Source organism: Malus domestica, chromosome 09 (assembly GCF_042453785.1).
Source record: "Malus domestica chromosome 09, GDT2T_hap1".
In the NCBI taxonomy this organism is placed as follows: Eukaryota; Viridiplantae; Streptophyta; class Magnoliopsida; order Rosales; family Rosaceae; genus Malus; species Malus domestica.
In genome coordinates, this window is record NC_091669.1 from 30,253,986 (window position 1) to 30,326,074 (window position 72,089).

Genomic DNA, 72,089 nt, shown 5'->3' on the forward strand with positions numbered 1-72,089 from the left:
AGACCGAAGGAGTTTAAGCAAAGCAAAAACAACAAGGAAAATAAAGAAAATCCTAAAGGCTACCTAGAAGACTACTTTTCAGCAGCTTAGACATCCCACTACTACTCAATCACCACACATTCAACAACCGCGACGCTTTTAGCAACGGCACCATCCGACGCTTCACCCCCAGCTGCCCCATCCTAGGCACCAACCTCTTCAACTACTCCACCAATAGAAGACTCAAAATGAAGGCAAGCAAGTCTTCTGGAGAAATAGAGAAGGTCTCGAAATCTTTACCAAAGAAATGGTCTACATAACCCAGCTTGTAGAAATCCGTTTGACTCTAAGTAAGTGAAACCTCAAAGCCAGCCTTGTCACCCTTCAATTGCTCATTCTCCTCGAGCAGACAAGCACGGACCCACTACATCTCCTCCACTTCTTTCTTCAGATTGTCGTTGATCTTCAAAGCGCCTTGGAGTTCTAACACTTGAGGCTCAAGCCTATCAACAATCTTCGTGAAGTGGATCACTTGGTTGTAAGCAGCGATCGGTTCTTCATCGTTTGCGTAAGCGGTGGAGCAAAGCAAACCTCAGAGACAACATGCTCAAGGTTTTGAATCTGAGGTATGTAACACTAGATCTTTTTCTCTGTACTTTCATACTTTACTTGGATCACGTCAAGCCTAGTCTTTAAATCCACGATCTCTTGGTGAACGATCTCAAGCTACAGAGAAGTAAGGGAAGAGATATTAGACCTCTTCAAAGCAGCAAGCTCCGATTCCAACTTTTTGATTTTCTCGGTTGAGGAATAAGCTTCGGCTGCCATAGTTCTTACCACTTCCTTGGCAGCCTTTTTATCCTCTTGATCAAGGAACATAAACTCAATTGCTAGAATCACCTTTTTCTGCATCATGGTTGGCAGAGCAGTCATTCTATACTCGGTCGAATGCTTCGCGAAGAAACTTGGGCCAACAACCCATTTGACGCCATCAACAAATTTGGCACATACATCCATGTCCTCGAGCAAATTTCGTCTCAAAAGCGCACAAATCTCAGTAGCTTCCTCGAAAACAGACTTGGTGGATATCTCACAGCTGCACGTACGAGTAGTTTCCTTCTTCTTAGCAGACGAGTTGATCTCAACAGCAGAGGGAACAGGTTTTGGTACCACTTTAGCAGGCAGAGGCACCTTGTCACTCTTTATAGAAGAAAGCTTCTCCAAAGGTGAACCAGACTTAGCCTAGACAGACGTTTTGGCATAAATTTCAGCATTGGAGCCACGAACGAACTTCTACGCTAAGAATCCTATCAACAATTGAACTAGCCACCTTTGGAACGGTAGGCATCACCAGCACGAATCTAGCAGCTTCATCCTTCTCACCTTTGGGAGAAGTCAAGTCAATCACAAACTTGGGGGCAGCCGGCGAACCCTCACGAGCAGCGGAATAAGTTATTGGCTTTTTCTCAATTAGAATCTCTTAAGCAAGTGGGGAAGGTCTCTTTTTCCCACTTTCACTTACGGCGAGCTCCAAGACAGCGATCAGACGAGCTAATGCCTTTGCCTTGATCCGCTTTATCTCCTTTCTTGGGAGCAGCGCACCTTTGTCCATACGAAGAGGACTAAGCAACCAATGCCACTCACGGTACTCATAAAGGATACCAAGAGCAACATGCACTTTCTTCATGTCCGGAGAAGTCTTAGGAGTTGAGCCAAACTCCAAATTTACAAAAGCAGTGGGAGACAATCAGAAAATTAGAGAGCAACCTAGCACAAATACAAAGCAGCCAAGAGGTTAAGCAACCTACTTACCAGATATGAAAATTGTTGGAACATACAGCTCAGAGGAAGAATCAGACTCCCACTCTCCACTTCTCTCCAAAGTCTCTTTTGTCCAATCATGATCTCCCTTGCTCGAATGATATAACAGGATCGCAGATGCCCAACTCCCTTGATGTGGCCTATGTCATAGAAGTACCAAAATTCGTTGAATGTTAGATCTAAGTTAAAGAATTGGCTTAGATTCAGGAATCCTACCATCACACAGACCGCATACGAATAGCATTGAGCAGGGGCACACTTCATAGAGCAAAGTACTTTCTGGAAGAAGTGAAGCATGGGAAAAGTAAATCCTAACACAAAGTAGTAGGGGTGGAACTTGATGGCCTTCCGAGCCCCACCACACAACTCACTGCTGCTACCATCCTTAACACGCTTCACACACATTCTCGACGGAATAACATGCCTGTATGCCTCAATGAAGTCTCTAACAAGTCATCGGAGCTAATTTTGAAGTGAGCAGCCTTGAAGTAGCCAACCTTGCTCAAAGACCCGCCTTGAGGATACAATGGCGGCACCCCATCATCATTCTAGTGGCTCTAGGAAGACATGCTCAAAGAAAGTCTACAAAAATGTGAAGAAAATTCGTTAAACGGCTGCCTAAAAAAAAAGAAAAGAAAAGAACAACTCTCGGCCCCCGGGGCCCAATAATATTCTTGGCCTTTCTCTTTTCTCCTATAGGCACGAGCTCGAGCCCAACCACAAAAAAAAAGGTGAGGCAATTCTCGGCCCAACTAGGCAGGCTAAGCCTAGCGGCCTGCTATTCTTACCTTGAAGCGGCGAGAAGACAAAGCAAGCAACAAAAGACGATCCTTTGCATGGGCAAGATGTAGAAGATTGCTAGAGGAAGGGGAACAAATATCCTCTAAGCTTTCTCTCTCTTGTAGGAAATAAATCGCTCTCTAAAGTTAATTTAATAATCCACTTAAGGTGGACTTAAATAAGCTTTGGGAGAAATTTATTTCCTTTTCCTAGAATGATCAAATTTCCAATTAAAGAGGGAATCAACATCAAATAGGAAACAATCCTATGTTTCCCAAAGCAAGAAGATCTCTACACCTGCTGCCCTTTCCTATGAGCAACCCAACAAGTGTGGGGGCGTTTGTGAGGCAAAAAATAATCAAGAAAAATATGGAGGCGACACATGGATTCTTGGGTTAAAATACAAGATTACCCTCAAGGCACACCGGGATTTCTACGCGCAAGCAGCGGATAATCATCCCTCAATCAAGGTCAAAAGTGATCAAAATAGGTATTAATTCAAAACCTATTTCATCAACCCTCATCAAATATTCCCCACAAGGTAACTCCCAAATTATTTCTTTCAAATTATATTGATTAGCTAATTAATTGATTTATTACTCAATTAACTCATTAATTAGCTAATTGATGGTGTTTAACACCCAAAAAACCACTAAAGCGGCCAGTTCCCATATGCCACACCCCTATAAATACCACCTCATTTTCTCTAAAAGCCTAAGTTGAATCCTCTTGCAAAATTCTCTAAATTCTCCAAACACTTTTCCTTCAAAATTCTAACTTTGGCATCGGAGGTTCTTCGACCAAAGCCCCCGTGAGGCTCTTGGCCTTGACCTAAGGTGTTAATTGTTTTTGTAGGTGCATTATCATCCAAGAACAAGAAGGAAGAAATTTGCATCCACAATAGCCATATCCCTCATGTGACCCATAGAGATCTCAAGTTTGACAACATCTTTATCAATGAAAACCAATGGGAAGTTCAGATTGGTGACCTTGGTTTAACTGCAATCTTGAAATCACATGCCGCTCGCTGTGTTGGTAAGTTCGAATGATCCTTCCCTCCTATAAGAATTGCTTCATAAATTGTCATATTTGAATCAAATATGGATGGCCCTTTGCAAATTTTGTTTGTTTGTAATTTTTGGAGTTGATTGGAATAAGGGAAATTTTTTTACTTAGAAGGTTAATATGTGTTTAGATTTCTTTTTTATTTTATTGAAGTAGGCATTTGCGGGGGATGAAAAACTGCAGTCTATTTTATCTGCTTGATACAAATTTTAGGGGTTTGTGGACGAAGTTTTTCCTATGATGAGACCCACTTATCAACAGATTCTAGATCTTGTATAAAATGAGTCGATTGAAATAGTATCTGGGAAATTCTTGATACTTTTCTAGCATCTCATACCATATGGGACGATATCATTAATGTAGCTGTTCAACTTGGTCTCAACAAGCAGTAGAGTTCGATAATCTTGGTGAGACACTTGTAAAGAAAGAAGCCTTGTATTATTTCTTTCTTAACGTGTAAGGGATACAATTTAGTATTTATACATTTCTCTAATAAAGTTAGTGACTAATTGGACTTAATTAAATCTCTAACACAAAGATTAGTTACAAAACTGTTACAACTGAAATACAGATGTACAAACTATTAGCTATGAGTTGTCCCTTTACACCCCTTCAAGCTAATCGGAGGGGAATCCATAGAAAGTTTGGACTGAAGATACTTGAACCCTGCCTTGGTGTATGGAAGAGAGAAGAAGTAGGAAAGAGAGAGCTTGATTGAGGAACAAAAGGAAGCAGCCTCAAGTACCCAAAACAGAGGTGAAGAAGAGTTCTTTAGAAAATAGTTGGAAGCGGTCATACAAATGGCTGAATGTATATATGACCTGGATAAGCCAGAAGACTTTCCTGAGAATCCAGAGTTAGTTGATTTTTTATGTGCAGAACTTGACAAGCCACCACCAGAGGTGCAAGACCCCTTTGAGCCTATTGATTTGGGGTATAAGGAATATCCAAGGCCTATACAGATTAGTGATTTGTTAAAAGTGGAAGATCGGGCAAGAATTGTCAGCCTTTTCCACGAGTTCAAAGATTGTTTTGCTTGGCATTACATTGAAATGTCGGGTTTAGATCCAACCTTAGTAGAACACATGATGCTTATTAATGAGGGATATAAACCTGTAAAGCAAACACCACGAAGGATGTCAAAAGAGATCGAATAGAAAGTTAAAGAAGAAATCGAGAGGCTGGTAAAGGCTAGATTTATTAAGCCTGCCAAATATGTCCAGTGGTTGGCCAACATTATACTTGTATTAAAGAACTAATGCAATTCGATGTTGTGTTAACTATAGAAACATTAATGGAGCCACGCCTAAAGATGAATATCCTATGCCCATGGCTGACTTGTCCATAGATGCAGTTACCAAGCACAAAGTCCTATTTTTCATGGATGGGAATGCCGATTATAATCAGATAAAAATAGTCAAAGAAGATATACACAAAACAACTTTTAGGTGCCCAGGTCATGTGGGAGCATATGAATACTTAGTCATGCCATTTGGGCTCAAAAATGATGGTGCAACCTATCAAAAAGCGATGAATGCCATTTTTCATGACTTAATCAGTCATAGTGTGGAGCTATACATTGATGACATCGTGGTGAAGTCTAAAACTGAATAACAAAACTTGATAGACCTCAGACAAGCAAGTTAAAAATGAATCCAAAGAAATGTGCTTTTGGGGTAAGGTCGGGCAACTTTTTGGGATTCCTTGTTCATTAAAGGGGTGTAGAGGTTGACAATGTTGGAAATGTGCCCTAAAACCAATCATATGATGATACTTTACGGACATTTCACAAGTTAAACTAATGTAGTTTAAATATAAAGGGCAAAGATTATTGTTTTAAGCCGTCTCATATAAATGTTATATGCTTAAACAATAAGTCCAAGGAATATGTGATTGGGAGAATGCAATCTAAAGAAGTTAGATTCATGAGACCATTCTTTCATATACATATCCTAAACGTTCCTGATCATAGGATTGCTAATTGGGCATTGACAGTTCGTTAAGATCAGTACGTGTTGTGTTTTCTCTCAGGGAGAGTGACTAGTCTCGAGTCATTGGTGTGTGTGACATCAAGACAAGTACGTAGGTGCTCAATAGAGAATGAGTTCACTGAACACGATTAACGAAGAGTTCTCATATTCATGTCACATGAGAACTCATGGTTGGGATAATGCAAAGTAGTCCTTTGACCTGAGGCATCATAGTTGTCTTGTGGTTAAGTCCTTGATCTTTGATTATGTCAAAAGTCACTCCAAAATGAGGGTGTCCACGGCATAGTTGGGGTTAAGCCACTTAACCATGGAGGCAAGTGAATGCGCAACAAGGGATCTCTAACCTTCAAACTGTTTGAGGGAGAATACTCTATGATATGATTAAGAATCTCTGGCCAGAGTATGAATGAGATTTAGGAAGTCGTTCCAAATCACATTCAAGGTAATCATATAAGCACACGAATCACATTGGATAGTAGACATGAATAAACTATCAAACCAAACAATGTGGTCAAGAGTATTGTATTAGAGAAAGACCGTATTGCATTTGTAATCCTAAACTGAATAGGTTCTCCACCTCTTCTGATTAGCTTGGGTAACCATGATATGCTGCTAGGTGTCACTCATGGTTTGTGAAAGCCCTAAACGTGTATAATCACTAAAGGGAGAATTGAAAGTAAGTTTCAATTCACAATCGATTTGAAATGGTTTTAATCGCTCATTGCCTCGCTAAAAGGAACCTAATGGATCGTACACCGTGTAAGGTGGAGATTGAAGAAACAAAGGAGATGAGTAAGGATAATTAAATGGTTTAATTATTTATGGCAAGGATTAATTAATATGTTAATTAATCAAACGAATAAGTTCGTTAAAGACCACGGGTTTAGTTATGGGCCTCAAGGCCCAATGGGCTTCGAACATCAAGCCCATTGACTTAAGTTGTATGACAACTTAATGACTAATAATTCACCAAGGCCTTAAAAGCCCAATGAAACCCTTAAGGCCGGCCATTTAGAGATGGAGTGGGTTTTGGACTTATTTACAAGTTTGCCACTCCAATGAATTAAGGTATAAATATGACTTTATAGCCAAAATTCATTTAGGGTTTCTTTTGGAGAAAATTGGAGAGAACATGTCTCTCCCTTTCTCTCTAAAGAGGTCGGCCCCCTTGGAGGGATTAGCTAGTAATCTTTCTCCTCCAAGGTCACTCATTTCTTCATCAATCTTACCTTGGTGTGGAGACTTAGAGGTTTTCAATTTTGGGAACTTGAAGAACCATTTCATCCATCCAAATCCATAGATCTAAGATGCAAGGAATGAAGGCCCTCTCTTTGGGTGATTAGCCTTTGCTTATGCAAAGAGGAATCTACAAAGGTATAATTTCTCAACTCACTTTGATTTGAGTTGAGTCTTGGTTCACCAATCTACTAGGCTTTGAATTTCATGGTTAATGTTTTGTTTTTAAGTGCATGCAAGCATGATTCCGCCTTTAATTGTTAATTGCATGCTTATAGATGTTGCTTAAATGAACATGTTTTTCACAAATCTTCCTTCAGACAAGAACAAAGCTCGGGCAATCATGGAATCACCTCCTCTCACCAATAAAGTACAATTGCAAAGGCTGCTGGGAAAGATCAACTTTTTAAGGAGATTCATCGCTAATTTGGTGGGCAAGATTCAACCGCTAACTCATTTGCTCAGGTTGAAAGACAAAGAAAAATTCGAGTGGGGCCCGCCACACCAAAAGCCTTTGACAAAATAAAGGCTTACTTGGCCTCTCCACCAATGCTCATGCCACCTCAAAGGGGGAAACCCTTAAAACTTTATATTTCTGCCTCTGAGAAATCAATGGGAAGCTTGCTGGCCCAAAACAATAAAGGCAGGAAGGAACAAGCAATATTCTACCTTAGTAAAAACCTTACTGAGGTAGATATGAGATATACACCAGTAGAGAGGCTGTGCTTGGCTCTATACTTCACTGCCTGCAAACTAAGGCATTACATGTTGCCTTGCCACATTCACATCATCGCCAAGATAGATGTGATCAAGTACATGCTGTCAAAACCAATGCTAACTATGAGAATTGGAAAGTGGATTCTAGCACTATCAGAGTTCAGCTTTCAATAAGTTCCTCGAAGAGCGATCAAGGGATAAGCAATTGCAGACTTCCTAGTTGGGCACCAGGAGTATCAAGAAGAAATTATCAACATCCTAGGAACTCTGGAGATAACCAGTATGTGGATCCCGCCAAGTAAAGCCTTCTCGGGCAGAGAAGAATGGGTCCAGCAAGAAATAAAAAGAATAACTAGCCTCTAGATCACTTCATCAAATGGGTAAAAGCTTCGGTGGTGAAGACCATAACCTCAATTGCGGTCAATAAGTTCATTGAAACCAAGATCTTACACAGATATGGGGTGCCCGAGATAATTGTTACAGACCGCGAGCTATCTTTTATTTCAAAGGAAGTAGAAGAATTTGCAAGTAAGTTCAAGATTAAGATGATCCAATCTAGTATTTAATACCCTCAGTCAAATGGTCAAGCAGAAGCCAGCAATAAGGTCTTGGTGAACATTATCAAAAGAATGGTGGCAGATAGTCCAGAAAAGTGGCATGAGAAGTTGGGAGACACTTTATGGGCTTACAGGTATTCCAAGAGGGCAGCAACTGGAACTACTCCTTATGCCTTAACCTTCGAGCAAGATGTTGTGCTCCCCATGGAGATAAATGTGAGTTCTATTAGAATTCAACATCAATTTAGGTTGCACAGTAAAGAATATATTAAGGCTATGTGTCAAGAAGTTGAAGATCTAGATGTAGCCCGAATCGAAGCTCTAGATAAAATTCAAGAAGGGAAGAGGGTTGTTGCCCGAGCATACAATAAAAAGGTGAAATTGAAGAACTTCAAGAAATGAGAGTTAGGATGGAAGGCAACTCTGCCTTTAGGAGCTCAGATTAGAGGCTTTTGGGAAGTGGAGCCCGACTTGGGATGGTCCTTTCATTATCAGCCAAGTATTGGACAAATAAGGATATTACTTGGCAAATTTGGAAGGAAGCTTACAGAGGAATCCAATCAATGCTAAGTTTTTAAGGAAATATCACCCAACCTTGTGGGATGTTAGGGATTGTTACATTGAAGAAGCTTAAACATTATAAGGGATCCAAGAGTCAGTTTATATGCTCATCATAGTTAAGCTTCAAGGAGAAAATACAAGTTAAAGAGGATTGAAGAAGTCATTTTCATTTCATTAATGTTGAAGTTACAGATCAATAGTTTTACATCCTTAGCTAAGGTAGCTATCCTAAAAAAGCTAACAGAGCTTCAGCATCTTCAACTTCAACATTTACTTTCTTGACTTCTTCAATCTTCTGGTAAGGTTGTTTTGTATGGACGGTTACTCCTCCAATCTCTTAGTCGCCAAAGACACCTTTGTAATCATTACCTCCATAGCAGAGCCTTTTTCCACAAGTCCTACCATAGTCTTTGACATTGTCATGGTAGTTGATCCCAAAGCATACACCTATGATGATGAAGTGATCAAGAAAGCAGAAGCTATAGGAGGTATGGGCTCGTGGATACCAGTGTAAGGAAAGATAGCTTTATATTCACAAGAGGAATCTACCGGTGCGATTAAAGTTGCCCGACCACTCCCCAAAGCCATAGAAGTCCTGAAACAAAAGATGGACGCAGTGCGCTTGTCTGAGGATGTTGCAGAAGCCAATAACTGAGAAATCCATGCAGGTCCCAAGGAGTGCACTCCTCTCTCCGCAAAAAAGAGTTCAGTATGTAGGCTTGCCCGAAGGCGATGAAGGCCATTGAGAAGACAAACACATGGTGGAAATCCCCTCACTAGTCTCACAAGGAGTTTGAATTCGGGCAACTTTGGGTGCAATTGAGGACTTTGAGAGGAAGATAGGAGGAAAAGTTGGAATTAAGGGGGGAAGGATTGAAGAACTGAGAATTCGAAGGCTCAAAATGGTTAAGGTGCTTTGTTGAAGGGGTTAAGTAAGGATTATATAATAAGTGGTTGCTTAGTGATGGAGTTCGTGGGTTAGTGCAAAAGTCTTGTTAACCAATTGTTGCTTTAAATGGTGCAAGTCCTAAGTGAAGGCATGCGATGGTTGTTAATGTGCGACGGCTATTTAATCATTCGCTTGGGATTGCAGCCTCAACAATGATTAAAGGGGGCAATGTTGGGTTAATATTTGAACATTGGGCTGCAAATGTGTGGAAGCCCAAAGATACCAATTAAAGGGAGACTTGCCCGAGGCCCAAGCATCAAGCCCAGAGACAAATGGGCGCCTCCCCATCAATGCATAGGACATGTGCCTATGATTTAATTATCAAGTGAAAAGACTAAATCACAATCAGCCACAAAGCATTTTTCAGTGGCAATACAATAAAAAACTAGTGACTCATTACCCTCCAAGTGCTTTCAGGCAAGAGCGAAATCACTGCAGTCAGGCTAATCTGCCTATAAAAGGAAGAAGAGGCCCCAGAGACAAAGACATTCAACAAATCAAACAAACAAACATACAAACGTTGCTCTCAAGCCAGATTTGCATCCAAAAGCTGTAATCAGCCCAGATCTCAATCCTTTTCAAGATATCTCCCTCACAAAAGCTATCTTTTGTCTTGTTTAAAAGTTCTGCTATCACCCCTAGTGGCGTAGTATTGATTCCCTTGTGCAAATTGGTTTACCATCCATCCCTTTTTAGCATAGAAACCTCTGTAAACTCAAAGAGAAGTGATTGCAGGAAGTTCAACCTTGCCTGACAAGTGAAATCTTGCTTAAAGTTCTTTGTGTATTTTCTAAGATAATAGATCTACTGCTTAATGTATTCTCCAGCATGTATTCAAGTCATATCCATTTGTTTTCCTACTTTAAAAGTCTCATTTGCATCTGGATCTGGTCAGCTTAATGGATATGCTTTCATTTAAAACCAATCAAAAACCAAACAAATGACTTAAGGGATATGGACTCCCGTCATTCGAATATACAAGAGTATGAATTGAAAGTTCTTGGTCACAAGGCAAGAAAAAGAACTTAATGTGGACTTAACCCATCCACGGCAATCCTTTGATAACAAAAAGTCCGAGTAACTTGGGGTGCAAGTAATCGACTAAATACAATCTTGTTCTACATCTGCTATACTGAGATAGCAATGGCACTCCTAACACTTGGTTAGTTTTGATTGCGAGCCTCAAGGCCCCTTTCAAAACTAACTTTGTCCTCTTCTTGCAGCACATCAGCAAGCAAGAGCCCGACGACACCTCCAAAGTGTCAATCCCTTGGGGAGCTGTGCTGAGAATTGAGGAGCCCTCTCCGAAGAAATCTTCGCCCTAACAAGTGATTTTATCGAGAATACGAACCCAATTCCATATTTCCAATCGGTGGACTCTTTTAATAGTTTGTTGTATGCGTTCTACTTCCCTTTTTTACCCTTTAGCTTCAATATTTAACATTTGAATAATACTAATAAGGCAAAAGAAATCTTTGATCCCCATACGAACTCTAATCGGAAAGAATTTTAATTACTCATTATTTCTACTTAAATTTTACACAGTTACGCATACAATATATTTTTAACTACAATAGTAATAAAATAATTTCACATGCATTCCCTCTAGTCTACATTTTAAGTTTGTTCAACTTTTCTATTCCACTTCTGTATCACGGTTTCTACTCGATTTTGTGAGTATTTTTTTTACATAAACACACTGTTATACTTTTTTTTGTGCAACTATCGCCCAATCAAATAGTATCTATTTATATTGACAAAAAAAAAAAAACCCACTATCTATCTATACTATACTAGCATCTCACAATTGACCCAAAAAAAAAAAAAAAAATTGCACCTCACAATTACCTTTTACTTGTGTTGTATAGGTGTTTGGACCCGCTTTTGCAGGCACTCGGTCCATATACTCTGAACTGTTGAATGAGACAAGTATCAAGGATCACGAATAGTTTCTGAATAAGGGTTGAATCAATTGCATAATTAATCTAGGATCAGTGTCCTATTCGAAGACGGGGAGACTTGGCGCCGATAGAGTTTCGGCTGAGAATAATTTCTAATAATACTCGAACAATATTCTGAAGAATCAGAACATCAAACTAATTTGGACATTTTTGTTCTACCTTCTCAACTTGAGGATTAATTTTTTGTTTTTATTTTTTTATTAAAAGAAAACTGTGAAGTGTGTGTATGAAGACGACACGATGACTATTTTGGCGCGTGAATGACTCTCCAAGATAATGTACCACTGTTTCACACGGTTCTGGAGGGCCTTGGTTTGAAACAAAACAATCCTCACTGCTTAGCAGTTGTATTTTAAAAAAGAATGCTGGTTGGCTGGTTCAACAATTGATTTTGACCGTTTTCTTCATCAATCTTCTACTTTGAATTTAGCAGGAGGATGGACGCTCAATCAGTGGCAGTAGAAAATTGTCATTTCTTTAAAAAGGTTCACCAATTGCCACCAACATTACAAGGAAAGATCATTACTATTGTAGTTAAGGTGACGAGGTCACAAATCTGATGAATTATCCTATAGTACTAGAAAAACTAACTAAGCTAGCCAACTCCCAACATGACTATTTGCATTGGAAATTGTGTCGACGACCTTCTTGGGTTTTTAAGTGCCGAGGTTGGTATCATAGTCGATGATTGGCGAGATAATATAGGGTTACCTTTCATCCAATATTTGAGATGTTGGTGCAAAGGCAATTGGGACGTGTACGTAAACAAGGAGGGTGGAAACATGAAGGGGTTTTGTATGCAGCGAGTTGTTGGAATGATGTTGTGTGTTTCGTTCGGTTGTTGTTAGGCATAAAGTGAGAGGTAATGCAAGCATAATCTATATGTTTATATTGAGGTTTGCTTCTATTTTTGTGGTTTTTGTCCAACATGGTTCACCTTGATGTTTTACCACAAGAAGTTGTCATTTTGATCTGTCTGTATCTCTTACTTTGCAAATTTTCCTATTCTATTTTTCTAGGATGTTGCTTACTGATGCAATATGATTCTTTTGATAAATCTTTGTATAATGATATGAAAAAATGGGATGGGAGGATCCACGTATGTGTAAGGAGGTAAGAATGGCGACAACTTTCATTTAGATTTTAAGCTTGAGGAAAATGTCAATTATTGCATCAGATTCTTTCATTCAGATTCTGCACTTCACTTGTTAGCTTTTAAGCTTATATTCTTCTTATCGAGCCTATGCAGGTTGATATGCGGCTTGAGGAAAATGTCAATTATCTAGTGGATGAAGAGTATCATACTCCAGCCTCACAATTCGTGTTGAATTTGACAAATGCTGCTCAACTCTTTGCAAGAGCAGCTTCCGAGGATGGGAGAAGAATTCAATTGGCTCATGCTACAGATATGGTGGCCCCTTTGTTCCATCTCTTTTATTTCATGGCTCGACAACTACAGCTTATTCCAAACTGTGCAACAATGAATTAGGTTAATTTTCATTGTTCACTTCAGTTTAAGGTTTGCTGTTTTTGTTTTCTATTTTCTTCTTTCGTTTTGTAATATTATGTTCACGGTTCACTGCATTACTACTTGCGAGTTGCAGGAGATGGTTGGAGTGACTGAAAGTCTTTTGGACAGATGCTTTGAACCCCTCATATTTTGGGACATGGATGATTCTATATTTGAAGCGATTGAGGATTGTTCTATCAATATTATGTCAAGCATCTATTGCCATAACCTTTTCCAGTGGCTGCAAGCCATCATTCAGTCTTGGTCTTCTTGTTGATGCTGAAAAAGAGTATGATCCGGCACCCTATAACTACACCCTGTCCCGGCCCCCTATAACTACACAACTGTGAAAGAAGCATTTATGACCCTTTCACTTCTAAGGGACCACTTGCACAAACAGGTTGAAGAGTCAAAAAGGTTGGCCGGTGTTAGTGGCTATCAGATGCTAGAGAATTTTGAGGAAGAGGTTAAGGAAAAGCTGTTTGTGAAATCGGAGTTTGAGTCTTTGGTCTGGGAATTGGGGTTGGGGGAAAAATGGGCGCTTATGGTGCTTTGATTAATGTCTCATCCTGCGTTTATTCCTTCAACTATTCTGAACAATTCCTCAGTTTCATTTTTCAAGGTCAGTATGCTTTGCATAGTCCTTTGTGATCGTGTGTGCTTTGGTTTTCCTCATATGTTTTTTAATTAGTGCCTGTGGTGCAGATGTGACAACGAAAATATGGGCAAGTCATATGATTTTTGAGAAAGACATTTCAACTAGTGAGGTCACAGATCTGATGAAGTATCTTATAGTACTAGAAAAACTAACTAAGCTAGCCAACTCCCAACATGACAATTTGCATTGGAAATTGTGTCGACGACCTTCTTGGGCTTTTAAGTGCCGAGATTGGTATCGTAGTCGATGTTTCTCCTGATCTTGTTAATGTGGGGAGACAATATGGGTTACCTTTCGTCCAATATTTGAGATGTTGGTGCAAAGGCAATTGTGATGTGTACGTAGACAAGAAGGAGGGGGAAAACGAGGGGTTTTGTATGCAGCGAGTTGTTGGAATGATGTTGTGTGTTTCGTTCGGTTGTTGTTGGGCATAAAGTGAGAGGTAATACAAGCATAATCTATATGTTTATATTGAGGTTTGCTTCTGTTTTTTGTCCAACATGGTTGACCTTGATGTTTTACCACAAGAAGTTGTCATTTTGATATGTCTGTATCTCTTACTTTGCAAATTTTCCTATTATATTTTTCCAGGATGTTGCTTACTGATGGAATATGATTCTTCTGATAAATCTTTGTAGAATGATATGAAAAGATTTGGACGGGAGGATCCACGTATGTGTAAGGAGGTAAGTATGGCGAGAGCTTTCATTTTTTGAGATTAAATATTTGAACCAATATGCCAGGTTGACTTGGTGACTAGGTTTATAGTTAAGTTGGGTTTTGTTTCTTGTCCAGATATCTAGAATTAGTTTTTCATTTTGGTTGATCCCCTTCAATATCTTTTTTTTTTTTTTTTTCATTATAAATGGATCATCATCTTCCTACACCCAGTAGATTTGATCGTAACTCATTCATGTTTTGAGGCATCAAATGTTCAAATTTGATCATTTGATGCCTCAAAACACGCATAAGTTATGATCAAATCTACTGGGTGTAGGAAGATGATAATCCATTTATAATGAAAAAATAGAAAAAGATATTGAAGGTGATAAACCAAAACGAAAAACAGATTCTAGATATTTGGACATGAAACAAAACCTAACTTAACTATAAGCCTAGTCACCAAGTCAACCTGGCAGATTGGTTCAAATATTCAATCTCACAAAATGAAAGTTGTCGCCATTCTTACCTCCTTACACATACGTGGATCCTCCCGTCCCAATCTTTTCATATCATTCTACAAAGATTTATCAGAAGAATCATATTGCATCAGTAAGCAACATCCTGAAAAAATATAATAGGAAAATTTGCAAAGTAAGAGATACAGACAGATCAAAATGACAACTTCTTGTGGTAAAACATCAAGGTCAACCATGTTGGACAAAAACCACAAAAACAGAAGCAAACCTCAATATAAACATATAGATTATGCTTGTATTACCTCTCACTTTATGCCCAACAACAACCGAACGAAACACACAACATCATTCCAACAACTCGCTGCATACAAAACCCCTCGTGTTCCCCCTCCTTCTTGTCTACGTACACATCACAATTGCTTTTGCACCAACATCTCAAATATTGGACGAAAGGTAACCCCATATTGTCTCCCCACATTAACAAGATCAGGAGAAACATCGACTACGATACCAATCTCGGCACTTAAAAGCCCAAGAAGGTCGTCGACACAATTTCCGATGCAAATTGTCATGTTGGGAGTTGGCTAGCTTAGTTAGTTTTTCTAGTACTATAGGATACTTCATCCGATCTGTGACCTCACCAGTTGAAATGTCTTTCTCAAAAATCATATGACTTGCCCATATTTTCGTTGTCACATCTGCACCACAGGCACTAATTAAAAAACATATGAGGAAAACCAAAGCACACACGATCACAAAGGACTATGCAAAGCATACTGACCTTGAAAAATGAAACTGAGGAATTGTTCAGAATAGTTGAAGGAATAAACGCAGGATGAGACATTAATCAAAGCACCATAAGCGCCCATTTTTTCCCCCAACCCCAATTCCCAGACCAAAGACTCAAACTCCGATTTCACAAACAGCTTTCCCTCAACCTCTTCCTCAAAATTCTCTAGCATCTGATAGCCACTAACACCGGCCAACCTTTTTGACTCTTCAACCTGTTTGTGCAAGTGGTCCCTTAGAAGTGAAAGGGTTATAAATGCTTCTTTCACAGTTGTGTAGTTATAGGGGGCCGGGACAGGGTGTAGTTATAGGGTGCCGGATCATACTCTTTTTCAGCATCAACAAGAAGACCAAGACTGAATGATGGCTTGCAGCCACTGGAAAAGGTTATGGCAATAGATGCTTGACATAATATTGATAGAACAATCCCCAATCGCTTCAAATATAGAATCATCCATGTCCCAAAATATGAGGGGTTCAAAGCATCTGTCCAAAAGACTTTCAGTCACTCCAACCATCTCCTGCAACTCGCAAGTAGTAATGCAGTGAACCGTGAACATAATATTACAAAAAGAAAAGAAAACGAAAGAAGAAAATAGAAAACAAAAACAGCAAACCTTAAACTGATGTGAACAATGAAAATTAACCCAATTCATTGTTGCACAGTTTGGAATAAGCTGTAGTTGTCGAGCCATGAAATAAAAGAGATGGAACAAAGGGGCCACCATATCTGTAGCATGAGCCAATTGAATTCTTCTCCCATCCTCGGAAGCTACTCTTGCAAAGAGTTGAGCAGCACTTGTCAAATTCAACACGAATTGTGAGGCTGGAGTATGATACTCTTCATCCACTAGATAATTGACATTTTCCTCAAGCCGCATATCAACCTGCATAGGCTCGATAAGAAGAATATAAGCTTAAAAGCTAATAAGTGAAGTGCAGAATCTGAATGAAAGAAGCTAGTATGCATTAATTGTCAAACTGCAAATGAATTATTCTTCTTCTTCATTATAAGTGGTTGAACCTTCTATTGAAGTTCGCAGTTTCTTTGGACTGTTACGAAGAATGCATTTACTGAGATACATCCAAATACAATTGTGTTTCTTTGAGTTTTTCATGGGTTTGCCGATAGGACACAATTAAAGAATTTTAAACACGTGCCTTAATAAATAAATAAATGAAGACTTAATTATGCTTAGTCTTTCAAGCATGTGCCACAATTTTGAGAAAAGATAAAGCTACACGGTGTTAAAAGAATCAATTATTTAACGAGAAGCTAATAAGAAATAGACTAAATGGTAACTTAATTGGTTTATTTTTCTTTCCAAGTTAATAATAACTAAATGCATAGAGTAATTATGATTAGCCTCTCAAACACGTAATTTTATAAAGAGATAATGCTACGCCAGAGGAGATAAAAGGGTGAAAAAGAAAGAAAGCAACTCTTGATAAAAGTTGTGGAGCCAAACAATACCAAATCGACCCTGCATGTTACATTTAACCCCCAACTTGGCAACATTTGAAAATGAATGCGTCTTGAATTGGGGATGCGGGGTATTGATCCCCGTGCCTCTCGTATGCTAAGCGAATGCTCTCCCATTTGAGCTACATCCCCTTCTTTCGGTTAAATTTCAAAAATGAAAAAGAAAAAGAAAAAAAAAAGAAGATATGATTTAGAGGAGCGGAGGGGTGGATTATTTGTAAATGGGTTTCCATAATTACAAAATGTCGTACCCAGTGCACAAGGCTCCCGCTTTACGCAGGGTCTGGGAGAGGTGCATGTCGGCTAGCCTTACCCCCATTTATGGAGAGGCTGCTCCCAAGGGTTTCCATAATTACAAAAATTAAAAAAAATAATCCACGAATCTTGTATTATATAGAACAATTATTGATCAAATCTAGGTTTATAAACATGTATATATATATACAAATATATACATGTATACAACAACGTGTCAGTTTACCTCGCAACTGCTCTCGATCTGTCGAAGTCGATTAGCTATATCGGCAAGTGTATCCGGCTCCATTGGCTCAGCAGCAAGATCGTTCATGGACTCCAACCTAAATAAATGCAGAGCAGTAACCATTTTAAATCCCTAAACAAGTGAAATTATTAACACAAACAAACCCTAAAGTAAGTCACTCGAAAGACGCACTTGTTAGCAATCTTTTGGATCATGTATATTTCTTTGCACATATATTTTTTCAAAGTTTCCGCGCTCATCATCCCCGTGCATATTCCTATACAAAAGGGAGAATACATCGCTGTAATTACTTGATCCTCGTTTACTACGTTCCACAAACGAGTAGAAGGTTTGTCATTTGAGTTAGGGTCGACGAATCGTCGCCCCTTCGACCCGTCCATGCTAATGTCCGTCACTAAATTCCAGAAAAAGCAAAAGAGACTCAACTGAACTGATTGGAGGTAAGGGAGGCGACGGCGGTTCGTTCGCCTTTCTGCCTCAAAAGTCGGAAGGGATTCGGCTGCCCTACTGTAGAACTAAAGTTTGGGCTAAATCACCTCTCGGTGCCTAGGCCCACTTTGTGAACCAAATTTCTCAGGCCTCCCATTTGGTGGAGAAATGTTTTATTGTGCCCGAAACACGAATTACACTCCACGTGTCATTATATAAATTGAGAAAATTTTACTTTTCCTGTTGTTAATCTTTATAACATAAATATCTCACCACTTATATATTGAGATGTGATGTAACACCCAATGTTCCAAGTAGGCCTGCCAATTCCTGACACAACCCGATAACCCGACACGACACGATATGAAATTAACAGGTGTTCATGTCGACAAGATAAAGAATCGGATCGTTATCGGATAACCTGATAAGCACCCGTTAAGATAACGGATTGGTTCAGGTATACACTTGGAAAACACAATACACGATAAGCAAAATATTAATTTAATAATTTTTTAACCCTAAAAAAATACTATAATAATTATATATATTAATTTAATAATTTTATATCGCTAAAAACTATAATAATTATATATATATATATATATATATTAAATTAAATATTAAAAATTGGTGACCATTAGATCGACTTAAATATACATACCATTCAATTTCTTAAGTGTTATAATACAAAATTAATATATATATATTATAGAGCTACATTCTGATTTAACAATTATCAACAAAAAATCACGATTTAACGGTTATTTTAACTCCGATTTTAATGATTTTTTATAGCTACACTTCTTGACCCTATATCAATACAATGAATGAACTCGATTTTCAATTTAAAATATTTACACTAATCGATACCACAAAATCTTATGTTATACTTAATGAAAGTATAAATAAACTCGAAGTGTTAGCAAATCTATCCAATAGGATACACATTCTACAAAACTTATTTCAACGATCCAACCGTCAAACTTGTTTGTATATGTTTCAAGATCGCATACGCCAAAAATCGCAAAAAACAAACATTTAGAGATGAAGTAGCGGGACAAAACTTTTCAACAGTTATCAGAGAAAAATCACGATTTAACGGTTATTTGAACTCTGATTTTGATTATTTTTTACAGCTACACTCCTTGACTCTATATGAATACAATGAATGAACTCGATCTTTAATTTAAAATATTGGATACTACAAAATCTTATGTTATAGTTAATGAAAGTATAAATAAACAAGTGTTAGTGAATCTATTGTTTTGATGAGATACGCATTCTACGAAACTAATTTCAACGATCCAACCGTCAAACATGTTTATATATACTTCAAGATCGCATACGCCGAAAATTGCAAAAAACAAACATTTAGAGATCAAGTAACTGGACAAACCTTTTCGACAGTTATTAATGAAAAATCACGATTTAACGGTTATTTTAACTCCGATTTTGATGAGACTATATGAATACAATGAATGAATTCAATCTTCAATTTAAAATATTTACACCAGTGGATACCACAAAATCTTATGTTATACTTAATGAAAGTATAAATAAACAAGTGTTAGTGAATCTATTGTTTTGATGGGATACGCATTCTACGAAACTAATTTCAACGATCCAACCGTCAAACATGTTTATATATACTTCAAGATCGCATACGCCGAAAATTGCAAAAAACAAACATTTAGAGATCAAGTAACTGGACAAACCTTTTCGACAGTTATTAATGAAAAATCACGATTTAACGGTTATTTTAACTTCGATTTTGATGAGACTCTATATGAATACAATGAATGAATTCAATCTTCAATTTAAAATATTTACACCAGTGGATACCACAAAATCTTATGTTATACTTAATGAAAGTATAAATAAACTCTTAAGTGTTGGTGAATCCATAGTTTTGATGAGATACGCATTCTATGAAACTAATTTCAACAATCCAACCGTCAAACTTATTTGTATATACTTCAAGATCGCATACACCAAAAATCACAAAAAAAAAAACATTTAGAGATCAAGTAAAGGGACAAAACTTTTCGACGATTATCAACGAAAAATCACGATTTAATGGTTATTTTAACTTCGATTTTAATGATTTTTTACAGCCACACTCCTTGACCTTATATGAATACAATGAATGAATTCAATCTTCAATTTTAAATATTTACACTAGTAGATACCACAAAATCTTATAGATCGATGAAAATTGAGGATTTTGTAAAAGGAATAACATGCAAGCTTTGAATTCTATTGGCAAGGTTTAAACTTTTGAGAATGGCTTCACAACCTCAAAAACAAAAACTCTTTCATTTTTCATATCCTTGCACATTTAATATTTTTTAATAGACTAGTAGTGTATGGATGTTTATTTATTAGGGTCTTATTTTCGAGCATAGATGTAGTACTTAAACGACAAATGTGTTTTAATATTTTGAAGTAATATTTATGTGGTAATGTGTGGTATGTGCAAATTTAAAAAAATATATATATTTTTCTTAACAGGTCAAGTCACTTTACCCAAAGTGACTCAAGCTGTTAAGGACCTGTTAAGATAACGGATGTGATACGACACGACCCATTAAGATAACAGGTGTTACACAAAAACGACAAACATGACTCGTTTGCCAGGCCTAGTTCCAAGCACACTGAGAAATATCTCCATTTGGTGTCCTGGTTTTCACGAAACAGACTAAAAGTATATTTAACCAATAAAACTTCAACATTTTACTATTTTGAATGTAGTTGCTTTCCAGATGTTCTCGGATGAATAAAACACATTTAAGTCGAATAAATTCAACACAATTATGAACAATCAAAGGGATACATGAGTGAATGAGGTCGATAAGATAAGCAGTTTTGCTTTTACATACAGAAACATAATAGACAATGTTTTTTAGCGAATTATGGACAAAGCTTAATATTCAAATGCAATGAAGTGGAAAACAAAATCCAATTCTAGGATGAATGGGTGAGCATGACTCTCAAAGCTGGTTTATGTTTAAATTAGTGAATCACCATAAACTTTGCTGGTTGATTTTCACTCATGGCCTATTTTTTATTCAAGTTCCTGTAAACAAAATTGGTCTTTTAACATGCTCTTTTCTAAATTTAAAAAGGATCGTTATTTGTAAATAAATTCAAATCCCAAATCAAAAACTCAGTATTGGCCACACAAAAATAGCTCAAATTGATCATTTACGAACATTGACCATAAATCAACACTAATTTACATTAAGATAACCAAATGATTGATGAAAACAAAGCGCATTGAATTGAATTACACAAAGAAATGGACAAATCGAACAGAGAATACCTGCTGATACCTGCTGAGGAAAATCACCATTTTCCATATGTGAATTGATTATCAACTTTGCTGCACGATGAAGACGTGTAGGGTCTCTTTCTGCCTGTCCTGCATGAATTAAACCCATCATAGCCCAAGCTGTGTGTACTAAATTTGATCGGTTTCTTTCAAGAGGAACGTACTCCTGTATCACCCGCAACAGAGTGAAATATTTTTGTTTAAGACAGTGAGATTAATTATGAATCCTAGAGCTAGCTTCAACATAATCCACCTCCCATATTTTACCTTTTTGGACATGAAAGGTAGCTCTCTCCCCAACCACCGTTCTCTTTCTGGATTGCGAGCAGAAAACTAATGGCTTTGCTCATGGCTGCACAATTGCTGAAAGTCTTGCCAGCAGCGGTCAGCCCCCCAAGAGCAGACCAGGTACCATATGTGTAGCAAACTCCCCAATTCCCGTACCTGTGCAAATGTTCTTAACTAAGTTATTTTTCTGCTCCAATTGTTAATCAAAGAAAATGTATATAATCAAATTTTGATTTTAAAATATGATATACCATGAACCATCTGCCATTTGTGTATTTTCCAGGTACTGTGCAGCATTGGTAATAAATTGATCAATCTCTTTCTTCCTGGGGCCAGGTCACAACTTCTTAAACAAAACTATAGCCTGAATTGCAGATGAAGTACATTCAACATATTCATGCTCAACCACAATGTCAGCGAAGAATTCTGTGGGATTCAACATGAGAAAAAAGCAAAGAGAATATCCAGTAGGTATACTAATTAATAACGCCTTCAAAAACTTTAGTTTCATACGCATCAGACTAAGTTCAACAACATAACTCCAATTCTTTAAAATTCTTACTTCTAACCATTCTGCTGCTCCTGCTGGTTCCCAGGTTGCTAAACCACTGTTCTTACTCTACAATGAGCCAGAGATTTTTAATGAGTAGAGAGACCTAATAGACCATGCAGTGAAGAATAAATGTCTTGAAATGCTAAAAGATTTTTAAAGTAAAGCAGCCATGCATTAGATCCAAATTTGATTACGGCAGGGAACCAAAATGCAACTAAAACTCATATAATATTTGCTTTTATATACATTTAAGTGAGCTGGCATAAAAACACATTGTTTAATGAGTGAGAAGAAACTGAATGTCTTTGATTAGAAAGAGATGGATTCCAAAAAAGTTTTGTTTCCTTAAGAAACATGCAGTTCACACATATAATATGTGTCCTGCAGTGTAGGCAGCCATTTCAACAGGTAATTAAAAACATAAAGGGTTGAGGACTTGTTCAAGTAGCTAATTTTGTAACCACAACTGTTCAAAGGCAACCTGCATTGGTTCCATTATAATATAATAGAATAGAAACTCTCAGCATTAAACAGTAAGAATGCATAGGGTCTGATTCTTAGAGCATACAAAAGGAAAATTCTTAGAAATATAGAACATATAAGTTGGAATAGGTTTAGCAATAGTTTCTTTCAAAACCTGTGTGGAACATGTAAAAGAAGACAAATATAGGAAAGGAGATATGGCAATCCATAGAAATAAAAGACCAGCATAACTCAGTAATTCTAGAATACCATACCTCAACAGCAGTGCGGCCTCTTAAAACCCGCCCTTTATCAATTCCCCACGTGAGACATTCAGTGTTGCGTTTCCCTTCTTTATTAGTAAAATATATATCAGGATTCTTTTGGCCAATTTCTGTCACCCAGTGAGGAAGTGGGATATGTACATCATCCCCGACATTGCCTCCACACTAGTGGAATGACATCACGACCTACACCAATATACAGTAGGACAATGCACACCATATCCAACATGCATATTCAAAGAAAATATGTAAAGCAGAAAATCTCTCTTTTTTGAAATGTGTTTTAACTGATAGCCTCACAAACTAATTTACAAAAAGGAAAGCTAGCAGTGGGTTACTTTTCAACAATCTACTCAAGACTATTATGCCCCTTACCTAAGACAACAGTCAGAATAAACTTATTTTATATACAATGCAAGCCAAAAGAAGCAAAACCCTCAGCTAAAATCAAATGAACTTGCCGAAAAGGGAAGTACCTTCTTCATCCGGGTTTTGATTTCAGATTTCTGGGATTTGTTGTAAATCCTCCTCTTTTCGGCCTTCCGATCTCTCTTCACGGCAGAGTCAGGCTTCTTCATGGCAACCTCACAAACAACGGAATGTCGAATCGGCCTCTGATGTGGGCTCACAGCCACATACCCTGAAAATAGTCAAGAACCTGCCCCAACAATTAAAAACAGACGAAGACAACATGATTGAAGAACACAGATCGGAATTAGAAGTGATCTAATTTTGGGAAAACCATATAGAAGTTACCTGATGCACTTAGGAATCGTTTTTTACCAGCTTCGACACGGCCTTCATGCTATATGAGAGAAAGCTGAAGTTATAATCCTCCAATGGTGCCCTGCAACCTCAGTTTCATAACTCAAGCCCACATGTGAATAGCCAATGTTTTTCTTCTGTATGTAGAACCAAATTGCACTGCATATTCCTATGAAACAACTTATTGCTGGTTTGTTCAAGATCTCAAAAATCAATGGCCTACCCATTTGTGCCAACCCTTATTTCTCAAGGATGTTTGAACTCAACCTATACTATCCCAAAACCACAACTTCCACAACTGTAGTAAGCTGCAGACGAATCAAGACCACTTTTGCACTACCAAACATGGCATGTATACAGTTCCTTCAAAGTTCATAAATCAAAGGGCTTCCTCAAAACTGCTTAACTGTTTTGGAAACTCAGAAAACAGTTCATAGATTTAGAATTACCCAGATCAAATACCTTCAATAAAATGTGATGATTCACAACACCCACCACCCAAAATGTGCACAAAACATCAACCCTAGAAATAGGAAGGGAACTTTGGGATTCAATCCAAAATCACCTCTCTAACGAATTTAATAACCTCTAGGTTCCTGAAATAATTAGATCAGAGTAATTAGAGTTTTGCAGACATGGAACTTACTTATTCACAATTGTATAGGGAGTGATAAAGGTCGAAAAAGACTGATTAGAACCTTAAAACGTATGAAAATAATAAGGGAAAATGTAATATTGGGGAAATTTGTTAAGAATTGTCGTGAATGAAATGAATCTGGATTCAGAGAACAATCTAAAATTAGGGTTTTTATCTTCAAGTCAGATAGAGAGTGACAGAAATAAACCAAGATCAACACATGAATGGACTTAAATTTGTAATTGCGTAAGACCCCAAATCAGTGAAATACCAGAGTAGTGAGAGTGAGACGAAGGCAGATGCTGTGCTGTGAAGAAGATCCGTGGAGGAAGTAGATGGCTGTGAACCAATTGAATCCTCAATGTTTTTTGTGAAACAATTGAATCCTCAATGTTTTCTCTTATATATGAATCGTATAATCATGCTTGCACGTTCAGCAATCCGATTGTCTGTTATGATACCAACCGGCGCCGGAGAATCAACCAGAACCGGTAGCTATGAAAGGGAGAGAAGGTGAAAGGATAGAGAGAGAACCAAAGAGAATTATAAATTGATTTTTCCAAAAGTTGCCATTACAATAATTTCGGGAGCATGTACATCCCACATGCCTGCAATTCCCCAATACAAAAGTGCCACCTGGACAATGACTGACAATTACTAAAACTTTCTACTAAGTATTGGCCCATTACAATCGAACCCCATACTTTTAACCCCTTACAATTATGCCTTTTAACTACCTTACACTTTAGTCCTCACTACTATTAACTAAAACCTCACTGTGAGTAAGGCAATCACGATTAGTTCATAACACTGTCGGTCTTTCAACACTTTGGCAGACTTAATCAAATAATAATTTCAATTTTTAGTATAATGTGTGTTACTTGAAGTATATGCGTAGAGTATTTCTTTTTATATATGATTTCTTTTCTTTTTTTAACAAATGATATTGTCCATACTAAGGGGATGAGGTGAGTTTAACCTCACAATAGGCTAGCAATAATGTAATTTAAATTCGCTTTTGGCAATAATCGAAACTAAAACCTCTCACTCACAAGTGAAAAGAAATATCTTTAAACTATTAAGTGTCTTTGATAGATGATTTGTATAATCATATGTTTGAACGTCTCTTAATCGGTTATTTTTTCTTATATATGGTTATTCGGTTATATCAAACCCATGCACTTTTTTTCTAAGTTTTTAGTGAATAGTGAGTTGACATGCAAGTTTGGTATGTCCAAATTATCGATATAAAAATTAGCGTATCGGGAATTTATGAATTAGCTTACCGACGAAATTTATTTATTAAAATTATTGAATTATCGATTTAGCATTATATGATCATATTTATGTTATCTGCTCATCGTATACTACACTAGTGTTAGTACTTGTTCGGGCCAAGGTCAGTCTTCACATGTATGTTCACATCACACCGTACGCTCACTTTGGATCCATTGTAGGTGTTAATCCAGTCCTAAATTGCTATAGGCAATTAGGACTCGTATATGATGCGCATAGCGTCAGTCTTCACGTGATTGCAGTACTAAAGCATAAATCATTATTACACCCAATCATGTTCGTGTTAGAATACCTCTGCATGAGCTCGTGTGTCAACATGTGTCAATGAACACTCGATATTATATGTTCATTTATGCGAGATAGTGTGATTGTTAGATATTATATGTTCATGCTCATGGTTAAGACGTGGGCTTATTCGGTTTGTTGCTTTTACGTGCAATCTAGCGATTTGAGGTCGTGGTGGAATTGAGACCATTTTTTCAACTCTTGTCACCCATTCCGTAAGCTTAAGGGTATTCTTCAACCTTAATCATTAGGGTGACTACTTTTGGTTTTTTAATAGAAATTACATTCTCTCTCATTGCCCCACATTGCTTAATATCTGGTCCATAAAGACCCTTAGTAACACTACTAGGAATAATAACTTGGGCGACGGAGGGGAAACTGTCGCACAAAGGGAAAAATTATCGTTGGAAACATTGGGCAGCGAAGACTCCGTCGCACATATTATGTTCGCAAAGGTTGTGACGTCAGGCATTGCGTGACAAAGGAAAAGTATTTGTTGCGTAGAATGTAGATCGCACCACGGAAGTCATGGTCATTGCACATAACGAGCGACAAAACTAGGTGTCGGCCCCCAAATTGTTGCGCGACGAACACTACTATTCGACCTTCAAACTTTTGTACGACGGACATAGAAGCCATTGTAGTGAGAATTTTAAATTCGTTTTTTAAATAATCTATTATTTATTTTTAATTTATTTTTAAATTAGTTTTATAAATAATTTATTATTTATTATTTTTTTGTTTATTTAAAAATGAATTTAATGAAAATAAAAATGGTAAATGTAAAGAAGAATATTGAATTGAAAAAATATTGTAAATGTACATACAATCGAAAAAAAATTTAAATTAAAAAACAATTTAGAATAAAACTAAAGAAAGAAGTCCACGACGTCACAATCGCCGGCTGGTGGGGTTGTTGCTGCGCGTGTGGGGGGGGGGGGGTTGGGAGGTCGTAGTTGCTGCGGCGAGAGGCTAGGAGGTCATAGCTGCTGCGGCGGGGGGCTGAGAAGATGTAGCTACTACGGCGGGGGGTTGGAGGGGTTGGTTCTGGAGTTAGTTAAACATCGGGGAAGTGAATGCCAAAAATCTGAACTGCGCGACGTAATTGGTTCATGAAATTGTTTTAGGCTGCTATTTGAGACTATTGGGTCGTAATCCTCTCTTGCAAGCCCGCCACTACAATTGTCAGTGTTTCGACCTGTCTCTGACTGGAGGATGAGGCAGACGGGTCCTGAAGGCGGGCTTTCCCAAGCCCCCGGTGAACATTCACATGCCGACGACTAAGGGTCTGATCAAGTGTGTCGGTCATGATCTGAAACCTAACATCTTCAAGGGGAAACACCTCCTTGATCAGGGTCTCTAGGGGAAGCTGAGAAGCCACCTCCTCCAGGACTGTCTAGCCTTACTCCACCATAATGGACTAGAAAAATGAAAAAAAAAATTAATATGAATATACATGTGATTAATATTAATACAAATTGAATATTATAAATTTGAAAGAACTTACATGAAGCTACTTACTCTGTCAGCTCATCCCCGGGCCGAACGTACACCTCCTTGAACATGTCAATTTCAGGAAACTTTGACCCCCCTGAAATAATTTAAAAAGTGTTAACATAGATTACCAATTGTGTAATAAAGAGGAAAAGATTGAAAACTTAAAATAAATATATGGTTACCTTACGTTGCTCCTCCAACATATAAGAGAAGTGTCGTGACCCGAATCGGTGAAGAACTTTCTTCTTCGACCGATTGATTAAGTTTGCCTTCACTTTTTTTTGTTGAATTTAAAAAAAAATGTATTAGTTTAGATATTTATAACAAATGAATGAAAAAAAAATGAAATGTTCTTTTAAAATTGTAATTTTTTTTATTAATATGTTATTGAAATATAAATTATACGTACCAAGTATTTCTCGTCTTGAAAATGGCTGCAGAGCCACTCCCATTCATCCCAACAATCCAGCAACTCTTTAGGGCACCCAAATTCTAGAGCGACCTCTAGACCATCATATAGCTCATAATGCTTGTGGAGGTCGTTCTTCCATTGAGTGAACCTACTAGAGCAAAGGTCGTTGATGTACTCCATTTGATTGGAATCGAGATTGGAGAGCTCATAGTGATGCTGCAAAACTCAACAAATAAACAGTTGTTAAAATTTATAATCTTTGTATACTTTGATAAAAATTTAGTTTTTGAGGTTGAAAATACTTACCGATAATTCATAAAGCATGGCGTCCTTGGTTTCTTATGGCACAACTCTCCATGACTCCCACTTGAAGGGGCAATGGTTTCGGATAACGGAGCCAACGTCGGTGGCCAACGCACTATGCTACTCCTTTGTTACAGCCGCACGATGTTGAGGATCCCACGTAATGGTGATTTTCTAGGTCGTGGTGCGTGTGGTCTGAGAAGTCTTTTGGAGTCTACAAGGGCCCCTGGTCTTTCGGCATAACCTCCCCTAAAACTATAACATTTCCTAAAACCTGCAAACAATATAACATAAACAAACACATCCACCCAACAATTCAAACAATTTATGCCAACTGGGGACTTTAAAATAAAATTTACAACTTGTTAATATGACTTCTCAGTGCTACTTAACAATGATTAATCTAAATCACAATTCAAAATAACTAGCTAGCATGCATGTTATTCACTTCCCCTGTTGAAATGCAGAAATGAAACTAAAATGCTCTAATTTTTGTTAAGGTACTTACAAGATTGCACTACACTGCATTGACTGTGCATATTATGGTAGCTATCGGTGCAGATTATGAAATTTGACAATGGGAGGAGCAGTCCTTAGTTAAGTTGGGTAGTTTCAACCTACGTTCATTCTCTAACACATACATGATAATATGCTCTTTATATATAAATTTGTATATGCGTAAGGCGGCTGCTAAAGAAGAGGCATTTTGTATAAACATATTCTACAAAGGATGAGAGATTTGTGGTTAATGTTTCAGTGAACAAAATTATACTTACAACAGCTAATATATGCTTCCTTTTATATCACATTTGGTTTTTTAAGGAGGTGTGTTTAGCTCTTATGAATCATACAAGTTTCTTCAAAATTCAAGAATAGTATTTAATTATGATGCTATTTGAAAACAAGCTAAAAATGATTATTGTGCTTGAAGTACCATAAGCTGGTGTATACAGTTAGGGTGGGCAAACCGGTATAGGAACCGCGGGTCGGGATAGGTACGGGTTGGTTTCTAATATTTTAGAAAACAAACAGGGCGGGTCGAACCGATCCCTTTTCATTTATGGGGTAGGCCGAGTCCAGACACTTAGAAAAACGGGTACCCAAACCGACCCGTTTCTAATTATAATGAAGGGGCGAGATCGAATGATAACCTATCATCCAATTTCAACCGTTGGTTTCTACCCTAGTTTCTACCCGAGTCCAAGGTTCCAAAATTTACTCTCTCAGTTTCAGCCACATTTCCATCTCCCACAGTCTCTCTCTCTTCTCTCTCCCCGAACCTTCTTCTTCTTCTTCAAGTTCTTAATCCCAACTGGGGTTTTCCACAAATCATGCATTTTTAGCTTTTAGCCCAAAACCCCAATCTGGATTTTGCTAATTTTCTCTACATTTTCGCCGCGAGGACTGGACCTATGAGAGCGTCATCTTCTTGACGTTGAGGAGGTAAAAGCCTTCATCGTCATCTCCATCGAGTAGTTGCAGGAGGTCCAAGACGAGTTCGAGAAGGTTGTACCTTCATACATATCTCTACATATCCTTGTTATGCCTGCATAATTGAACCAAATGGAAATTTCTACATATCCTTCTGTTTCGGAAATTTCTGCATATCCTTCTATTTGGGAAATCTCTGCATACCTTTCTGTTTGGGAAATTTCTGTCAATTCAGTGTTCTTGTTTTTGAAATTCAATTGATTTCGAGGGCATGCATGAGTCGAAAAGGGATTCGATTTTTGGGTTTTGGTTTTTTGGATATAGGGAAATTAACCTAGAAACAGATACATATCAGTGAGCGAAGTTACTAGAACTTCTTCTTTGAAGTGTTTTCAAGTTGCAATGATGGGGAAGTGGACGATCCCTTCCATTCTACTTCTGCTCTGCCTTCTCTCACTCCTCCCTGGGTGAACGATCCATTGTTATGAGTAAATGTTTATGAATTTGAAGTTTGTATCGGAGATTTGATATTGATTTGGGTTTTTGGCGATCTGTGTTTGTTCAAGTAAAAAATTACAAGCCAATGCGGAGGCTAATTCCGACGAGCTCATGAAGCTTGAGGAGTAGACCGGCGCCGTTCCAAAACCAAAAAAATATATAAAATAAAGTGATAGGACTTGTGGACCTGTCTCGAACCAGCCTGTTTCAAACGGGCCGAGTTAGGTTCGATTCCTAAACTCTAAATCCTTCTACTCGGCCCAGCTCAGCCCGTTACATTTTAAAACGGTAGGGCCAGGTTCCTTCAAATTTAGGCCCAGCCTAGCCCGTGCCCAACCCTAATATACAGTCAAGGATATATAATCAGTTTAAATGAGCATGTCCATAATTATATGGTCCCTATTTTTTTTGGTTAAATGTGTTTGCATATAAGCTATCTACACTAATATACACCAGAAGAAGAGGAGAATGCGGAAGGGATGGAGGGAGCGAGCTTACCTGTTTGGGACCCCTCTTCATAGACAGAGGAAGCGTCACCAATCAGCTGAGCCTCCTCAGAAGTCCGAGCCAGTCGATGAGTCTGTCGGGCGCTTCGGACAAAATGCGTCACCTAAAAAGTCGATGACGTAGCAGCTGTAGACACCGTTAACCCTAAAGACGCGACCAGAGGGACACCCGTCATGGCCATATCAGGTGTGGAGGTGGCAGCAACATTACCTTCTAGAAAAGGTGTATCACTGCCCTTACTAGGTGCCCGCCGGTTTGATATTAAGTTCAACATCTACAAAAAACGAGCATGAATTTGTTTATATATCATCTTATTATATGCATTTCATTTCACATATATAAAGTGAATGAAAACAACATAAGAACACCAATAAAACCACAAACCATCATTTATTCAACACTTGAAGCCACTAATTATAACTTATTCGATCTTTCAAGCACACAAACATCACACTAGATGCTTTATGTATCCAAAGAGTGATAGAAGCTTAATTTTATTTTCTGAGTTAAACAAATACCAAAGCATTTCACATAATAGGTTCCAATATGAAGGCTTACTTTGTAATGTATGTTAATTATAACCATCTATTCATAAAGACAATATGAAATCCCAAAAAAACTGTATAACACATGGAATATCTAGAAGATGTCATTGTAATTTTAAAAAACCTCATCTCTAGAGGGTGGAGAATGTGACATATCATAAAACAAATAAAGCTTACAACCAAGTTACATTGGGTCAAAGATTCATATGAATGATAGAGAGTATTATTCATTCAACTAAAACTACACACATTTTTCCCTTACATGCATGTATGGTTATCTACATGTACAAACTATGGAATTTGAAGGATAACTATGAGAAGAAACTAATCCCTACCCTCTTTGTTGTGTCTTACTCCATAACCTACATTGATCCATGCCCACAACCACCCCCTCCTCCTTGTTGTGATTCTTGACTTTGATCTAGTGATGTGATAAAAGAAAGGATGAAGAACAAAGAATTGGGGAGATTAACAATGGAGAGATTTCGAAAAGAAATGTTGCTCTCTGCAAAATCTAGCAGAGCATATTCTATTACTTCTCTCTCTTCAAAACTCTCACACTCGGTGCTTACATAACCGTTAGAATCCATGGTGAATTCTCTCTCATTACTAAACAATCTCAGCCCTTCATCTAGCTAGTTGCTAGGATTACAACACCTAGCATTATTTGCCTTACACCGTATACTCCTGCTATAAATTTAGCAACAATCACAGATTACGTAGCACCGCATCTGAAACTGAAAGGGGCATATGCTTCAAATGGTTCTCATGTCTTACAGTAATGCACGATCATCGAATGCATCTCCCAAATGGAAATCTCTATAAATGCTAACCTTCTACAGAATTTCATTTCATGGACCTCCTACTCCTAGAAAGTATTGTCATGTTACGAAATTTAAGAGATTTCAAGTGTGAAATTCCATTCTTGGATTCCACTGTTATAATCTATGTATTGGTATTATTAAGATTTTATATTATTTCTTGAGAATTTATTTTAATTTGTTTGAATTTAGATTTTAATTAAAATAGTTACGAAGCTTGAAATTTGAAAATTAATTATTTAAAATCTGTGGACCTTTCGAGGTCACAATTTATATTGTTGAATAGATTCCGAGATCACGAACGCATAGATGAAAGCCGTTTGCGAGTCTGGATTACAACGATATAGTTATGGACATTTGAAATCATTTACTAAACTATAGTTTTTAATTAAATAAATTCCTAACTTTGTGGGAAAGAGGCCCAATCATGTAAGATTTAGGGTGGACCAATAAGACAAAAAGGGTAGGGACTTAGAGGGCAGCAGGGGGAGGAAGGAAAAGAGAGGGGCAGAAGAGGAAAAAAAAAAGAGAAGGGGGGAGAACGTTCTTTCACATTCTTCCTGGTTTTGCGAGGGAAGAAAAAGAAACGGGGAGGAGGTGGCTCTTCCATAGCTTTTGGAAGAAAATCCTTCTTTCTTCAAACAAAAATTGAAGAGAGAGGAGTTAAAGAATGTGATTGTGAAGGAAGGATTCAGAGATTTGAAGGGTAAATTCCTTGTTCTTTCATTATCTTGATTTTTGAATTTATTTTTCTTAAGTTGAATTGAAACTGCCATGATATATTTGGAGTTCTTAATTTTATTTAGGGAACCAGCCTGAACATGAATTAGAGTTGGGTAATTTGGATTGGGTTTGTAGATCAAATTTCTTGATCAAGGGTTTGGTTCAAAAAGATCAATTTCTTGTTAATTTTGAGTCATGTTAGTTTTGGATGTTGTATACCTGACTTCTGGACTACCTGGAATTATTTTGGGATTTGTTATATGAATTAGAGATGGGCTGTTACGTAAGTTGCAGAAAATTGATTTATTGGCAAAGAAAACTCAAGTTTCGAGTAGTCTTCTTTGGCTCTTAATTTCTAGGTCTTTATGTGCTCATTTGAAGAAAAATTTTAGTGTGTTGAAAGTACATATGTTCATGATCGTAACCCAATTGTTTTCACTCAATTCCATTGAGTTTTGGTTAATCAAAACCTTATTTAAACTTGGGTCGCGAGCTACTAAACAGCAGCAGAAAACTGGGTTTCCAGTTTCAAGACTTCATTTTTCTTTTTGGCATAACTTCCAATTTAGAGCTCCGTTTTTCTACAAACTTTGTATGCTTTTAAAGTACATAACACAAGTTTCAAAACCCATATAATATTACGCGATTTGATTTAGTTTTGAATGTTCCAAAGGGAGTCTAAACTTGGTCCAATGGTGCTGTTTTCTGTAGATTTTGAGGAGAAGCAGAATACTGTTTTTGCCATACCTATTTTCTTTTCCAGATTCCTTTCTAATCTTCTTTACTACTATTTGAGTGATATTATTTGAGTAGGAGAGAATTAGTGTACTTTCTTTACTTAATATTAATTTTGTGTTTAAGCACTTAGTTTGGTTATTAAGGTGTGTTACTTATATTATACTTTTGATTGTAATTCTATGTTCCGATTAGGTTCTTCAAAGGAACAAAATTAATCGAATTCAAGGTAGGGGGTTCTGGGAAACCTTATATGTATTAATCTAATTACTACTTACTTTTGGTCAATATGCTAAGAATTGATCTAGAATATTAAATTTAGTATTACTAGAGACTATGTAGGGCTTAATGGGCCTATATTGGTTAGTGAGTTATGCAGATAATATATGCATCGGTTTACGTGTATGGATCATCATATTGTGATATATATGTGCTTATTTATCTTCTTAATAATGTGAATGATAAGTATGATATGTTATGACGATGTGAACCTAGAATCTTATGCGAAGTATTATGTAGAACTTTTATGCTTGTATGATAAGATAGTTAGTGGTCATGAGAAGTTGATGGTGTGGTGACTACGTTATAACGCATAAGGGTTGAGTTGTGGGTAGGTTGTGTGTTGAATTTATTGCACCATGTAGCAGTGGTACATGGATGGTCCTGCTTGGTTAATCCGCATTGGGGGACCATACTATATGTGGATCGCGCTTGGTTAATCCGCGTAGGGCGATCCTTATGGCCATTTATATTTAGGGGTGATCATGCTTAGTTAATCCGCGTTGGGTGATCACTGCCTAACAATTCTTTAAGTGTGACTCTACTTGGTTAATCCGCGTTGGAGGGTCACTACCTACCTGATTATCTTGACTGTGCTTGGTTAATCCGCATTGGGGGTCACTAGTGGTCTTACTTAGTTAATCCGCTTTGGGGGACCATGCTATATGTGGATCGTGCTTGGTTAATCTACGTTGGGCGATCCTTATGGCCATGTATGCTTAGGAGTGATCATGCTTGGTTAATCCGCATTAGGTGATCACTTCCTAACAGCTATAGGAGTGACTCTGCTTGGTTAATCTGCATTGGGGGGTCACTGCCTACTTAGTTATTTTCTCAGGAGTGGCTCTGCTTGGTTAATCTGCGTTAGGGGGCCACTTCGTGTTTGGTTACTTATGTATGCTTCGGCCGAACTGCGTCCCTCTAGTCCTAGTTTTTAATGTACATATGAACGATGGTTTTTGATAATCTTGGTGGTTTGAATGGGAAAAGCTGTTGGATGTCTGGGTGACTCATTCGGGGTTGTTAGAGACTTGACTATGTTTTCATATTTACGAACTTATGTTGAGGTTTATAAACTGTGATGGATGGTCTTTCCCTTTATTGATTATCACATACTTTGTATTATTGTCACTCACACGAGCTTCGCAGCCTATTCGAGTTCTTTATGTCGATGCACCATTCCCATGGTGTAGGCACTGATTGTACAGATGTTAGGTCTGAAGAGATTACAAGAGGTCGCTTGGTATTTTGGTTGGATTCTGTTGAGTGGCCTGGAATCCCTATTCTTGCTCATTTCCATAAGGGTAGTCCGACCTTAGAATCGAGTGAATATGAATTGTTCATAGTAGACATTGTGTATAAATTAGACTTATCATGTTAGTACTTGGAATCCAGGTGGGGAATTATGTAGGGATCCTTTACTAAAATTTGTGAATTGATATGGGACCTTATTGATTGAATAACATAGTAAATGTTGATATCATGCTTCTTTGATTTTAGAATTGATTAATTAACATGATTGCGGAATGATGTGGGATATGATTATTATTATTATGATTAGTCTCGTTGCTCATTGTGGCTTGAGAATAATATTGTGCTTTGTTGGTTCTTGGATATGTTACATGTTGTGGATTAAGGTTTCATGTTGAAAACATAGTGATTTATATGATGGATGAAGTGGAAATGTTGATTGTCATATTGGATTGCTATGTAGCCCTGAATCTAGTACTTCCATACTTGTCAAGTTTTAATGATTGATTGAGGAGTGTTATATCTTTCGGCTTGAACGTACTGTGGTAAATGTAGATGGGTAGTGAATGATGAACTATGAATCGCTTGATCCCTGTGTAGGGTACGTAGGCTGTCTAATGAGGAAGTTAAATGCAGCCATAAAATGTACGAAAAATTACTACGTAGTTGGACCTTAAGTTGTGTTTACCATTTCCCAGAGGCGGGGTATGTTAGATGTGCAGGTAATTGGTGATGTCACGTGTCGATCCTGGACGTATGTCAGGATCGGGGCGTGACATCGAATCTCTTAGACAAGGCGTTTTCATCAACACAAAAGCCTTCAAACTACTTGAAACAAAATGGTAATAGAGTCCATCAACATATAACTGTCGCAGGCATAGTGTTTGTTGCAGACTGCAATTTTACTTGGCATAATGTTGCAGCATAACATGTAGCTCATTGCAAAATCACATAAAAAAATAAAAAATTAATCAAAAATCACAGAGAAATCAAATGGGGTCAACAAACAACATTTCTCCTTGAAACAATTTCCCATCTTTCAATCGGATTTCTAACCTCAAAAAGTAGGTGTCTTTTGCATAAAGCAATCAAATCACAAACACCCAGATGGTAATTTCACATATTATCATACAATTTCATCATCAAAGATCACAAAATTCCCAGTACCAACATCACATACATGCATTCATCCATACATACATGCATAGATATATACACACATACATACATGATGGAGACAGAAAACAAACCTCCCAAAGAAAAGAAGCTCGATTCCTGCGCAAAGTTGAAAGCATTTTTATTGTTTGCAAGGAAAATTTGGGAATTGATGGATAGAAGAAGGAGCTTAATTAGTGAAAGAGAAAAGAAATAAACACATTTGGAAAATAAACATTTAACTGAGAAAGCAACTACAAAACTCGAATTTAAAACACTTCCCTACTAATTTCTCAAAATTAAAACCCTAATTAAAAAAAATTCCCTAATTTGTAAATCTGTAATTCGAACCCTAATTCAAAAACCCTACATTGTGAGCAACTACGAGTTCCAATTCCAACCTAAATCCTTAACACAGGATTCCCAATTCCAGCCCTAAATCCTAGGATTCCCAATTCCAACCCTAAATCCCTAAATGTTGTAACTAAAACAATTGAAGAAAAAAATTCATAAAATTGTACTTTTAAGCAATTCAATTAAGGGAGATGAATTAAAGGAGACTAGGTGCTTACCTAGTAAAGTTGTGTGCGGCAGCGGGGAGAGAGTGTAGCGTCGGAGTGCGCCGGAAGCGAGACGGAGAGTGACAGAGAGACAGAGAAATCGAAGGAGTGCGAGAGAGGGAGAGAGAGAGACACTGAGATTGAGTATAAGATAGAGTAAGGAGGTTAACAGAATCAAGAGAGAGAGAGAGAGTAGCTCCAGAGAACCGAGAGAGAAAGGAGTTTGAGTCTGAGAAGAGTTCAAAATTGAGTGAGTGAAATGAATTGAAGGTGACGAAATACAAACGTGCCCAATTGTGGGAAAAAAAATCAATTTTTTACATGTTTGCGCGACAAATATGTTTAAACTTGCATCGCGTAACTAGTTATATTAAATTTTTTTTTTTTTAATATTTGCCCAACAAACATTTATAAAAACGTCGTCTCGCATAACTGTAAATTTAATTTATTTTTTGGTTTAAATAAATAAATAATTTTTTTAAACTTTAATTATGTTACAAATTTTAAAGGAAACTTGTGTTTGTATACAACATTTTAAAATACCATTCAATACATTTAATTAATATACATCACGATTTTTCATTACTCCTCGTCTGAACTAGATGAATAAAGATCATCACTATCGTCAGATTCAGACTCCCATTCTACCTCGTCTGTAGGCACATCAACATCGTTGTTCGCGCGCTCGGGTGCATTGTATCGTGACAGATCCCCGAGGTCAATCGTAATGGAATAAATCGGTATTTCGATTTCAGGACCTCTAGCTACCCGAAACGGTTCTTGTACAATAGTCATATCCCGTAGTGTATCTGCACCAAATGTCATTGAAGTCTCCAATTGTTGGTTAGCAACGTCACCATAATCGTCATTAGCAGCAGGATCTCGGTTCGCAATATCATACACCCTTCTGTGCTCAATCTTCTGAACTACTTTCCATCCCCTCCCAGCCTTAAGGTAATCTATATAGAAAATTTGTTTAGCCATTTTTGCCCAAATGTAAGGGTCGTCATTATACCAACATCTGTTAGTGTTGATCGATAGCAAACCATCGTCTCGCTTTCAAACCAATGACACTTAAAGATGATAACTTAACACCTGTCTTTGTAAAACAATTGCATAACTGTCAGTTTTCCATAGAAATCAATGTCTGCAATGTCGCCCGCACCTGGTACATGTACCCCACCATTTTGTGCACAAAGCTTGTCATGACGATCAGCTGCCAAAAACTTGATGCCATTTACATGACAATCGGAGTACAATTCTGCGCTTAGGGGCCCAATTGCCAAGCTGTACAATTCTTCAATGTAAACAAGTGAACTAATTTCCTTCATTTTCTTCACCTAAATAAAAGAGAAAAAGATGTCGTGTTAGTTTAACATTTACAATTATGCACAAAACCGAAACACGAACAACATACGTTTTCAAGAAACCATCGAGGAAACAATTCATGAAGCTTTTTGGCATATAAATGTGAAGGATGTTCCCGCTTCATCAACTCTTCATGCTCATCTAGGTACGTAATTGTCTCGTCACAATTGTTAAGTACAAACCAATGTTCTACCTCCATGTCCTTTTTGTCATACGCCTCCCCTCTTATTGGTTCGCCAAATGGTCGCGCAATTTGGGAAAACATAGAAAAATTTTCACTTCTCACACCGCTGTCATTATTGCGTTTTTGTCGGTTGAATGTAGTCTCAACGTCTTGTAGATACATTGCAAAAAATTTAAGGGACTTAAAGCCGACCCATGCCTCCACGATTGATCCTTCGGGCTTTGCCCTGTTCCGTACACTTTTTTTTAATTCACCTAGTAGTCTGCATCAATAAAAAAACATTGTATAAAATTAGTGTAATTATACATACATCACGAACTAAAGTATTTGTGGGGATTATATACCTTTCAATCGGATACATCCATCGATTGTTGACAGGTCCGGCTAGAAGTGCCTCATCTGGCAAGTGAATCATGACGTGGATCATGCTTGTGAAGAAAGTTGGAGGAAATATTTGTTCAAACTTGCATAGCACTTCAATAATATCGTCACATAACTATTTAACATTGGACTTCCGCAAAGATTATGCAGTTAATTGAGAAAAAAATCTTTTTAACAACATAATCGGCTTCACCACGTCTTCGGGCAAGAGGTGTCGAATTCCCACTGGGAGAAGCCATTGAAGTATGACATGACAATCATGACTCTCGCGTGCCAACTAGACGTTGTGTCCTCTTTGCAAACTGGGCATGCATAGTAGCCCTTAGTGCTCCACCCAGACATCATAACGTACGTTGGAAAATCGTTTATAGTCCACACCACGGCTGCTCTCAAAGTGAACATCTTCCTAGTAGATTTATCGTACGTGGGAACACCGTTTTCTCATAATTCTTTTAGTTTATCGACCAACAATTGTAAATACACATCAATACATGTGCCCGGATCTTCGGTTATTAACAACGTCATCATCATAAACTCTTTTTTCATGCACTTCCAAGTCGGCAAATTATACAGAATTGCAAAGATTGGCCAAGTGTTGTGGTATTGATTTAGCACCCTGAATGGATTAAACCCGTCCGTCGCAAGTTCCAATCTAACGTTCCGAGGCTCACGTACAAATTTAGGGTACAACCGATCAAACTCTTTTCAGGCCTCTCCATCTACAAGATGTCTCATAACATTGTCATCTACCAGTCTATCCTTATGCCACCTCATGTCGCTTGTAGTGTGTGTCGACATATACAATCGTTGCAACCTAGGTTTTAATGGGAGATAACGCATAACTTTTTGTGGAATCTTCGTTCTTCTATTATGAGATGTCAATTTAAACTGCGACTCATTACATAGAGGGCATTTATCCAACGCTTTATTCTCTTTGTAGAACAAAATGAAACTATTTTTACACACGTGAATTTTTTCATATCCCAATCCAAGACTACTCAGCAGCTTCTTTGCACTTTTATGATCTTTAGGAAGGCAATTGTCCTTTGGAAGTATCCTCTTGAAAACCCCCAAAAAGTAATCAAAACACTGGTTCGACATACAAAACTTTGTTTTTCCATGCATCAACTCAACAATGGTCGCGAGCGTCGAAAATCCTTCAAAACCGAGGTATAATTCTTGCCTGGCACTTTTTAATAGTTTTTTATATTTTCAAATGTCTCTGTCCATGGTGCGAGGGACACTCTTATACTTCCACATTCGTATTCGAACTAGCTGTTGGAAAAGCATCATTGATAATGTCTATAATTTGATCATTTGGATCCACAACAGAGTCAATTGTATCCACTGCTCAGGTAATGTGGGAGGATGAAGCATTATGTATTTCTTCTCCATGATGATTCCATGTAGTATAGGTTTCCATCATCCAATTTCTCAGTAAATGGTATCGAATGATTTCAAAATATTCAATCATTAAGTTGTTACACTTTCTACAAGGACACCGAATTTGAGTTGAACCCTGATTGTTTGCAATTGCAAAATTGATGAATTGATTTATTCCATCCAAATAATCATGAGCACATATGTTAGGATTTTTATCCACTGTTTGTCCATTTCACCTGCAAAAAAAAAAATAAAAAATTACAAGGTTACAACAACTTCAATTATGACATGCCACCTTATGCCTCTAATATGGATCCTATCTCATTCGAGAATGCCCAGTTAAGTGCTGTAATTTATGGTTCCAACACATTAGAGTTCGAGCGTGGGAAAAATTCAGCAGGATCTCCCTGTAGTTCTTCAAGTGCACCACGTAGATAAAAAAAACTACAAAGCACTAGAAGAACGCAAAGAGATGCTACCACATTTCCCATGTTCAAACTCTACTGTGTGAACCACAAACTACAACATGTAAATGTGCATTCTCAAACTGTCCAAAATTTTGGGACAATTCAAGAATTAATTGGATTGCAATCATGCTTTGAAATCCATTCGCAAAATCCAACTAATTCTCAAACAAGAAACTAAGCTCATATGAACATTGCAAACCTTTTTTTTTGTACATCCATACAAAAATGATTGCATACAAATACATAAACTCACAATACCTATAAACTACATACAATACAATTTAAATGAATGGAAAATAAATAAGTTAGTTAAGAAAAATTATATCTCAAATCTGTTGCAAATTGCACCAGGGGAATGCAGTTGCTGCAATTGTTTTGCAGATTCTACCTTCCTGCAATTTGGTGAGGTGTATTAAAGGCAAGAACTTTGTGCAATGAAGCCATCGTCGCGCAAAACCTTGCGCTTCAGCTTTTTGGGCTCCAAATGAGTACCTTTCCCGGGTTTTTTAATCCCTTGCGCTACGAACCATAGATCGTTGCGCATTTTATTTTTTTATTTTTTTTTATTTTTGGACAATTGCTTGGCCTTCAACTTTGTGGGATCTATTTTAAACCCATTGCACAACGAAATGATGTTTGTCGCGCATTTTTTTATTTTTTATTTTTTTTAATATTTACAACATTTTTTCATTGCCCCTTCAAAAAATTTCAACCCACATGCATATTTAATAAATAATACGATTTGTACATATTTAATTAATATACATATTTGTCAAAATGCATTAATTTCATTCATACTTAATAAAAATATTAAGTACATATTTAATGTGCTCAATTTTCATATTAAAAAAAACTTAAAATTCATATCTAATTATTAAATAAGCAATAAATTAAAATAAGAAACCCTATTCTACTCATTGGCAGGTAGTTTTGGTTCTTGTTATAGTGATGCAGCGTGTTCATTTTCAAACTTCCATTCCCGAAATCTCGACTTGAACACGTTGTTGATAGCCTTCATCAGATTTGGATCACTTTTGTCAATGTCCCAATTCGGCTGTCATGCAAATTAATAAAATAAAATCTCACTATTACAGTATATTTAACAAACTTAATTATTATTTAAATAATAAAATTAACACATGTAGCTAACTAATCAATCATGTGCATCTTCAGCTCCTCGGGGATGGCTCTCCAAGACTCCCAATCCTTAGCACATTTGGTACGCACCATTGCTCCTATGTCAGCCAAAAAGCTGGCACGCTTATCTGACTTCACTACCCCTACTATTTCATCACCAATGATTTGGTAACGACTCCTACCATAAGATTTTTGGACCCGTACCTCAACTCTTTTCTTCTTGTCTATCAACATAAAATATTTTCATAATACTAAAACCTAAATGCAAACTTTATACAAAATGCAAAATATTGAGCGCAAACATTTTCCAGAACCTTCGCCATCCGTTGTCTTTGATGAACGCGCACCATCGTCGACCATCGTACTAACACTCAAAGAAGGAACTGATTATAATCGTCAGAAGGTGTTTCAGAGCATTTCTAAAACGAACTATGAAAAATAAGAAGAGCAGATTTTTTTCGCGACGAAGCAAACTTCATAATTATAAACAAATTTTGAGTTATAATATGTATTCTAAAAATAATTACTACCATAAATAAATTGATATTATATTCCATTCAATTAATACCTTAAATAGATTGATATTATATTTCTTTCAATTAATACCTTATATAAATTGATATTATATTCCATTCAAATATTTAAATAACCAAACATGAATTAAAACACAATTACGTCCAAATACATATCTTAGAAAAAAACCTTAAATTTCAATATTTTCATACAAAACATAAATTTAAAACTACTTTTTCGATGGTTCTGGTCCATTCTGCAAGACATCATAACGCCACCTATTGTAACCTCCCTCCAACACATCCTCCATCAACTTCATCAACAATTCATTCGGCTCATCATCAAGAGTATACTTACACTGTTACACATATATGCAAATAATTAATTCTAACATATAACAAAAAATTTCACAAAATTAATTATTGATCCATCAACAGTATACTTACTAATAATTCATTCTTCACCGCCTTCTTTGCATTCTCAGGCACATCTTTCCAATAATGCCACTCAGCAGTAGGACAATTGTTCCCTATGGCTACAGCAATCGCATGAGCGAACTGAAAATGCTGCCTCAAATCATTCAGGTCGGCGTCGATCATGCTATGTTCCTTGTTTTTATCCTCCATCTCCACACGAACAGAATTGCGAAGAATAAGACGAATAGATTTGTGAAGGAAAAGGAGAGTAGAAGCGCATATTTATAGGAAGGCTACACCTTTTGCGCGATGAAGGCTTTGTCGTGCAAAGACCTGCACTAAATCCAGTGCAGATTCCTTTCCTGTTGATTCAGATACACTTAATGTTCTGACTGGAAATTGACTACAACTTGCGTGACGAAGCATTTGTCGCGCAAGTGTTCCTCGGTTTCCCAATCGTTGAATGTTTTGCCCTAGAAAATGTTCTGACCTAGAATTTGCACGACAAAGTCTTTGTCACTCAAGTATTCGGCGGGAAAATCTTCGTCGCGCAGTATTTTCCCCCCAAAAATAACAAAAATCGAGTTTTTTAATTGGCTTTGCTCAACGAAGGTGTTCTTGTTGTCGCGCAAATAGTTTTGCGTGACGAATATCTCTGTCGCGCATAGTTCACAACCTTTGAGTGACGAAATTTTCTTTGTCACGCAAGTACTTTTTCCTACTAGTGTAAAAACATCAACCACTTGATCTTGAGTTAGGATGTTAAGTCACCCTTTTGAACTCATTCACATACAACATGTACATTAGTTTCCAAATGCTTAATTCGAGAATGTTGAACATCAACCATTTTCAAGGATATGATTAATTCCGTGTTAAATAGTTAAGGGCTTCCACACAGTTTGTGGGGTGAAGCTTTACTTGCTCCAAATGTCACATTGAATAAGATCCCTCATAAGAAAACCGATGAGTAACCTTATAAAATAAGGAGAGGACATAAATCGACATATAAAACCCTCAAAGTGTGGGGTTGCCCAGCAAAAGTGCAAGTTCAGTTACCAAGAAAAACGAAACTAAGACCTAAAACTATTCATCATGCATTCATTGGATGTGCAAACAATAGTGCTACTTATAGGTTCATTGTAGTATGAAATCTTCGATTCTTGACATCTAGTTCAAACAAAAAGAAGATTCATGATCATAGTCATGATGACGCCTCTTCTTTAGATGTCCAAAAAAATAATGTGGAACCAAAGAAAGTAAAAAGGAACAAAGATTGTTTAAGGAAAAAAAGACACCATTCAAAGGCATCCCATTTTGATTAAAAAACCAGAAAATCTATAATCTACCATCATCTTGGAGCGCATAAAAGGAAATGAGTATGACAAAACCATTGGAAAACTAGTTTGACAAGTAATAAGCAAAGAATATAGAACAACTCTACCCAACAAACTAATTTCATATAACTTTGTGGATGATCATGTAAGAAGTTGTCAGGTTTAACGTAACGTAACAACATCACCTTCGCACCAAGGCCATCAGGCTCTTTCTATCTCTCTCCGTTCATTTCCCTACCACCCCACCGTCACATCACCCTGGATTTTCCCACCCAACATCTCTCTTCATACACATATTGTTAATCTACCTACAATTTGACTAATATGTTTTGAAATTTTTTATTGCAAAAATTAGAATCAAATACTTTTTCAGATTAACATTTGTTACTTTCCAACTTTAGATTAAAGTGCTTTCACTTTTGATTAAATTCTATATTCCAAATTTTATTTATTTATTTATTTTAAATTCTATTGAGGTGGAAAATATGCGTTTAGATTTCTTTTTTATTTTATTGAAGTAGGCGTTTGCGGGGCTGAAAAGCTGAAGCCTATTTTATATGCTTGATACAAATTGAAGGGGTTTGTGGATGGAGTTTTTCCTATGATGAGCCCCACTTATCAACATATTCTAGACTTTGTATTAAATGAGTCGATTGAATTAGTATCTGGGAAATTCTTGGTACTCTTCCAGCATCTCATACCATATGGGACGATATCATTAATGTAGCTGTTCAACTTGGTCTCAACAAACAATAGGGTTCGATAATCTTGGTGAGAAACTAGCATTTTCCTTCTTGATGATATTTGTTTGATCTTTTCAAAAAATTTCATTGGAGACTTTCTTTGGACACACGATATTTTTTTAGTATAATATTGTGACCATCTGTCCAGATATGTGATTGAATATTGTACAAACGCTTCCTCAAACCAACAAACCAGCACACTTATGCATCGCCATTATCGGTTTATTTTGCAAATTGTTATATCGATTGGATTTCAGGTACAAGCATTCATCTTCGATTGTGGTTTTTGTTTGAATTTTGAATATTTTTTTTGCAATTTTTATGTACGATTGCAAGTGTTTTCGATCTTATTTATCTTCGATTCTTCACATATGTTAAGAAATCTCAGTTATATTTGTTCTAGGGTTAGTGGATATAGATATTAGAATGATTAATATTTTTGTATTGGGTCTTCTGTTTTTTGAAGTTCTATTTACTTGAGTTGGGCGATAATTAGTATTGAAAATTGACCTATGGATAACCCTTCAAAGTTGATTGTATAATATAGTTGTTCACACCCTATAATAATTTTGGATTCGTATAAAGCTTGTTACTTTGAAGTATAAATATAGAGTACTTTCTCTTATATATGAATCGTATAATCATGCGTGTTACTTGAAGTATATGCATTGAGTATTTCTTTTTATCTATGATTTTTTTTTTAATATACGATATTGTCCACACTAAGGGGGAGGGGATGGGCTTAGTCTCACAATAGGCTAGCAGCAATGTGGTTCAAATTCTCCTTTGACGAGAATTGAAACTAAAATCTCTCACTTACCAATGAAGAGAAATATCATTAAGACTATAATATTATGTGGCTCTTATATATGATTTGTATAATCATATGTTTGACCGTCTCTTAATAGAGTATTGGTGAACTGAATGCTTTATGTTGTTCTTTGTAATTATTTATGGTCTTCATTGGCATGCTAATCATATGCATGTGACAGAGCGGATGAAAACAGAGGGAAATAAATATTTCATTTGCAACTTTAGGATCACAAATAAGCTCTGTCTCAGCTTTATTATAAGGCCAAGCGAACGCCAAAGTGGTGTACTGGATTCACACTAGTTCATGAAATGGATCTTTTTTTTTATTTTTTCAAAAAGGAGATGTGTTATCGAAGTAGAGAAGTTTGGTATTGAAATATGCCAAATGTCCTTTGATTTTTATACCAAAGGGAATGTGATGGTTGTTTGATTCTAATTTGAAATGAAGATGAATATTCATTTATTTATGAAGAAATATCATGAATGAACAGTTTGAAAAGAGAACTGTGAAAACACATGCAGAAAACCACACAAGATGGTACTAATGTGATTATTTTTACAAGCCTATGCAACTCTTTGCAAAATGTGTTATTAGTGCTATAGAGAAACAGTTTCAGACTAGTAAGTACAAGTACTAGCAAAAGAAGACGATCAGTTTTATAGTAAGCATATCAGTTTTATAGTAAGCATCATAAAAGGAATCTTGCAGTGCCCATGTTAGTCATGGATGAAACCAAAGGAAAATCCTTTGAGAGGAATTATACATTGGAAGTATGGGGGTCTTTGGGAGGGGAAAAGACTAGACATTAAAATGTGGGATTTTTGGAAAAATGTATTAGACATGATGATGCTTATTAAGTAAGCATATGAATGGTCATGCATGTATTGTGATGGCTTGTCAAATAAGGCAAAGAACAATGTCTAAATTAGGAAGAGTAATTTGCATTTAAAAGATATTATAAGCAATAACTCTTATTATGAATGACTTTTAAGGTGTGAAGAGGCTAAAGGCATTCTTTCAAAATACCTTAAATGTGAGGGAAGTCTACTTCCTAGTGTTAGCAAATTATTGAATAAGTCATAACCCATGTTTGAGGACCTGACATTTTAAACAACTACTCTCGTATGAAATATAATTTCATAAGATGGATTATGCACACCATTAAAGATAGTCAACCTAAGTGGTACCAATTATTAAAGGTTAAACTAGAGAGTAAGATGATCATTGAGGGGAATGAGGCTAAAACTAACATAACTAATGAATCAGCCAGGCGGAAACCTAACTTAGTTGATTGGAGATCTCATGGTCTAAGTTAAATAGGCAAATTGGTTGGGCGTGATTCAAAGAAGTTAACACACTATATAACTCATTTCTACGGTGGAAGAAGTGTGTTGTCTACAAATGTTTTAGGGTTTATATTTATACTTAATGACAATGGTATCTTGTAAATAAGAGGAATAGAGCAGACTATTCTTAATCAGTGGTCACCTATGTGAAAGTAGAAGTGGTCGCTTCTATGAGTATGAGATGGCTAAATTATCTAAAACTCTCATGAATCCGGGATTTGTTCAAGACCAAAATGAATATAGCCGTATGAACCGTAATATATTAGGATTAGTGATGTGTGTTGTTTATTGTCTCGGTTTACTGCTGTGGTGAATAGTTCCAAATCTTCCATTGCGTCACCAAGTAAATTTGATAAGTATTTATTATGGTAGGTTGAAGTCCAAAAGACACCTCTCCTGATGCATCTTTTGTCCTCCTGTACTCTCAAATTCTTCTAATTTTTCATTTATGTGGGGGATTGTTAGAAATTATTTGTTATAATATGGAATATTGTAATATATAATTTTAATAATTGAATGAAAAATAGTGTTAACCATATTTCTTAGAAAGATTATGATGTTTAGGTGCATTCCTTTGCTAAATGATGAATACTAATAGATGAAAAGTTACATCTATTTAATAAGTAATTGGGTTAATCCTTGGTATTAAATATACAAAATGAGTTAATTTTTTATTCTTGAGAAATAGGTTTTCCCACTCTGTTTCTCTCATTCTTTAATGTTGAATTTCGAGTCGTGTCTTGATAATACGAAATATATAAAGTTCGTCTGAGTTTGAAGATTGAAATGCTTTGACTTCGAATTACAGATTGTAGAGACGCCTACTGAACTACAAGCACAAGAGTATGGGTGAAATTTTGTCTTTAGGCTCTCTAGTTGTTTGTATTAATCTCATACATAATTGATGTTGTGAATTTCTTTATGATTATTGTTATTAGAATTCTTGTGTTATTTTCATATTTGCTAATATTGCTCCAACAAAAACCACTCTCATAAAGAGAGCAACAAAACCAATATCAGCAATCTCCTAGTATTTTGAAAATCATTAAACAAAATCAAAACTAAACCCTAGCCTGACGCAATCTAATGAATCCACATTTCAACTCCAATTCCATATCAAAAGTGTCAACTGTGGATAAAATCTCGTGTTGGTTGTGTGTGTGAGCCAAAAAATGGATACTATCCCGACGATTATAGCGTTTTGAGACAGCAATAAGCACCAAAAGTAAAAGCAAGGGGAGAAAAGACGCTAAAAAGGATTGTTAAGAAGCGTTGCTGTCGACCTCAAGATCAAAGGCAGCGGAAGATTTTCTTTGCTTTTTTTCTCTGTGCTGCTAGGGTTTTTTAAAATGACTTAGTCCTATAATTTTAGGGGCATTTTGATATAGGCGCCTCGTTTTTTAATTTTTTAGACTAAACATACACTCCTTTTGAAAATTTGATCAAACATTTTCCTAAAATTTTGGTTATTAATTTCAGTTCCTATTATCTCTATTATCCCTATATTTATGCATTTATTATCCATCTCCTGGGCATTTCGTTTTTTTTTCTTTTCCTATTATCCCTATATTTATGCATTTATTATCCATCTCTATGCATTTTTTTATTGTTTGTTATAATATTTACTTTTTTTTTGTGTGAATATAGTAGAATATTTATAAAAAAAAAATTGTCAAATTTTATTATTTAGAAGACCCAACACATAGTAAAGATTTGTTTGATAATATAGCTACGTCTAGTTACCTATAATATGGACACATTTAGTTTTATAGTGGATTTGATTTTTTGTATTTCTTGGTACATTTGGAATGTAAATGTACCAAAACAGTTATCTAATAGAGACATTTGGTTTTGTGGTATATTTGAGATTTTTTGTTCATTTGGTCTTATAGTGGATTTTTTGTTCATTTAGTTTTATAGTGGATTTGATTTAAGTCTTCATTCAGTCACTTCTCCGTCATCCTCTTAAACCTTCATTGTTACTACTTGGTCACCTTTAATTTCTCTGGGTAACTTGCCTTGACAAAAGCCTCAACCTCGGACCTGAATTACTCCATCATTCTCTCATTTCTTTGAAAAGGAACTGCGTATATATACATATTGAGACTTCGACACTCACAATGACAGAGAAAGGAAACAGGACAGTACGAGGCGATGTAAAAACAGAAAAAACATGAAGAATAGTTTCCACCGTAAATGAAAAAATATGACTCAATATATTCTTCTTTCATTTGCGTAGCTAGCAGCTCGTGTAGCACCGGATGCAAAGCAAAAGGTTCTGCGTTCTTCGTCAGTTTTCACCGCAATCCGAGCCGAGCACTTGGTGCAATCAAACATCAATAAGGGTATTGGAGTTCCCTGACGCTCCTATAAGTGAAAGAAGAATTACTATATATATCCAAGCTTACTAAACATCAAAGCATCTAGACGATTTCATTACGAAATTATGACTAATAACTTACATCATTGGATTGCATGGAACCGCGTTCAATATATATCACAGAACCAGCACACTTTTTCTATAGTAATCAGGAACGTAAATCACGCGAGGATTCTTCTTGGACATTTAATTCGGTGTTTTGTTCATGACATTGCTACAAGTGTTGCAGCGAACGCTCAATGGAAGCTTCAGTGCTACAACTTCTATCTTCGGCTTCCCGGCCTCCATCAACGGATGATCGTCAATCACTGGATTTCCAGGGATTTTCAACTAGATCTGGGGTCTCGTTTTGGGGTGGTTTTATGGAATACGATTTTCTGCTGCTAAAATCTTGTACCATTTTTCGCCCATATATTGATAAAAGTAGAATACCACTATACTCACCCCATTGTATTATTTTTCCACCATGTTATAATTTCATCAACCATAAAATTTACAAAAAATCTAAAACTATCTTCCCACCCACCATTATCCCTTAACTATCCCTACTAGCTTAAGTTGTAAAATGTAAAAACAAAAAGACTGAAAAGCTAAAAATACAAACCAACAGCCACAACACCACCCACCCCAGCCGACGACAATAAATCAGGCACAACCTCGGCTGGCGGCAGCTCTTTTTCTTTTTATATATGCTGCCCTTGTTTTCTTCCTCTCTTTTGTTTCCCCTTTGTCTTCCTATCTCTCTATCTGTCTACCCGCACTAAATCTATATTTAATACAACGAACATCAAAACTGAAATTTCTTACCACATTTCCTGTTGCAATTGAAAATTAGAAAGAGAAAAAGGATAGAGAGAGAATGGGGGAGAAAGGGGGATGGAGGAGAGATAAATGGGAGAGAACCAGTGAGAAGTTTTACTTTTTATGTTGTTAATCTTTATAACACAAATATCTCACCACTTGTATATTGACATGTGGTGTACCATCCAATATTTCCGGCATACTGAAGAATCTATCCATTTGGTGTTCTTGTTTTCACGAAACAAACTAAAATAATATTAACATTCAAACTTAAACATTTTACTATTTTGAATGCAGTTGTTTTCCAGATGCTCTTGTAACAACCCAAAAATTTATTTCAGGAGATAATTACTAAGATAGGCCCAAAATTAAACCCTTGTTTATTTGCTACCAGTCACAACAATTCTTTTATTTGAATTTGATTACTTACAAAATCTCTAACCAAATTTATTTACCAATAACATAAGATTTATTTTTAAATTAATCACCAAATTTCTTTTCTTAGACAAATTTTCAATAAAAGATTAATCTTAGTTATTTTATGGCTGCATCTAACCTTCTCGTTAGACTACCTACGTACCATACAAAGGGATCAAGCCAATCATAGTTCACAATTCATTTCTAATCCATTTCTGAAAAATATTCAAATAACAAAAATATCCAACATTAGTTTTAATAATCGAAACACATCAAATGGATACCAAATACGTATTTAGAATATCGAAATTTGCAAAAAAATGCAGCATCAGCCCATTGGCCATGCGCCGCCGCAGGTGGCGATTTCTAGGTAACGGAAATCCAGTTTTTTGACGAACTCCAAAAATTACCAAATTTTATAGAGTTATAGAACACAACAAGGGGAAGAGTTTTTATACCTAAACCGAAGTCCAATTCGACCGGGAATTACCTAAAATCCTCGAAATGGGTTCCTTTTGATTCGACAATTTCTAAGCTCTGACTCCTTAAATCTCAGTTGGGATTTGTTACTAAGTTCGAGGTGAGTGAATTGATGATGGTGGTCAACGACGAAAAGCACGAAAGCGGCAGAATCGACGCCGTGGCTTCGGGACACCCACGATGCAAGTTCGTCATGAAACAGGACCAAATCAACTCGATTTTAGGTGGAAAATTGAAGAGGGAGTAACGATGTGATGATTGGTGGTGGTAAATCATCTCAATTCGTCAGGAAATCGACGAATTTCACCAGAAAATATACCGTGTCGAAATCGAGTCGCGATGGGGAAAACAGGTCGCCCAGATCGCTTGGTTTTCCCCCTTCCTCCTTTCCCTCCTTTCTTCCTTCCTCTTCCTTCCAGATAAGTGGTCAAATGACCATTTTGCTCTTAATTTTGCTCGTTTATATCTTCTTCGTTATAACTTCGTTTCAGGAACGGTTTTCGCCTACACGCTCGTGAGATCGAGCTCTATCCAAATATGCCAAGAAATATGACAAAACCTATAAGGATAAAATTCATACTCGTATAATTCAATTTAGCCAATTAGGGCCATTTTTCGTCCTTTCACTTTTCAAAAAATTATTCGTCGTAATTATAAATGTGTCGTAACTACAAATCCCACAACCAAAATACTTAATTTAATAATAACATCCAGGAATGAGATTTCACACTTTCCTCCCATTTAAATTTCAATAACCAATTACATACTTAAAATAATCAGGATGTTGCATTACCCCCATGAAAATAAATCTCATCCTTGAGATTTCTACCATCAATTAACAAAAAGGAATTAGAACTACTCCCACCATTCTATTGATAGTGAGTAAAATCATAACCTCAGCCTACGAGTTTATTCAAACTCAAAATAAATAAATCAACTAATAAATTATCGTGATTCTCACCCATATAGTCAGATTCCCAGCCACATTTATTGGCAGAATAAATATAAGAAATTCTAGCCATGCACATTGGCAAAATAAATATCAAACATCAAGCCGCAATCCTCATTGGCTAAATTAATACCAGATTATCAAACCACATCTACCATTGGCTAGATAAATACTAGCATAATAATCACAATCATTGGTAAAATCATTTACCATCATTGGCTATACACAGCCATTACCACGATTCTTCCTCAAATTTTCTAGCCACAATCAGTGGTGATACCAAAAATCAGAAATTTTTTGCCATATTCATCATTGGCAAAACAAATATCATGAATTCCAGCCGTAACCATCATCGGCTAAATAAATATCAGAATTTCAAGCCATAATCATTAGTGGCTAAGTAAATATCACAATTTCAAGCCAAACCATTAGAATTGGCAAATCAAATATCAGAAATTGTAGCCAAAATCATTGGAATTTCCAATCATAATCACTAGTAAAATCACTTACTATCATTGGTTATACACAACTGTCACCATAATTCACTCTCAGAACTCATGTGCCAACATAATCTAACCTGATGACCGGTCCTGTGACCAACTTCAATCTGACCACAACAACACGAAGTAGGGTAACGAGAGTGTCAATTTAATTCTACACCACAGATCCAAGTACCTTCCCCACGGGATACGAAACAAGTCCGTCCGTGTAGGCATCCAGAGGTTTAAGGGATCGAAACCCAAGGCAGCGCACGGTGCCCTTTACTCCTAGTGCCCCTCAATCCAAGAGTGTTCATTTTCCAACAGCTATACCAGATAGACTATCTCACAGGAGTAACCCATCCGATAACACCATCTGAAGGTTGAGGGGATCGAAACCCAGGGAAACCTCATAGTCCCTTTCATTCTCAGGTCATCAAAATCATCCATGGAACCTGCATTCACAATCCACAGGAACTTGCACTCACAACCACCCACGTGAGTGATTCACAATGCATATATGTATCTCACATATTCATAGAAATTATGAAATATTGTAGCCACAATGCAAATCATAATTCCCACTAACAGAACTCCATATAATGACCCAAAAATTTATTTCGGGACATAATTACTAAGATAGGCCCAAAATTACACCCTTGTTTATTTGCTACCAGTCACAACAATTCTTGTATTTGAATTTGATGACTCACGAAATCTCTAACCAAATTTATTTACCAATAACATAAGATTTATTTTAAATTAATCGCCAAATTTCTTTTCTTAGAAAATTTTTCAATAAAAGATTAATCTTAGTTATTTTATGGCTGCATCTAACCTTGTCGTTAGATTGCCTACGTACCCTACGAAGGGATCAAGCCAATCGTAGTTCACAATTCATTTTTAATTCATTTCCGAAAATATTCAAATAACAAAAATATCCAACATTAGTTTTAATAATCGAAACACATCAAATGGTTACCAAATACGTATTTAGAATATCAAAAATTACATAAAAAGGTAGCGTCGGCCCACTAGCCACGAGCCGCCGCAAGTGGCGGTTTCCGGCGAACGGAAATCTAGTTTTCCAACGAACTCCAAAAATTACCAAATTTTGTAGGGTTATAGAAAAAAACAATGGGAAGAGTTTTTATACCTGGGCCGAAGTCCAATTCGATCGGGAATTACCTGAAATCCAGCAGGGATCACCGGAAACCCTCGAAATGGGTTCCTTTCGATTCAATAATTTCTAAGATCCGACGCCTTAAGTCGCAATTGGGATTTTTTACCAAGTTCGAGGTGAGTGAGCTGATGATGGTGGTCAATGATGGAAAGCACAGAAACAACGGAATTGACGCTGTGGCTTCAGGACACCCACGACGACCCACGACGTAAGTTCGTCGAGAAAGAGGACTAAATCAGCTCGATTTTAGGTGGAAAATTGAAGAGGGAGAAACGATGTAATGATTGGTGGTGGTAAATCATCTCAATTCGTCAGATAATCGACAAATTTCACCAGAAAATATACCGGGTCATGATGGGGAAAACAGGTTGCTCAAATCGCCTAGTTTTCCCCTTCCCCCTTTCCTTCATTTCTCCCTTCCTCTTCATCACAGCCACACACGTGGCATCTCAGATTTTGGATGATACTTCCATACAAGTGGTCAATTGACGATTTTGCCCTTAATTTTGCTCATTTATATATTCTTCGTTATAACTCCATTTCACAAACAGTTTTTGCCTACACGTTCGTGAGAACGAGCTCTATCCAAATATGCCAAGAAATAAAACAAAACCTATAAGGGTAAAATACGTCCTCGTATAAGTCAGTTTAGCCAATTAGGGGTATTTTCGTCCTTTCACTTTTCAAAAAATTATTTGCCGTAAATATAAATGTGTCGTAACTACAAATATGCCAACCAAAATACTTAATTTAATAATAACATCCAAGAATGAGATTTCACATTTTCCTCCCATTTAAATTTCAATAACCAATTGAAAACTTAAAATAATCAGGATGTTACAGCTCTCGAATGTTACTTTCATAAAATGCTCATTTCATTTTTAGTTACGCCCCCTATAAACTCGATTTTAATCTAATTTTCCCCCTTGTAACTCAAACCTTATCTTTTTTTCGTGTACAACATCGTGCTTTTAGTGAATTACTTTAAGTTTGTTTACTTTTTAACTTTTTTACGTCGTAGACGCACGCGAGCTAGTTGGTTATCACATGCTTCAATTTCAATGGAGTATGCCCTTACCCATTAATTTCTCCTACTTTAGATGGCACGATTGAGACGTGGGCTTATCCGGTTTGTTGCTTTTACTTGCAATCTTGCGATTTAAGGCCGTGGTGGAATTGAGACCCTTTTTTTTCAACTCCTATCACCCATGTCGTAAGCTTAAGGATAGTCTTCAACCTTAATTATTAGGGTAACTACTGTTGGAAGGTTTTTTTTAATAGAAATTACATTCAATCTCATTGTCCCACATTGCTCAATATCAAAAGTTTGTCAAGTTCCTTTGACAAAGTGTTTGAAAAAATGGACTATGGAGAGTAAAATAGAACGTTCAAGGATGTGATTAATTTCATGTTAAATAGTTTAGCTTTCCACACAGTTCGTGGAGGGAAGCTTTACTTACTCCAAATGTCATATTGAATAAGATCCCTCATAAGAAAACCGACTAGTCACCTTATAAAATAAGGAGAGGACATAAACCCATATATAAAACTCTCAAAGTGTGGGATTGCCCAGCAAAAGTACAAGTTCAGTTACCAAGAAGAAAGAAACTAAGACCTAAAACTATTCATCATGCATTCATTTGATATGCTAACAATAGTGCTACTTATAAGTTCGTTGTAGTAAGAAATCTTCGATTCTTGACATATATGTTAACATTACGTATTAGAATCGGCAGATGTAGAATTCTTTGAATATATATTTTCTTACAAATAAAAAGAATATGGTTCAAACAAAAAAAGGATTCATGGTCATAGTCATGATGATGCTTGTTCTTTAGGCGTTCAAAAAATAATGTGGAATCAAAGAGAGGAAAAAGGAACAAAGTTCCTATAAGGAAAAAAAGACACAATTCAAAGGCATCCCATTTTGATTAAAACACTAGAAAATCTATAATCTACCATCATCTTGGAGCACATAAAAGGAAATTAGTATGACCAAGCCATTGGAAGCTAGTTTTACAAGTAATAAGCGAAGAATATGGAACAACTCTACACAACAAACTAGTTTCACATAGTTTTGTGGAGGATGGCACTAAGCTTAGGGCATCTCCAAATGACTAGACTAGACAAAATAGTTATCTCATATTAACCCAACCATGACCATGAGTGCGTTGTTGGATAATTGTCAACAATCTGTGATAATTTTATGTATGCTAATAAATAATAAATACGAATAAATATTGAACAGAGTATGAACAACGAAATAATTTAAAACAGAAAGATTGAAGATCGAGGCTTGCGTACCGCAATGTCCTTGAATCAGAAATTCGTCTCTACTCAGTGCTTATAGTTCTACGGACGTCTGCTTCACCAGGATTCAACGATCAAGTTAGAATTCCAGCATCGGAAAACTTAACTTCTGGCGAACTTCTGTGTGGTTCTCTAAAAAAGGATGTTTGAGATTGTAGAAGAAGAATATTGATTTTCTGTATTCTAAATGCCATGTAGATGGATGTATATATAATAGAAGGATGCTTGTTCGCAACAGGTATGAGAATGGGATGTGTCTGTTGGGAGACATCTTCTCCAGAGGGGTGCTTTGCTCTGTGTTCTTTCTGAACTCTTCAGACTTCATCTGAAAGGACGAGTCTGTTGGTAAAAAATAATTAATTAATTAAATTCGAAATTAATTAAAAATAATTAATTAAATCTGAAAATAATTAATTAAATAATTTAATTATTAGAGCTCGAGCCCAAGAACCCCAAGGCCCAAGACCCAAGACCCATCTTTTGATAATTAATTATATATATATATATATATATATATTACTTATAATTAATTACCAATTAATTAGTGCACCCCAAAACCCAATCCCAAGGGTGAGCCCAATTTTATTCTCCATGCCTATTACTCCAATCACTTTCTATAAAGGACAAAGCCTTATAAAGTGATAAAATCTTTTGGGAATGACCAATGTGGGACAAAGAAATTTCTACTCAAACTATTCAAATTTCCAACAATACCCCACATTTGAGTTGAAATTTCATTCAAACTCCAACAATTACCCCACATTTGAATGCAAATGTAAATGCAAATGGATGACTAGGCTACCTAAAACTGAGAGAGAATAGACATGATATGCATCGAGTGAAGTGTCTTTTGGACTTGAACTTATCCTAGTGAAAACATATCGGGTTTACTTGGTGATGCAGTGGATGTGGAAGATCTTGAACTGTCCACCGCAGTACTAAACTGAGACAATATGCTGCACACATATCATGTCTACCACACGTAAATTCATACGGTTGTGTTCATTTTGGCCCTGAACAGATCCCGGATTTCGTAGGAGCTTTAGAGAATTTAGCCATGTCAATTCTCATAAATGTGGCCCCATTTACTCCTATATAGGTGACATTAATTAATAATAGTCTGCCCTATTCCTCTTGATAACAAGATATTAATGTCATTAAATGTATAAAATATAACCCCTCAAACGTCAACAGACAACACACATTTTATCATAAGAATGGGTAAATTGTGTGTTCAACTTTTGAATCAAACTCAACCAGTTTGCCTATTGAACCTAGACCATGGGATCTCCAATCAGCTAGGTTAGGTTTCCGCCCAGTTCGATTCATTGAATTGGCTTAAGACCCATTCCCCTCGATGTAAATAATATTTGCTCTCTTGGTAGGCCTTTTGTCAAAGGATCAGCTATATTTTCCTTTGACTTTACATAATCAATAGATATTATTCCATTGGAGAGCAACTTCTTAAAAGTATGATGTCGACGCCTGATGTGACGTGACTTCCCATTGTATACATGACTTTTGGCCCTTGATTGCGCGGCCATACTATCACAATGTATACATATAGCCGTTACCGGCTTTGGCCACATTGGATATCCTCCAGAAAAGTTTTGAGCCATTCGGCTTCTTCGCCAGCCAAGTCTAAAGCTATAAACACGGACTCCATGGTGGACCGAGCTATACATTTATGTTTAGAGGATTTCCAAAATATTGCTGCACCTCCTAAGGTAAAAACATATCCACTTGTCGACTTGAATTCTGTAGTGTCAAAAATCCAATTGGCATCACTGAAGCCTTCTACAACAGGTGGATATTTTGTGTAGTGTAATCCGTAGTCAAGTGCATTTTTCAAATACCTTAACACTCGTACTAAAGCATCCCAATGCTCTTGTGCCGGATTACTTGTACATATACTAAGCCTACGTACTGCATAAGCTAAGTCGGGCCTAGTTGAATTCATCAAGTACATTAGACTTCCAATTACTTGAGAATATTCAAGTTGAGATATGGCATCACCTTTATTTTTCTCCAACTTGCATCCAACATCAAAAGGAGTTGCAGCAGGTTTGCAGTCAAATTGACCAAACCTTCGTAATATTTTTTCTGCATAATGGGATTGTGTAGGGACACATCCTTCACTATTTCTCTTAATTTGAATTCCTAAAATGACATCGGCTTGACCTAAGTCTTTCATGTCAAAACTTGAATTCAACATTTTCTTTGTTTTGTTTATTACATCTTTATCGCTTCCCATTATGAGCATATCATCCACATACAAGCAGACAATAACACAAGTTTTATCATTACTCTTAATGTAGACACATTTATCAGATTCATTTATTTTGAACCCATGTGTCAACAAAGTATGATCAAATTTCTCGTGCCATTGTTTTGGTGCTTGTTTAAGTCCATATAATGACTTAACTAATTTGCACACTTTGCTTTCTTGTCCTTTAAGGACAAACCCTTAAGGTTGTTCCATGTATATTTCTTCATCTAGTTCTCCATTTAAAAATGTTGTTTTTACATCCATTTGATGTATATCAAAGTTGTATACAGCCGCAATCGCTATTAATGTCCTAATTGACGTTATGCAAGAAATTGGAGAATAGGTGTCGAAATAATCCAACCCTTCTTTTTGGTGATAACCTTTGGCTATTAAACGTGCCTCGAACTTATCAATGGTTCCATCCGCCTTAAGTTTCTTCTTGAAAATCCATTTATGGCCAATTGGTTTACTACCGGGAGGTAAATGAACCAATTCCCATGTGTTATTTTCCATAATGGATTCCATTTCACTTGTAATTGCTTCCTTCCATAAAGGAGTCTCAGAAGAAGACATTGCTTCTTTAAAAGTTCTAGGTTCATTCTCGGACAAGAAAGCAATGAAATCTGGTCCAAAGTTTTTAGAAACTTTGATTCTTTTTCCTCTTCTTGGTTCCACGTCATTTCCTTGGACACCAAAAGAAAAGGCTTCATCATGACTATGATCATGAACCCTTTTTGTATTAGAACCAGATTCCTTTTCTTTGTAAGGAAATATATCCTCAAAGAATTCTGCATCCGTTGATTCTAATATAGTGTTGACATGTATGTCAGAAATCGAAGATTTTACAACAAGGAACCTATAAGCAGCACTATTATTTGCATATCCAATGAATACACAATCAATAGTTTTAGGTCCTAGTTTTGTTCTTTTTGGTAATGGAACTTGCACCTTTGCTAAGAAACCCCACACTTTGAGGGTTTTATAAGTGGGTCTATGTCCTTTCCATAGTTCATAAGGTGACTCGTCAATCTTCTTTAGATGAACCTTATTCAATATGGTATTTGCAGTAAGTAAAGCTTCACCCCACAAACTGTGTGGAAGCCCTGAACTATTTAACATGGAATTAAATATATCTTTGAATGTTCTATTTTTTCTTTCGGCAACACCATTTTGTTGTGGTGTGTATGGAGCCGTTGTTTGATGTATAATTTCATGTTGTGCACAAAAATTTGAGAAGGCAGTAGACTCATACTCTCCTCATCTATCGGATTTAAGTGCTTTGATTTTTCTCTCTAGTTGATTTTCAACTTCTGCTTTATATGTCTTAAACATATTCAAAGCTTCGTCCTTGCTATGAATCAAATAAACATAGCAATACTTACTGCAATCATCAATAAAAGTGACATAATAATTCTTTCCTCCACGAGTTGGTGTGGATTTAAAGTCACAAAGATCACTGTGAATTAATCCTAGTAATTCATTTGATCTTTCCAGAATTAACTTTCTCGTTTGCTTAGCATATTTCGATTCAGTACATGTTTCACACTTATGATTAAAATTAATTTCGAATTTAGGTAATAAGTCTAATTTAACCATTCTATGCATGGAACGAAAATTAACATGTCCTCATCTAGCATGCCAAATATTAGAAGACTCAACAATATAAGTAGAAGCATTTATTTTATTAGCATCATCAATGGCAATTACATTGAGTTTCACGAGGCCATCAGCCACATAACCCTTTCCAACAAACATCCCACCCTTGGTAAGTACAAATTTGTTGGATTCCATTACAAGTTTAAAGCCCTTAGCAATTAAAATAGGTCTAGAAACCAAGTTCCTCCTTATTTCAGGAACATGCAGCACATTCAGCAAGGTGAGACTCTTTCCATATGTGAATTTGAGTACCACTTTGCCTTTGCCCTCCACCGCAGATGAGGCAGAATTACCCATATATAGCTTTTCTCCATGGGTAGCAGGATGGTATTCAATGAATAGATTTCTGTCAGCGCAGATGTGCTTAGTAGCACCAGTATTCAACAGCCATTCACTGACATTTGAGACCATGTTGACCTCGGACACAACAGCAGCCAATTCTCCATTGGTGGTTGCCATGTTAGCATGGTTGTTGTTGTTTCCGTTGGCACGATTTCCATCTTTGCGAGGATAACAATATTGTGCCTTGTGACTAGATTTGCCACACACATAGCATGCGCCCTTAATCTTCTTCAGATTCTTGCCTTTGGGAGCAAGGGCAGATTGTACAAACTGCTTGGTTTTCAAAGCCTTATTCTTCTTCGGCTTGGCCTTGGAGTTTCCTCCCTCAACATAATTTGCATTGGCTTCAATGGCAGCAAACCCTCCAGAACGGTCTGCCTTTCTGTGGTCTTCTTTCATTCATAGCCTCAGGATCAAATCCTCCATATTCATCTCACGACACTTGTGCTTGAGATAAATTTTGAAGTAATTCCACGAAGTTGGCAATTTTTCAATTATCGCCCCAACTTGGAAATGCTCATTGATCTCGCATCCCTCAGAGTGCTGTTCATAGATCAATTTCTGGATTTCTTCAACCTGAGAAACAACAGATTTGGAATCCACCATTGTATATTTGAGAAACTTACCGATAACAAATGTCTTTGAACTGACATCATCAATCTTATACTTTTTCTCCAGGGATTCCCACAACTCCTTCGCTGTCTTGCACAGAGAATAAATGTCGTAGAGATTGTCATCCAAACTATTCAAAATATAATTCCTGCAACAAAACTCGGAATGATTCCAAGCTTCGGTTGCCATGACAGTCTCTTTCATCATTGGATTCTCATTAGACTTCGGAGCTTTTTCCTTGACAACATGAGCGAGATTTATTGTTGTCAGGAAGAACAACATTTTCTGTTGCCATCTCTTGAAGTCCAACCCTTTGAACTTCTCAGGCTTTTCAGAGTATTTTGGCATAGCGCCATTCACATTTATAGATTGTTGATCCATTAATTTTTGTTTCAAGATTGTTGGATAATTGTCAACAATCTGTGATAATTTTATATATGCTAATAAATAATAAATACGAATAAATATTGAACAGAGTATGAACAACGAAATAATTTAAAACAGAAAGATTGAAGATCGAGGCTTGCGTACCGCAATGTCCTTGAAACAGAAATTCGTCCCTAAGCAGTGCTTGTAGTTCTACGGACGTTTGTTCACCAGGATTTAATGATCAAGTTAGAATTCCAACACTGGAAAACTTAACTTCTGGCGAATTTTTGTGTGGTTCTCTCAGAAAGGATGTTTGAGATTGTAGAAGAAGAATATTGATTTTCTGTATTCTAAATGCCATGCAGATGGATGTATATATAATAGAAGGATGCCTGTTCGCAACAGGTATGAGAATGGGATGTGTCTGTTGGGAGACATCTTCTCCATTGGGGTGCTTTGCTCTGTGTTTTTTCTGAACTCTTCATACTTCATCTGAAAGGATCAGTCTGTTGGTAAAAAATAAATAATTAATTAAATTCGAAATTAATTAAAATTGAAAATAATTAATTAAATAATTTAATTATTAGAGCCCGAGCCCAAGAACCCCAAGGCCCAAGACCCATTGACACACCCCGTCCCGAAGGAGGGCATGCTGGCCGTCACGTGAGAGTGACGTAACCATTTGCACAGTACGGAAGCTTTAAGATACAATTTATAAGTTGATACACCCGAAGGTGAGTCCTAATTTTGTCCAATCTGTCAGAACCCCGCTGTATTCCTCGTAGTCACCACACCTTTGTGATTCCTGAACCTGGAGGGGCGCAAAACCAAAATTGAGTGGGTCAGTAAAACAATTCTTTTCCAAATCCAAACATTTTTCAAAACATTGTAACCCCTCTCCGTAAAACCTGTATATTTTCCCAGAAATGTAAAATATAAATATACATATATATTCTCAATACTTTAATTTATTAACTCAACATTTTTTCTTTATCAATCATGCCATGCCATGTCTAATTCAACAGTTAAATATGGATGCATCAACAATAATCATATCAGGTGCAAGAAAGTAATCAACCGGAGGCCCTCTAATAGCCCTGTACGGTTGAACCTAGAGCTCAAAATCTATCACTATCACTCTACCGGAGTCACCTCTGTGACCCGTCCGGCCTTCTGCACACAAGTTACGCTCTAGTGCTTTCTCATCAATCATCTGTGCACATAATCTAAGGTCACCCACCAGTCGGAATCTCACTAACACTCTCGCGACTGGCCTGTCGTACCCACTCCGCGTGGACTGTACGACTAGCATCTACTTGGATCCAAGGCGAGCGTGCGATGCGGTGAATACTATAAGCACTAAACCATGGTGCAGGATTTGAGCTCAATATATATCAACATCATCATAACAGTAATTAAATACTCACCTGATACTCACCTGTGCGTCCGCCGCACCATTCATTCATATGCATCATATCTCAATTCATACTTTTCATATCATTTCATGCATGGCAATTCGATTCACATTTCTATATACTTTTCATATACTTTTATGCATGGCATTTCAACTAATATATCTCATATACTTTTATACATTTTCATTAAAAGCATAATTTCATGCATTTTCAATTTCTGGGAAACGGCAAGTATATATGTATACGGAAAACAAAACTGCCCACTCACCTGGAGTTCGCCCTACAACTCCCTAGCACAATACGCCAAGGCGTCATGACGATCGGCGCCTTGCAAAACACCTAGTTAGCCGTGGTTTGGCCGGAAACTGCCTCGAAAGCCTCGGAGGTCGCCGGAAACTCGACTCCTAACTCGCCGGGGATTCGCCGGAAAACGCCTCGAAAGCTCCGGCCAAACTTTGAACTTGTCGATCTCCGTGTTCTTACGTCCAAAAACTTCCAACGAAGCACTCCGAGCTTCCTTGGAACCTCACTAAGCTCACTGTGAGCTTGGATTGTCCTGAAATTGGTGTCTACGTGATCGTGGAGTCTCCAGGAGTTCGATGGTGGTCTTAACTCCGTCGTTGGTATAGATTTAGGGTGGTTTTGGAGCTCGTCTGTGTGAGTTCGAAGGAGAGGGAGAGAGACAGAGAATGAGAGATTGTGAGGGAGGAGAGAGAGAGACAGGGTACGGGAAATAAGGAGGGATTTGAGGTGTGTGGTCCTACCTAACCCCAAATCATAAAATTCCATCTCCAAATAACTTAGAAACATATATTTCACCAATATATGATTCACATATCTTAATCACGTTTAAGGGAAATTCCGTCAATTTACAATCACGAGTGTAAAACTTTGGGACGGGCTGTGACAATCTACCCACCTTATAGAATTTCGTCCCCGAAATTCCAGCAACCAACTAAATCAACCATACTCCAACAATAGCTTCGGGTAAATCTCTCTCATCCGATTCTCTTCTCCCACGTAATTTCTTCCACCGAATAATTTCTTCACACAACTTTTACCACTTACACTGTTTTAATTCTTAGGACTTCCTTTCTCCAATCCAAAATCGTCCTTAGTTCCTTATCAATCAAATCCAGTTTAATTCTCAATAGTTGCACCAGAATCTCATGTGACGAATCTACCACCTAGTGACAACGTATCGAACACAAAATACATTATGTGCCTTAGCCAATTCTGAAGGCATCACAAACTTGTATGCAACTTCATCGATTCCTTTAGTGATCAAAACGATCTGATGTGTCTAAGACTTATCTTGTCTTCCTTTCCAAATCTTGCTATTTCTTTTCATGGTGAAATTTCCAAAAATATCAAACCATTTACCTTACACACTCGATTAGTGGCATATCCATCTGTTGATCTCTTTTGCCATTCCTGGTTACTTCAGGTTAACTTAATCACCTTAATACTTTGAGGAGACTCATCCATAGTCTCAGGGTCTACTAAAACTCTTTCTTGATCGAATCTTTCTCTACCCAGAAACATTCCATTCACAAGTCATCAAAAACCGACTCACATGACACATTTCATGGTCCTTAAACAATTTTAAATCGGCTGTTCCTCCGGTGACAACAATTAATACTCCTGCTTCCATCAGGATACACGTTCATAACTCAAACCAGGTAGTCATCTCGACCCCTTGTCAGAAGGAAGATTCCTTTGACTTGCATAATCCGAAACATCTTTTCCAAATGGTTAAACCGTTACTTCGCTCCCTCAGGTTCATCATTTCTCTTAAGTGATTCAAATTCAACTCATAACCCATCTTAAAATGTCCCTTTTTATAATAAACTGAATCACCATAATAATAGTTTCCCCTAAACCGTTATATTAGGGAGACTAAATTCCTCTAACTAAGTGGCTTGCTACGAGGCGGTGTAGTTCTGACAGAATTCACTAGAACTTCTCAAAATGTCCAAGATTGCAACCATGCTCTGATACCAACTGACACACCCCGTCCCGAAGGAGGGCATGCTGGCCGTCACGTGAGAGTGACGTAACCATTTGCACAGTACGGAAGCTTTAAGATACAATTTATAAGTTGATACACCCGAAGGTGAGTCCTAATTTTGTCCAATCTGTCAGAACCCCGCTGTATTCCTCGTAGTCACCACACCTTTGTGATTCCTGAACCTGGAGGGGCGCAAAACCAAAATTGAGTGGGTCAGTAAAACAATTCTTTTCCAAATCCAAACATTTTTCAAAACATTGTAACCCCTCTCCGTAAAACCTGTATATTTTCCCAGAAATGTAAAATATAAATATACATATATATTCTCAATACTTTAATTTATTAACTCAACATTTTTTCTTTATCAATCATGCCATGCCATGTCTAATTCAACAGTTAAATATGGATGCATCAACAATAATCATATCAGGTGCAAGAAAGTAATCAACCGGAGGCCCTCTAATAGCCCTGTACGGTTGAACCTAGAGCTCAAAATCTATCACTATCACTCTACCGGAGTCACCTCTGTGACCCGTCCGGCCTTCTGCACACAAGTTACGCTCTAGTGCTTTCTCATCAATCATCTGTGCACATAATCTAAGGTCACCCACCAGTCGGAATCTCACTAACACTCTCGCGACTGGCCTGTCGTACCCACTCCGCGTGGACTGTACGACTAGCATCTACTTGGATCCAAGGCGAGCGTGCGATGCGGTGAATACTATAAGCACTAAACCATGGTGCAGGATTTGAGCTCAATATATATCAACATCATCATAACAGTAATTAAATACTCACCTGATACTCACCTGTGCGTCCGCCGCACCATTCATTCATATGCATCATATCTCAATTCATACTTTTCATATCATTTCATGCATGGCAATTCGATTCACATTTCTATATACTTTTCATATACTTTTATGCATGGCATTTCAACTAATATATCTCATATACTTTTATACATTTTCATTAAAAGCATAATTTCATGCATTTTCAATTTCTGGGAAACGGCAAGTATATATGTATACGGAAAACAAAACTGCCCACTCACCTGGAGTTCGCCCTACAACTCCCTAGCACAATACGCCAAGGCGTCATGACGATCGGCGCCTTGCAAAACACCTAGTTAGCCGTGGTTTGGCCGGAAACTGCCTCGAAAGCCTCGGAGGTCGCCGGAAACTCGACTCCTAACTCGCCGGGGATTCGCCGGAAAACGCCTCGAAAGCTCCGGCCAAACTTTGAACTTGTCGATCTCCGTGTTCTTACGTCCAAAAACTTCCAACGAAGCACTCCGAGCTTCCTTGGAACCTCACTAAGCTCACTGTGAGCTTGGATTGTCCTGAAATTGGTGTCTACGTGATCGTGGAGTCTCCAGGAGTTCGATGGTGGTCTTAACTCCGTCGTTGGTATAGATTTAGGGTGGTTTTGGAGCTCGTCTGTGTGAGTTCGAAGGAGAGGGAGAGAGACAGAGAATGAGAGATTGTGAGGGAGGAGAGAGAGAGACAGGGTACGGGAAATAAGGAGGGATTTGAGGTGTGTGGTCCTACCTAACCCCAAATCATAAAATTCCATCTCCAAATAACTTAGAAACATATATTTCACCAATATATGATTCACATATCTTAATCACGTTTAAGGGAAATTCCGTCAATTTACAATCACGAGTGTAAAACTTTGGGACGGGCTGTGACACCCATCTTTTGATAATTATATATATATATTACTTATAATTAATTACCAATTAATTAGTGCACCCCAAAGCCCAACCCCAAGGGTGAGCCCAATTTTATTCTCCAGGCTTATTACTCCAATCACTTTCTATAAAGGACAAAGCCTTATAAAGTGATAAATTCTTTTGGGAATAACCAATGTGGGACAAAGAAATTTTTACTCAAACTATTCAAATTTCCAACATGCGTTTGTTGGCTGATAGTTATCTCATCACCACCACATGCTAATCACATCACCACTTGCTAATGGTTATTCCATGGTCTCCAATCCAGAAGACTTGGCTAACTGCAAGATAAAGGTAGTTTAGCCAAAAGTAAATAAAAACTTTACTATTTAGCCATATATCAATGACATATTTTTGTTTTGGACTTAATCAATGATAGATTTTATTAATTAGGCATAGGTCAATGATGAATGCCACATAGACTTTAAGCCATTATAAATAGTTAGAATTTGTCTATTTTGTCCTTTGCTCTTTCTCTCTCTATAAATGTCATCTGGACTTAAGCTATTATAAATACGGATTTAGATCTTCTCCGGATCAATTTTGTGGAGATCCTTTGGAAATCTCTTATCCTTTCTTTTTTCCCTTCAGCTCTTCTCTTTCTCCCTCACTTCGAAGCTCTAAACCTCGAACCACCAACTCCCCAAATTCCAAATTAAATTCAACCCCACCTCAAAATCAACCCCAACAATGCCACAACTCAACCAACCCACAACCACCAATTGCAGGTCCCTCACCTTACCCTCTCCAAAATCAACCCCACCACCGCCACATCACTCAATTGCAAGTCTCTCAACCTTAAAATCTCAGCTGATGTTAACGAAACAACAAAGAGAGGGGTCGTGCAAACCAATGTCTTTTGGTTGCAGAGATCTTTTTCATAACCATGGAAGAATTATAGAGAGAGAAATCTCAAAGATGAAGAAGAAGAAAGAGATGACAAATAAATAGTTAAAAAAGCAAGGTATGAAAAAATAAATCAGACTTAAAGCACATATGACCTGAAATTGAATTTGGGGTTTGGTAACAACAGTGGGAAGTGGGTGCAAGGTAGAAAGAGGAGTTAAGGGGGAAGAAAGGCGAGGGAAGAGGCATTGGCCATTGGATTTCTATTCTTATGGAACTGATCTTGAGAGAATTTGAGTCCTATAAATAGTTAAAACATGTATATTGTATCACTCCTTGTCACCCTTCGTTTACATGGAGGAGGAGTCTACTCAACTAAAAAAAATGAACCCTGAAATGAACACTACATTACAGTGTTTGAATCAAAATGTAAAAAATAGAGCTAGAAAATGGACACTGCATTACAGTGTCTGAATCTAAATTTAAAAATCAGGAGTCATGTGAGGTGTGAAGTGTAGGAGACGTGTGCGTGATGGAAAAAATAGAACCAAGAAACGGACATTGCTAGGTAGCATCTGAATCCAAAAGTGAAAAACAGACTCAAGAACCGGACACTGCATTCCAGTGTATGAATCCAAATATATAAAGGAACATATAGGAGGCGTGTGAGTGATGGAAAAAACGAAACCAGTAAATGGACACTGCAACGCACTGTCTGAATCCAAATGTAAAAAACAGAACCAGGAAACATACACTATATTGCAGTGTCTCATCCGTATGACTTATTCCAAATATAAAACTATGAGAAAGGGAGTGTTAGTTGCAGTGGACGTGAGCTGTAGTGACAGATTTTGTAATTTTTGTTTATTTTAAATGCATTTAAGTATTATAATACATGATTGACCTATTTATAATTAACATAAATATTGTTGATCTATTGTTAATAATGTAACTTTTTATTGATTTTTCATAAAAATCACCCCCAAGATAATTACTACGACAATTAAGACTAGCAGTAATATTTATAAAAACTATTAATCCATCCAACATTCTCAATTAAATAGACCGGATAATTACACAAACACCTCCTAAGATTTTTTGAATTTTTACAAATATTCGTCAGGTTTAAAACATTACACTAATGCCTCATGAGGTTTTAATTCAGTTCCACATAACCCTTTCAAAGACAAATTTACCCTTTTATATTAATTATCTAAATATAAAATTTTTTTTTTGTATATATATAAGAAAAAATCAAATTAATATTTTAATTTAAACTTTAAAAAAATGGAAAAGAAGGCTATACTACTTCTATGCAAGCCGTGATGATCCCAAATTATCTCAGTTTCATTGTTTCGGTTGTTTTATTTATTTATTTATTGTTTTAATTTGGCTTGAATTGAAAAAGCTAGAAATCTCAATCACAAAAGCCACAACAGCAAATGGTACATGAACAATGATCGAAGCCAAAAAAAAGGGGAGAAAGAGAGAGATGGTTGCGGGAAAACAAATATGGGAGGGGAAGAAGATACAGGACTAGGGTTTAGGAGATGCATAGGGGCTGCAGGGGTAGGAGACGATTTTGATTTCATTTCCTGTTCATTCTTTTCTATTTTTTAATGGTTTGTGTAACTTTACTTTGATTTTTCTAGTTTTGTTTATTTATAAAAGTTTTTTTATTTTGTTAAGAAATTAATTATAAGGGTAAATATGTCTTTTTATAGACTGATTTTCAACTAAGGGAGTATTTGTAATAGTGAATTAGAACCTAAAAGGGTGTTATGTAATGTTTCAAACCTGAGAGAGTTTTGTGAAAACTCAAAAAACTTCAAGGGTGTTAGTGTAATTAACCCTTAAATAGACCTATAATGCAAAATTAGGTATAAACTGGAACACAAACATTAACCTTTCTTCTTTTACATATTGAACGACTTACTAGACCTGGCAACTTCGTACAAGACCCATTAACACGACACGTAAACGACACGAAAATAACAGGTTTCGGGTCAACGCGATAACTGTGGATGCAAATTTCTTCCTCCTCGATCTTGGACGATTTTGCACCTACAAAACAATTAACACCTTAGGTTAAGGCCAAGAGCCTCACGCGCCCACGATGAATGGGGGGGGCTTTGGCCGAAGAACCTCCGATGCCAAAGTTAGAATTTAGAGAGAAAGAGTGTTTAGAGAATTTTGGGATTTTTGCCAAGGTGTTGGAATTGATTCTTTGATGAGAATAGGTGCCTATTTATAGAGTTAGGAGGTGGCTAGGGTTTTTAGGTTTAATTTAGGTTTAATTAGCCAATTTATTTGGCTATTTAAACATAAAATGAATGTTTTGGTGGTTTTTGGAATTAATTGGCTAGTTAATTAGGGTAATTAAAAATGGAAAATGGTGGAAAAGGTAGAGAATATGATAGGCTCTTTTTGGATGGGAATGGCCGGACCTTGGTGTGATTTTGGGGTGATTTGGTGATATAAATAGCCTTTAATATATTGATTATATTAATTGGTTGAGGATGTTATGGAATGTTTGAAATAAATGGCTAATTGAATAAGGAAAAAATGAGGTAAAAACATATATGAAATAGGTTTTGAATTGTTACCCATTTTGGGTACTCCTGACTTGGTTGATGGATGATTCTCCACTGCTCGCGTGTAGGAGACCCGGTATGCCTCGAGGGTATTTTTGTCCTATTTTGTCCAAAAATCCACGTGTCGCCTAGTGAATATTTTTGGCTCCACAATAACTACTCGGATCGTGGTATTTTTGTCCTATTTTGTCCAAAAATCCACGTGTTGCCTAGTGAATATTTTTGGCTCCACAATAACTACTCGGATCGTTATCAGGTCACACGATAAGAACCCATTAATAATGGGTCCTTAACAGGTATACACGAGAGTGACACGCAGATAACCTATTTCGACACATTTAGAAAAAAAAATTATTTGGATGATTTTAATTTTTTAAACTACTAAAAAAAATACAATGGCCATAACATATATGTATATATTGTATATTAAAATATGTATCATTGTATTATTTTCAATATAAATTAAAAAAAAAAAGTTTTATTTATTTTTATAGTATTGTAACAACCCATCCCCAATTTTACGATTTTATTAATTTTAAAAGAGGGAAAACCCAAAATACCCGTAGAGACAAGAATGTTGACTTTTGTTGACCATTGTATAGCGAGGCGTATGAAACATTCTTTTAGCAAATCATAGTAGTACTCGATATTACGAATGCATGGGCGCAAGTGGACTTGAAATCGGAGTTACGATGGAGGTTTTATGGAACAACATACTCTCAGACACTCTCTATTCTCTCTATTTTCTCCCTCACCTTTCTCTTTCGCTCTAACTCTTTCCTTCATTTCATGTGAGTTGCCAAACCACCACCACCGTCTTTCACCACTTTGGCAAGCACCACCTGATCACTACATCGTGACCCCTAAACCCAGGAACGGGATCACCCTCTTTCTCTCTCTACATAGTGGTATTATCACTGCATAAAGTTTTTCCCGGTGAATTTTCACCGTCTCCGGCTAAGGTAACACTAAAAAACTCTTCAAATCTTTGTAGATCATGTTTAGGAGTACGATTAGCACATTTTTGAAATGTATTGGTATTGTTTGGACGCAGAGATAGCTTGGAGAAAGTTTCCCCAGTTTTTTGGCAAGATTATGAGGTTTTACAGGCTTTTTCCAACCAACTTCGACCACGACTTGATCTCTTTTTGGTATGAATCCCTTCGTGTCAAGCTTAATTTTAGCTATTGAATCTTCAAAAATGGTTAAGAATCGAGCTCGAATGGAGCTTTGGAAGTCGAGCCCAGAAACCAGCCAACTTCAGCCTTGCGAGGAATGTGAGTACGCCTGTACTCACGGGTGCATGAGGTTGCGGTGCTTGGCGCAAAGAGCACACACGTCTCTTTGGAAGTACTGTGCTCCACCCCTGTCCACGGCGACGATCATGACGGTGCCGATGACTTTTTCGACAACTAAACTCAACGCACGCGGTGGCGCGTGGCTTCCCGAGCAACTGTCTCGTGGCGGCGCGTGGGGGAACCTAAGGTCCCGCCTTAGGTTTCTCAAAGTGCCAAATCTAAATCCGTCCTCCATTTTCAGAAATTCAATTGTTTTAGAATAGTTTCTTTATTAGCCGTATTTTGTATGAAAATGAGTATATACGTTAGTACATTATATATTTACGTAAATGGTTTCATTTCTAGATGAAACACATCACAAGGATCTTCAATTCTTGCAAGGCAGTTCGACCCGACGATATGACTATGAGTGGGTCTTTGCTTTTAAATATTATATATTTATTTAGTTTCCATTTATATATATTAGATAAAGAATTTTATACGTTACGCCTAGATTAAATTAATGTTTATAAGAATTAGCGTATCAACAAAATTTATGAAATTATGCTACGTCTTACGAGATGCATAGTGATGTGTATTACTATGATGCCCTAATTGTATCTGTCATGAATATTATATATTTACGTTATCTGCTCATCGTATGCTACACTAGTGTTAGTACTTGCCTGGGCTAGGGACAGTCTTCACGTGTATGTTCACATCGCATCGTACACTCACTTTGGATCCATTATAGGTGCCAGTCTTATCCTAGATTGTTATAGGCAATTGGGACTCGTATATGACGCACATATCACCAGTCTTCACGTGATTGTAGTACTAGAATGTAAATCATTATTACACCCAGTCATGTTCATGTCAGAATATATTTGCATGAGCTTATGTGTCAGCATATGTCAATGAGCACTTGATATTATATGTTTGTTTACGCGATATAGTGTGATATTCGATGTTATAAGTTTTATATGTGAAATATTGTGACTTACCATATTTTCGACGAGGGTTATACATTTTCGAAAAGGTTTTACAAAGCTTAATTTTTAGATCCACTCACCCTTGTTTTTCACCCCTCCAGGTTTTAGTGGCAGAGCTTCTGTCTCGACGAGGATTCT

At 36.9% G+C, this 72,089-nt stretch overlaps 3 protein-coding genes and 5 long non-coding RNA genes across 17 annotated transcripts; 1 reads left to right on the forward strand and 7 right to left on the reverse strand.

Moving 5' to 3' along the window:
- The first annotated feature begins 7,484 nt into the window (after positions 1 to 7,484).
- LOC139187896 (uncharacterized) lies at positions 7,485 to 8,548 on the forward strand. The gene is made up of 3 exons (XM_070804514.1): positions 7,485 to 7,684; positions 8,044 to 8,117; positions 8,229 to 8,548. Exons 1-3 carry the CDS (start codon positions 7,485 to 7,487, stop codon positions 8,546 to 8,548), a joined length of 594 nt encoding a protein of 197 aa, XP_070660615.1.
- A 7,158-nt stretch (positions 8,549 to 15,706) lies between these two features.
- Positions 15,707 to 24,975, reverse strand: LOC103440261 (uncharacterized). 9 transcript variants are annotated; one of them, XM_070804955.1, is made up of 11 exons: positions 24,719 to 24,975; positions 23,802 to 24,406; positions 23,522 to 23,703; positions 23,037 to 23,231; positions 21,998 to 22,365; positions 21,726 to 21,902; positions 21,450 to 21,624; positions 17,870 to 17,954; positions 17,678 to 17,774; positions 16,331 to 16,600; positions 15,707 to 16,234 (listed from the first exon to the last, which is right to left on the reverse strand). In XM_070804955.1, exons 6-11 carry the CDS (start codon positions 21,735 to 21,737, stop codon positions 16,052 to 16,054), a joined length of 822 nt encoding a protein of 273 aa, XP_070661056.1. In that variant the 5' UTR covers positions 21,738 to 21,902; positions 21,998 to 22,365; positions 23,037 to 23,231; positions 23,522 to 23,703; positions 23,802 to 24,406; positions 24,719 to 24,975; the 3' UTR covers positions 15,707 to 16,051. The 9 variants fall into 9 exon arrangements, with proteins under 9 accessions (XP_070661056.1, XP_070661061.1, XP_070661055.1 ...); XM_070804960.1 differs by lacking the exon at positions 24,719 to 24,975 and having other exon boundaries at positions 21,450 to 21,543; positions 23,037 to 23,703; positions 23,802 to 24,162; XM_070804954.1 differs by lacking the exon at positions 24,719 to 24,975 and having other exon boundaries at positions 23,037 to 23,703; positions 23,802 to 24,162.
- A 2,332-nt stretch (positions 24,976 to 27,307) lies between these two features.
- Positions 27,308 to 28,073, reverse strand: LOC114827039 (uncharacterized). 2 transcript variants are annotated; one of them, XR_011584083.1, is made up of 4 exons: positions 27,935 to 28,073; positions 27,708 to 27,799; positions 27,550 to 27,619; positions 27,308 to 27,448 (listed from the first exon to the last, which is right to left on the reverse strand). It is a non-coding gene; the product is annotated as an uncharacterized lncRNA (long non-coding RNA). The 2 variants fall into 2 exon arrangements; XR_011584082.1 differs by having other exon boundaries at positions 27,314 to 27,448; positions 27,536 to 27,619.
- Positions 28,074 to 35,988: 7,915 nt separating this feature from the next.
- LOC139198533 (uncharacterized) lies at positions 35,989 to 37,018 on the reverse strand. Its single transcript, XR_011584084.1, has 2 exons — positions 36,758 to 37,018; positions 35,989 to 36,305 (listed from the first exon to the last, which is right to left on the reverse strand). It is a non-coding gene; the product is annotated as an uncharacterized lncRNA (long non-coding RNA).
- Positions 37,019 to 42,272: 5,254 nt separating this feature from the next.
- On the reverse strand, positions 42,273 to 43,456 carry LOC139188164 (uncharacterized). The gene is made up of 2 exons (XR_011571386.1): positions 42,625 to 43,456; positions 42,273 to 42,536 (listed from the first exon to the last, which is right to left on the reverse strand). It is a non-coding gene; the product is annotated as an uncharacterized lncRNA (long non-coding RNA).
- Positions 43,457 to 60,496: 17,040 nt separating this feature from the next.
- LOC139187897 (uncharacterized) lies at positions 60,497 to 61,090 on the reverse strand. Its single transcript, XM_070804515.1, has one exon. The coding sequence runs from the start codon at positions 61,088 to 61,090 to the stop codon at positions 60,497 to 60,499; it is 594 nt and encodes a 197-aa protein (XP_070660616.1).
- A 609-nt stretch (positions 61,091 to 61,699) lies between these two features.
- On the reverse strand, positions 61,700 to 63,286 carry LOC139188079 (uncharacterized). Its single transcript, XR_011571240.1, has 2 exons — positions 62,762 to 63,286; positions 61,700 to 61,889 (listed from the first exon to the last, which is right to left on the reverse strand). It is a non-coding gene; the product is annotated as an uncharacterized lncRNA (long non-coding RNA).
- A 1,283-nt stretch (positions 63,287 to 64,569) lies between these two features.
- Positions 64,570 to 66,026, reverse strand: LOC139188080 (uncharacterized). The gene is made up of 2 exons (XR_011571241.1): positions 65,559 to 66,026; positions 64,570 to 64,686 (listed from the first exon to the last, which is right to left on the reverse strand). It is a non-coding gene; the product is annotated as an uncharacterized lncRNA (long non-coding RNA).
- Positions 66,027 to 72,089: the final 6,063 nt, after the last annotated feature.

Bases quoted from the DNA above. Each gene is read 5' to 3' on its own strand.
- LOC139187897 (XM_070804515.1), bottom strand. From the start codon at position 61,090: ATGGATCAACAATCTATAAATGTGAATGGCGCTATGCCAAAATACTCT.
- LOC103440261 (XM_070804955.1), bottom strand. The intron at 17,775-17,869 runs GTGCGTCTTTCG...GCATTTATTTAG, and splicing joins ATCCAAAAGATTGCTAACAA to GTTGGAGTCCATGAACGATC. The intron at 16,235-16,330 runs GTTTGCTGTTTT...TGCGAGTTGCAG, and splicing joins ATTGTTCACATCAGTTTAAG to GAGATGGTTGGAGTGACTGA.
- LOC139187896 (XM_070804514.1), top strand. From the start codon at position 7,485: ATGGGAAGCTTGCTGGCCCAAAACAATAAAGGCAGGAAGGAACAAGCA. The intron at 7,685-8,043 runs GTACATGCTGTC...GATCTTACACAG, and splicing joins GCCAAGATAGATGTGATCAA to ATATGGGGTGCCCGAGATAA. The intron at 8,118-8,228 runs GTAAGTTCAAGA...GAATGGTGGCAG, and splicing joins GGAAGTAGAAGAATTTGCAA to ATAGTCCAGAAAAGTGGCAT.